The following is a 63,215-nucleotide window of genomic DNA, read 5'->3' as shown; positions in this document are numbered from 1 at the left end:
CACTTTTTCAGGACTGGGGGGGGGGGCGACCAAATTGAATAGCTTAAGAATTGACAGTTGAAAACCCCATAACAGACAACCATTTATTTGAAAATTGGGGGATATACCCTCAATATATAGAGTACTGATGGCCCTGAGTTCGGGTTATAGACAATTCAGTGTCCACTCAGCCATAATCCAACGGCATGATGCACTGAACACTTATTTGAACTGATCAAATAATGTTATGTAAAGACTATGTTATTGAAATTTACCACATGTCAGTTAGCCTGAGAGCAAACTGTTTTACGTTCATTTGATGATTCATGAGAAATTTTCCATCCTTTCCATGAAAAGCAAGCTGTGAGATCTGGCTAGGTGCCCAACATACTGTGTGATTGAAGGGCAAGTCAACCAGAAAGTGTGCAAGTATATTCCGTCTTAATTTTGAAAAGCATATTTATTGTTTAATCATTTAAAACCTTACAAATTAGTTTTTGTGAAATGTTTTGCTTTAAAAGTATGCTTGTGCTATTAATTCTTTCAAATAAATGCCACTTGGTTTGATTCTTGGTTTGTCTAATGCAATGACATTCAAACATTTGTAGGTGTGGCTTTATGTGTCCAAATACTTTTTGGGGGCCACTGTACTTTTAATGTACTTTATTTCTATTTTCTGAAAGAAAATATTGTGCATTTGTTATGATGACACTCAATTGATTTCTGCAGCATTAAAATCCACTGAATGAAATCAGTGTAGAACAGAGAACATGTTCTCAGCTCTGTGTTGACAACATTTCTTCTGCCTCCATAATCAAAAACACTCATCCAGGCCCATAATAGCACATGCTAGAACAAGTAAATCCAGTACACAACTAAAACCCTGGAGCCTGATAAAAGAACCCCCACTTTTAAAAGTCGCATCACTCCCCTGGGCCATCACTCGTGAAGTCAAGAGCAAGTGTTGTGGAAAGAAAATTAAGATATACTGGAGTATCAGGATTTGAGGCTTTGTGTGGAGGGGGAATGGATCACGGCTATCACATTCAAGGTCACCTTCCTGCTAGATGTGACAGATCTGACAGATGTGGACTCTGTCTGACCTCGTGAACCTATGCTGTCACTGTGATGAGATGTCTGGCAAGGGTCGTAGATAGGGAGAAGAGATTTCAGGTGTTCCGTAATCACTGCTCCTCTAGGCTCCATGATAATTCTTGCACAGTGATGTCATACGTTTTGCAGAAAAGATCAGAGTGTCTCATTTGTACATGTGCTGTTAAGGCTAATTTATAGTTACTGGGCGTAAAAGCTTTGTGTAGTTCACCGAAAATATTTGCTGAAATGCTTTGACGATTTTGTTTGGTGCACATCCCTCTAATTCTTGACCTGAGCACTCGGTCATTACAAGGCTGGGATTCACTGTAGCAACAGGAAAACATGGGGTCTGATTTAGAAAAAATGACAATTTAGGCCCATGTTGTACAACCCTATTTCCAAAAAAGTTGGCGCAGTATGCAAAATGCCATTAAAAACAAAAAGGAGTGATTTGAAAATATATTTTGACTTGTATTCAAACAAAAACAGTGTAATGGCACTTTTCCATTGCACGTTACGGTTCGACTCGACTCTGCTCACTTTACTTTTCTGAGCTTGCTTTTCCACTGCAGTTTAGTGCCGCCTCAATGTGGGTGGAATTATAGGCTGATCGTCATAGTTGCGCCGCCTCTACTACCGTGACATCATCTTAAACGTGACACAAACATTACTGACCATAAACAATAACACGACCGCTAGCTGATAGCTACTAGCTCATTGTGCTGCATAAAGCAGTTGTTGCATGGTAATTTTACACAAGTGTAACAGTTAAAATGGCCTGGTTGTTTTAGAAGCAAGCTTTCCAGTAGCTGGTCAACTAATTAAAGTGAAGCTTTCAAGCAGAATATAGGGTTAACGTAACAAAACGTACCATCCTCCATCGTGGACTCCAACAACGCCGTGGCCGAGTCCAGGGCACTCTCCCTCCCATTGCTCACAGGTCTATTGCCATAGATAGCTTCCATTTGGTCGAACCACTTCCACTTTCTTCTGTTTGAACCTCTCCGGCTGTTGTGGTCCTTGATGGTTCTGTGGTCACTTTTAAGTTTTTTTTAACTTTTCCCTACACTGTTGGTAGGTCTGGTGGTAGCCGTGTGCGGCCAACAGCTGAGACACTTCTTGAAAGACTTTGTTTCGCATCGTTTCGTTCGTCGCTAACAAGAGGAATGTCTGCACCTCGTTTATTGACCATGGTGTGGTTTTGCGCACAGCCATTTCTTTTTACAATTCGAAAGTCGCGTGAACAAATGATACTGCTGTCGCTGTTGCTAACTTTAAAGCTAGCAGGTTGATGTCCTGTGTCGCAAATCCAGTGACGCTGGTAGTGACGATTCTCTCTGACCAATCAGCGATCTGCAGGGTTTTGACGTCACATTTAGTATCGGCTCGGCTCGCTTGGAACCTCGACCGAGGTGGTACTAAAAAAAGTATCAGGTACCAGGTACTATCCACAGTGGAAAACCCCCAAAAAGCGAGCAGAGTCGAGTCAAGTTGAGCTGTACCGTGCAGTGGAAAAGCCCCATTAAGTTACTTTGTGTTTTACCTAATCAACTGCATTGCTTTATCAAGACAAACATTTCTTCTTAAATTGATGCCTGTAACACATTCCAAAAAAGTCGCCTCAAAAAAAGGCTAGTCCTTCAAGAGTAAGGATGGGTTGATGGGCAACAGATGCGTCTGCAAATAAACCAGCACTTTGAGAACAATGTTCTCCAAAGACAAATTGGTAGGACTTTGGGCATTTCACCCTACAGAGTGCACAATATAGTTAAAAGATTCAAGGAATCCGGTCAAATCTCTGTGCATAAAGGGCAAGGCCAAAAACCACTTCAGAATGTGCGTGATCTCCGATCCCTCAGATGTCACTGTCTTAAAAAACATCATTCATCTGTAATGGATATCATGACGTGGGCTCTGGCATACAAACCTTTGTTAGTCAACATCATTCGCTGCTGCATCCACAGATGCAAGTTAAGACTTTACTATGCAAAGCAGAAACCATACATCAACACTGTCCAGAAGCGCCGTCAATTTCTCTGGTCTCAGTCTCATCTGAGATGAAAAGTAAAACAGTGTAATCGTTGTGTTCTCCGGGCCAAAGAGGAAAAGGACCATCCAAGCTGTTATCAGCGTCAGCTCTAAAAGCCAGTGTCTGTCATGGTATGGGGATGTGTCAGTACCTATCGCATTTGTGAGGGCACAATTAATGTAGAAAAATATGTACAAATTTTGAAGCAACATATGCTGCCATCCAGATGGCGTCTTTTACTACAGTATATATAATATATACTGTATAGTATATACCATATACGTATATATATATATATATATATATATATATATATATATATATATATATATATATATATATATATATACAGGTGCATCTCAATAAATTAGAATGTCGTGGAAAAGTTCATTTATTTCAGTAATTCAACTCAAATTGTGAAACTCGTGTATTAAATAAATTCAATGCTCACAGACTGAAGTAGTTTAAGTCTTTGGTTCTTTTAATTGTGATGATTTTGGCTCACATTTAACAAAAACCCACCAATTCACTATCTCAAAAAATTAGAATATGGTGACATGCCAATCAGCTAATCAACTCAAAACACCTGCAAAGGTTTCCTGAGCCTTCAAAATGGTCTCTCAGTTTGGTTCACTAGGCTACACAATCATGGGGAAGACTGCTGATCTGACAGTTGTCCAGAAGACAATCATTGACACCCTTCACAAGGAGGGTAAGCCACAAACATTCATTGCCAAAGAAGCTGGCTGTTCACAGAGTGCTGTATCCAAGCATGTTAACAGAAAGTTGAGTGGAAGGAAAAAGTGTGGAAGAAAAAGATGCACAACCAACCGAGAGTACCGCAGCCTTATGATTGTCAAGCAAAATCGATTCAAGAATTTGGGTGAACTTCACAAGGAATGGACTGAGGCTGGGGTCAAGGCATCAAGAGCCACCACACACAGACGTGTCAAGGAATTTGGCTACAGTTGTCATATTCCTCTTGTTAAGCCACTCCTGAACTACAGACAATGTCAGAGGCGTCTTACCTGGGTTAAGGAGAAGAAGAACTGGACTGTTGCCCAGTGGTCCAAAGTCCTCTTTTCAGATGAGAGCAAGTTTTGTATTTCATTTGGAAACCAAGGTCCTAGAGTCTGCAGGAAGGGTGGAGAAGTTCATAGCCCAAGTTGCTTGAAGTCCAGTGTTAAGTTTCCACAGTCTGTGATGATTTGGGGTGCAATGTCATCTGCTGGTGTTGGTCCATTGTGTTTTTTGAAAACCAAAGTCACTGCACCCGTTTACCAAGAATTTTGGAGCACTTCATGCTTCCTTCTGCTGACCAGCTTTTTAAAGATGCTGATTTAATTTTCCAGCAGGATTTGGCACCTGCTCACACTGCCAAAAGCACCAAAAGTTGGTTAAATGACCATGGTGTTGGTGTGCTTGACTGGCCAGCAAACTCACCAGACCTGAACCCCATAGAGAATCTATGGGGTATTGTCAAGAGGAAAATGAGAAACAAGAGACCAAAGAATGCAGATGAGCTGAAGGCCACTGTCAAAGAAACCTGGGCTTCCATACCACCTCAGCAGTGCCACAAACTGATCACCTTCATGCCACGCCGAATTGAGGCAGTAATTAAAGCAAAAGGAGCCCCTACCAAGTGTTGAGTACATATACAGTAAATGAACATACTTTCCAGAAGGCCAACAATTCACTAAAAATGTTTTTTTTTTTATTGGTCTTATGATGTATTCTAATTTGTTGAGATAGTGGATTGGTGGGTTTTTGTTAAATGTGAGCCAAAATCATCACAATTAAAAGAACCAAAGACTTAAACTACTTCAGTCTGTGAGCATTGAATTCATTTAATACACAAGTTTCACAATTTGAGTTGAATTACTGAAATAAATGAACTTTTCCACGACATTCTAATTTATTGAGATGCACCTGTATATATATTGGTTATGTTCATATGTGTGTGTGTGTGTGTGTTTTCCAGATTCCTTTTAGTATTCCATGAATTTTCTAGGCCTGTACAATCAAAATAAAAATAAAAATCTTATATTTCCGAGTTTGCCAGGACCTTGTTACATCTGTTAGTTACCACCCTTAAAAGTACCATGGTACAGTGATGTCATTAGATGGTAACACCATAGTGCTTTTACTATGGTACTGAATGACTGACCTGTTCATATACCATGGTTTTTACCTCCAAGGTACTTCAAAGAATACCATGACATTTCCATGTACTGTATAATATGCCCCAAAATATTACCCTGGTACATGTATAAAAAAAATAATAATAATAATAAAAAAAAACTTATTACCATAGTACCATGTGGAACAAACCAAGGCTGTACTATGGTACTTTTTGGTACTTCTTTGTTATAGCACAAGTTCAGTGACAAATTAGTACTTGCACTTGGAGAAGTAACTATTTTTGCTGAATTCCACTTAGGTCAGAAAAAAGGTGAAGGCTAATAAATTCTCTACCAGCAAAAACACTAATCATTTATAATGTGTTTTCCCATAACCGCTCCAAGAATGAATATCTCAGATTTTAATATAAAGTATTTTCAACCACATACTGAAAGCAAAACATTGTGGCCTATAAATAAAACCCCTCTTTTGTCATAACAAATAAACAGCTTTTGATGTCCACAGGAGGCATTCAATAACAGGATTTCCATAAATAAGTTGATCCCACAGTTTTAGATGTGATTTTGACTGAAGCTGGTATAAGAATATTCCTACCAAGAGGTATTTTATGTTAATCCAAATGTATTTGTAACCCGACTTAACTTTAGTTTAAGAGTGAATGCACAACCCTGGAGCACAATTATTACTTTCTGTGAGCAGAGTCAAAGACAACAGCCAGTCCATACTTTTTGTCTTCAGACTCGGTAGCGAAGGGTGAAAAACTTGAAACAACAAAGAGTTTCGCTAAGCTTGGGTTTTCATAGACTTGAGCTGCAGCTGTGTAAATAATAAATGATCAACCATAAGGCCAGAAACACACTCTACGCAAGTACGAGAACATTGATATGATAGCTTGGCCAATGCATTGCAAGTGGCCGGTCCTGTACATATACTTACTTAATATGTGTTCTTGCGTTACTATGGCGGTAACAAACCTCAGTACACAAGGGTGCGATAGAGTTCCCTTCAAAATTTCTTAGAAATCACAATTTCAGAAATTTTGGATCCAAAAGTATTTTTTCCCATAGAGATTTCATTACATTTTTCATATAAGTATTTTAAGCCATGAACCAAACTATCCAGTGAGTTGAATTACAACATTACAAAATTTAAAGCAAAAAAAGTATTTGAAAATCGGACAAAAAGACAAACATACAAGACTGAGTACTTGCCATCTTCAGTGAAAGATTAAACTACAATCCCATGAAGCACTGCGAATGACGTAATATAATTAAAATGATGGAAATATATAAAATGAATCATTTTACATTGTTGATTATAAGTATAGAAACAATACATATTTTAATTTTATTCCAAAATATGCAGATATATACAAATATATAAGTAGTTTGAGAGCACAGGGAGAGCGACTCGGTTGCGTCATTCACAATGTGTCATGGAAGTGGGCGGTCGCTGCGAAGCTTGTTTGCTGCGATTTAATGCGATTGTCCAATTGGTGGATCCTTCTGTTCAGGATTCATGGGATATGTTGTTCTACTTCAGGAAATCTGCTCTTATATCCAATTTTTTTACAAATTAAACTGGACTGATGGCTTTAACAGAAGCACTTACCATTGTAGAACAACCTCAGAGCTCACGGCAAGTCAGTCTTTAAAGGTTTAAAGTTACTGTTAAAAATCAATTTATCTAAAGAGAAAAAGAATGGGATTTTTACTTTCAAAACCAGACAGTTGTGTCTATAAACATGAAAATTAACTTTAACTAACATGCTCTACCATGAGAGTAGTTGAACTGAAAGAGAAAGTTTAAGCTACTATAGCGCTACATTTTAGCATGTGCAGTACATGGTGGCCCTTGTGAGAACTCAAATTGGGTTCTAACAAATTTCAAACACAACAGTGCATGAAATCAAGCCTGTGTAGCATTTGTGTTCATATACTTGGATAAAATATGTTTCAAGTCATAGTGAAAAAAAAAAAAAAAAATTATGTGAAGATCTACCCGGATCTATCTACAGCACCAAGGAGGCAGACAATGAGATGCATAATTGCAAATATTGGCTTATAATAAACATCATGATTAGACTTTATTGAACACCATCAACATTACAAAAAGGTGCCATTTCACAAGCCTCATAAAAGACCTTCCAGTCAAAATGCAGTGTTTTTTTTCTCATGAAACAGGCCACTTCCCTCATACAGACAGCAGCTAAACATCTGCCATGTCCAGACCTAACCATCACAAATACAAAACAAATTAATTAAACGTACAAGCGACAATGACAAGCAACATTAACAAATACTTTATGGCTTTCCGATCTCCTCCCTTTTTGGGTACATGAGTTTTTGATTTCATGGCAGCATCATTTTTATTCAGTGGCCCCTAAAGTATTTGGACAATTCTGAGAAAAGCTCTAGCATCATTTGTTCGCAGATGCCACCTGGTTTGATATCTAATGCATTGAAATTCAGATATTTTTTAGTGTGACTTGAGTGTCAAAATACTTTTTGGAGCCACTTTATATTGACTCAATGAAGGCTTCACGTGATCTTTGCGTAAATTGCGGACACGGCAGATGACCTCGGACTTTGCTTTCATACCGAATTCACAGTGCTAGCTGTTATCGACACGGTGGTTCAGACGGATGGGGATTGGGTCTGTACAGCTGTTGCAATCGGACCGGTCTCACCGGCCAGCCAGGTAACTGTCCTATTACTCTCAACCCGACAGGCTGCCCAGGGCAAGAGTGAGGGGCCCCAGGCCCCGAGGCCTGAGACTGGCCTGAGCGTGAGTCCAGAGGAGGTAGGACTGAAGCAGAAGAAGAGGAGAGGGGCAACAGGATGGCCGGGGTCAGACCGTATCGGAGCTGGAATACACGGGGAGGGCCGTGAGCGGCAATGCCGTTGGGGCGGGACTCTTTAAGCTCCTCCTCCCTCTTTGGCTCCTCTTTTTGTTTCTTCGGTTTCTTCTCGGGTCGGCTTAGCTCCTGGAGCTTCTCGGCTTGAGCGCGGCGGATATGGTACGTCTTCCTGTGGCTTTGAAAGGAATCCAGGAATACCTCAAGGGACATGTGGCCCTCCATGAATCTCTCCAGCAACTCCTGTGAAGGTCAAATGACAAATAAACAGGTATTAGAAGACAGAAAGTCAGGCAGGATTCACAACAAGCATGATGCAGATGCAAACGTCCTCTCTGACTCATCATGTTCCAAACACTATAGCTATAAAAGCGTATAATACTAACCACTTAATTTCAGCTAAATGAGCATATTTAATGGTGGTTGATAAGAAAAGCATCAATATTACTTTTGCTCATACTTCATAGTTATATGAACAAAACAAACCCCTAACCCTAAGAATTAAATTTACTGTACAATTAAGTGGGCCTCACATAGAAATAAAAAAGCAACTAATTATGAGCCATTGAGTAAACTATGCTTAAGTTTGTCCAACTCAAATTACAGTTCAGCCAGAAAATGTAATGTTTCCTTCATAATGAGTTACAGAACAGAATTATATTTTTCATATTTTTATATTTATTTTTCATATTTAATGTGAAAACAAGTTGCCATATCTTGCAAAACCACACACTTAACTCAATATCTAAAGTTAAATTAATTTACAAACCCAAGTGATCCAGTAAAAGTATGTTCATTCACTTAAATGCAAAATGTCTCCTTGATGCAATTCATGTCAAGACAACTACAAATCTCTTGTTCAGTCAATGTTCATTTTTCAATTAAAGAATCTTTAATTTTTTTTGTTAATTAATTTGTATGAATTCACAAATGATCTCAACCAGTGTTGGGTAGATTACTTCTGATATGTAATATGGTACTGATTACAAATAACACAAATGAAATTTTAATTAGCAATGTAATCTTTTAGATGACACTTTTAGGTAATCTAATCTGATTACTTTATACTAATCTGATTTTTTATGTGGCATGTTCTAATGATGAAAACCAAATTTTAAGCATATTAAGTACCAATTACCAATAATTAAACACTACTAAACATGAAATCAAACTATGTAGTATTTGCAAATCTCCACCACCCCTCCCACTCAGTCAAGACTGATAGGTAATGCAATCAATATTTAATCATGAAATCCATAAAGAGTGACTGTTATCTAACTCTGTAATCTAAATACAAGCACTTGACTTTTGTAATCTGATTACTAAACATCAGTGGCCTCAACATAAGAAAAGCATTACAATTTGTGGACACTGTAATTTTTGTTAGTCTAAATAGATGGGTAACCTTGCTAGCTGAACTAACAGTTGAAAGTTGAAGTACCTTATTGCATGATATTGCATGGAACTAACTCCTAAATGCTCATAAGCACAACTACTGTATTGTTTGTTGGAGTTCTCCTTCTGAAGCAGACACTAGTATCTAATTAATGTCAATGAAATAATGCTTATTTGCAAAATCTTGTTGAGCTTACACAAAATATTAAATGAACCCAAATGCCTAAAAAAATCTTTGTTTAATTTACTTTTAGTAGAAAGTCGATATCTGTTGGGAGAATGTTTTGCAAGTTGGAGTTTTACAGAGCACACAACTTCTCCCGCACCATTTAGTCAAATTGCAGCTTGTTAAGAAGAGGCGATTTTTGCCCAGCACACAATAAAATGGGTAAATAAAATCCCATACTTCTCTTTGAGGGTGTCGCCGAATCATATCTAGGAACTAGGATATCACAGAGACTTGGGGTATGTGCTTTTTTGACGTGGGTCAGCAAGCAACTACCACGCAACCACCCAGAACACCCTAGCTAAAATCTAGTTGTATTTAAAATCAGAGCACACACAAGAAGTGTCCTGTGTGCACTGTAAAGGTTTCTTACAGAATAACATGCAGTCAGTACAAATACTCACTCCATCACAGCAGAGCACTATGTATGAATTTAACATGACCTAATGTGTCTACTTGCGCCTCCAGTTGAGGGGGCAGGTGTCTGCCCTCTGTCTGCCTCTGTATGGGAGGCTGAATAATTGATAAGTCTCATCTGCACAAACCCACCCCCTAAATGTCCTCTCAGAAAGAACAATAAAGTCTTCTAATCTAGGAGATTGCCCTTGGCAAACTACTCATCAGTGCAGGCCGATAACAGCCAAGATGCACCTCTAACTGAAATTAAATCGTGTGGTTCCCAAGTGTGATTTCAAGTGTTAAATTGTAATATGTCAATAAAAACTAGATTTTTTCATTTTTTGTAGAAAATGTGAGTGGTGCTTACTTGTGCAAAATTTGCTACCACAGTGTTAGGGTGTTCAAGGTGGTTGCCAGGGCATTGCAATATGGTTGCTAAGGTGTTCTGAGTGGTTGCTTACTGGCTATGTCAAAGTCTCTGTGATATTGTGATTCCTAGATATGGCTCAGGTCCATCCTACAGAAGTCAAGTTTCCATCCAAGCAAATCCCATGTGTTTAAGAGAACAAAATCGTCACTTCTGGGGAAATAGTGTAAAATAGACATGAAAATAAAGGTTGTAGCAACTGTAGCTCTTTTATTAAATATAATGAAGCATGTTTGCTAGCACTCAGTGGTAGATGCCTTCTGTCTGGAAGCGGAAGTGTCTCAGACAGTTATAGGAGGTGATAGTAGCCAATCATATTGGTGACAGGCTTTGGCATTTCAGAATAACCAGAACATTTGAGATGCTATGCAATGATATTGATGATATTCACAGAGCAAATTATGTAATTCACATGGCTTGTTGAGGCAAAGTCACATTACTTTTTTGAAGTGCATCAACAGTCTCTAGAGTTTACTCAGAATGGTGCCAAAAACATAAAACATCCAGTGAGCGGCAGTTCTGCGAACGGATTCTGGTTCGAGCTGACAGAAAGGCTACGGTAACTCAGATAACCCCTCTGTACAATTGTAGTGAGCAGAATAGCATCTCAGATTGCACAACATGTCGAACCTTGAGGCGGATGGGCTACAACAGCTGAAGACCACCTCAGGTTCCACATCTGTCTGTCGAAAACAGAAAGCTCAGGCTTTTTTGCACCATACTGAGTAAATTCTAGAGACTGTTGTGCATTGTGACTGTTGTTGTGAACATTAACTGAAGCTCCTGACCCGTATCTGCATGATTTATGCACTGCAATGCTGCCACACAATTGGCTGATTAGATAATTGCAGGCAGGTGTACAGCTGTACCTAATAAAGTATTCGGTGAGTGTATATTCCTATGTAAATTCTATAGGAAAATGTTAATGTCTTTCCATCATAGTTTATGCGCATGTCATCTTACCAAATAAACAATGTATCACCTCAAGTGAGCACATATGTTTTTTATGCGCATTTTGGAGATTTTATTTGCATCTTGGTGTTTTTATCCAGAATATTTTATGCGACACTGCAAAAATTCACATAAAAATATGTGGATGGAAACCCAGCTACTGTAAATCTAGAGGAATTTATTTTTATTTTTATTTTTTTTGCCTGTTTAACCATTCGCCTGTTTAAAATCCCAAGTTTTATTGCATAGAAACAAAAAGAGCAGACCTCTTCTCAACAAGTCGCACAATATGAGGTATCATTCCTGTCCACAACACAAACAGTCCCGAGTTATGCACTGAAGTTTAATAATTATTTGTTAAAAAAGAAACAGACTATAAAAATCACCATGAATACAACATATATTGTAATATAATATTAGCCCAGATTCACTCAGAGGCATGAAAATATGATAGTTCCACATTTTAGCATGACCATATCATGGTAAACATGTATTTCATCCATGTGCTCCTGTTTCTTATTAATATTCACAGACTGTTTAGCCAAGTGCTTTAAAACAGCTCAGCACAACATGTATCATAAGGAAAAAACACTACATAGATGTCTTATCTTCTTGTTGTTGACTTGGCCCCCACCCTACCCGTTCAACTATCCTTGATTGATCGTTGTGGGGTTATTTGTCCTCAGGCAGTAAATAAGCACTGAGTCCTCCACCCCACATAGCCTGGATCGATCGCTCCGTGACTTTGTCGTTAAGACTCCTGCCTCCTGACTGATGGTCTCAATGCATCATAAGTGAGCTGTGTGGTGAGCCAGCCTTCAGCACAATATTTTCCAAAGAGAACATCAGTACCACACATGTCTTTATTAGCCAGATTAAAGCCATGCATCCCCAGAGGACTGGCATATTCTATTAGTGCAACAGCGTCTGGAAAAAGCCTGATGGCAACCTTGAATCTCTTTCATAGACTGCTCTTATATGAAACCATGAAATGTTAATGATGGGTGTGATTGAGGAATTATGAAGAGCTAATAAACAGCAGGAGACCAAAAAAAAAAAAAAAAAAAAACAGTGTTCAAGTGTTCTGCTTTATCCACTGAAATTTTCTCAACAGACGAAAGGAAAAATTAAAAGAACGTTCTTCAAAAATAAAATCTTCGAATTCATGTAATAGCTTTTGGATCCTTTGAACGTTGCTTTCATGCAATAGTAGTGGTGCTTGCTAAGGCAAATATTTTTAGCACTAAAGCGCTAAAACCACTCAGAGAACCTTAGCAACCCACCAAAACACTATAGGCGTTTAGCAATGCGCTAAAACCCACTCAGAACACCTTAGAAACCCCCTAAAACACTATAGGCATTTAGCAATGTGGTAAAAAAATGCTCTGAGCACCTTAGCAACCCCCTAAAACACTATAGGCATTTAGCAATGCGCTAAAAAACACTCCGAACACCTTAGCAACCCCCTAAAACACTATAGACATTTAGCAATGTGGTAAAAAACACTCCGAACACCTTAGCAACCCCCTAAAACACTATAGACATTTAGCAATGCGGTAAAAAACACTCCAAACACCTTAGCAACCCCCTAAAACACTATAGGCATTTAGCAATGTGGTAAAAAACACCCAGAACACTTTAGTAACCCCCTAAAACACTATAGGCATTTAGCAATGCGGTAAAAAACACTCCGAACACCTTAGCAATCCCCTCAAACACTATAGGCATTTAGCAATGCGCTAAAAAACACCTAGAACACCTTAGCAACCCCCTAAAACACTATAGGCATTTAGCAATGTGGTAAAAAACGCACTGAACACCTTAGCAACCCCCTAAAACACTATAGGCATTTAGCAATGCAGTAAAAAGCATCCAGAACACCTTAGAAACTCCCTAAAACACTATAGGCATTTAGCAATGTGCTAAAAAACACTCCGAACACCTTAGCAACCCCCTAAAACACTATAGACATTTAGCAATGCGGTAAAAAACACTCCAAACACCTTAGCAATCCCCTCAAACACTATAGGCGTTTAGCAATGCTCTAAAAAACACCTAGAACACCTTAGCAACCCCCTAAAACACTATAGGCATTTAGCAATGTGGTAAAAAACGCTCTGAACACCTTAGCAATCCCCTAAAACACTATAGGCGTTTAGCAATGCGCTAAAAAACACCTAGAACACCTTAGCAGCCCCATAAAACACTACAGGCCTTTAGCAATGCGCTAAAAAACACTCAGAATACCTTAGCAACCCCCTAAAACAATATAGGCGTTTAGCAATGTGCTAAAAAAACACCCAGAACACCTTAGCAACCCCCTAAAACACAAGAGGTGTTTAGTAGGGTGACCAGACGTCCCAATTTTCTGGAGACAATCCCAGTTTTTGACGGTCTGTCCCCGACTGGAGCTGTCCCCAGAAATGTCCCCGTTTTTACTGTGTGTTCAAAATAGTACACAAAGTGAAAATACATGGCAAGAAAGCCGCTATTGAAGCCTACCGGCAACAAGGTTTACCGTGTGCTGTTTATTTTGACCAACAGAGGGGGCTGCTCGCTATAGCAGCTTTAAGTTATTCATCTTCCTTTACTGATTACTTGTTCGTGCCAGTTTTGCCATTAAGAACTGGACCAGTGAGCAAGCGCACTTGAAAAGAATCATCATCATCATCATCATCGTTAACAGCTTTGAGGTGAGGCACATACTAGCTATGTTATAAAGAAGTTACAATATTATGTATTATATAAAATTAATGCATTTAAAATAAGACTACAACATTAATAACATAGTAAAATAAATGAAATGTATAATAAAGTATCTGCAAAGAACAACAATAAATGTAAGTCAGCACATTACAGCATAGATTACATTGCGCTTGGATAGGAAACAAGTGACCAGAAAGAAGCATCATAACGCATAAGAGTTGATCAAAATAAAAGGTATAATTAAGAAAAACAAGTCCATTGGATATACCACATGAGATAACTGCTAGAAACAGTTGAAATAGTGTAATAATAATAATAATAATAATTATTATAAAATATTGAATATCTTTGTGTCATGACTACAAAGTGGAAAAATCTACAACAATATGAGGCACCTAAGAGGGGCAATCAGCCCTTCAGAAATGAATTTCAGGCCCTGATACAATACATAGTGTAAGTGTTTCATATGATTTCAGTTGTAATACTGAGGAAAAGGGTAGTCAAGTGAGAATCTCCTTTGAAATTCCTCTGACAGTTTTCCAGCAAGCAGGTTAGCAGCCTACTGTCTTACTTTTAGGAAAGTGCTAGCTAAAGGTGACGGAAAAGAGGAGAAGAGAAGCAATTTTAGAAGAGAGTAAGAAGAGTGATGTAAAGAATGTGACCAAGGGCAGGTGTCTCTGTGCTGTGGAGTCAGCTGCAACAGTTCCAATATTCAATCATTGTTTATATATGTTTGTTTAGTTCACTTTTATGCCACAATGTCATCTACTGTATATACAGTGTAGAAAAAAATAAAGTCATATGTAACAGAAGACAATTAAAAATGATCAGCTTTACCTCTGTATCAGAAATTCATTGAGACATATTCAACAGAGTATGATATACTATAGTTCATGACATTACTACATTCACCATGGTCAAAATACATAACATCTGAATTGTCCCCCTTTTTTAAATCATAGATAAGTAACATGTGAAATTTCAATTACATATTTACCAATGAACTAGAATTGTCCCTGTTTTTCATTTCAGAAATCTGATCACCTTAGTGTTTAGCAATGTGCTAAAAAAACACCCAGAACACCTTAGCAACCCACTTAGCAACCAAACATTACTGGCATTTAACAATGTGCTAAAACCACTCAGGGTTTGTTTTTGTTTTTTGTGCATTGCTAAATACCTATAGTGATTAAGGGGATTGCTAGGTGTTCTGGGTGTTTTTTAGTGCATTGCTAAATGCCTATAGTGATTTGGGGGGTTACTAAGGTGTTGAAAGTGGTTTTTAGTGCATTGCTAAATGCCTATAGTGATTTGGGGGGTTGCTAAGGTGTTCAAAGTGGTTTTTAGTGCACTATAAACCACTCAGATCACCTTAGCATCATGGCATTGAGTATTGCACAGGAAGTGCTGGGTGGATTACTTGTGAATTGTAATCAGGTACTAATTACAAATTACAGGACAAAAAAATGCAGTCAGTAACGTAATTTCATAGATTGCATTTTTGGGGCAATCTAATCTGATTACTTTTGGATTCTTTTCAACCTAATTCTATTTTATTTTATTGCACATGCATTTTAGTAGGATAATCATTTTAACACAAAAAGAGCCTCAAAAAAAGAGCTTGATCCTTATGACATTTTTTAAAAGTGCATTAAATATTACATGAATAAACATTCAATCTAACAGCAATGACAGTGTATGGCCAAAGTTTATAATTCAAAACACTGAGACATCAAGTTCATTTTAAGTGCATAAAACAATACCAACATTAAGAACATTAATGACCATAAAATCATCAGCAACTATGTTGCTAGGTCAAAGCTTTCATCTAAAAACACTGAAACACTTTTTCAGCCACATCTTCACCTGGCTGGCTAGTAGCGAGTATTAGTTCTGAGTGCAAAGCACACAACCCTCCCCCTCTCTTCCGAAAACACTTGAAGATTTACCAAATGTATATCAGTGCAGTGGTGTGATGATTTAGAACAAAAGATTGAAAAAAAAGAGAATGATTAGGATGATCAATAAATTATTAACAATTTACTGCCGTTGCCTTGTTAATCTGTAATCATGTAATCTATAAAAAGTAACTGTAATCCAATTATGAGTATTTTAAAATATAATTTAATCCAATTGCAAGTACTTGAGTTTTGTAATCTGATTACGTAATCCAGATAACATGTAATCTGTTACTACCCAGCACTGTGCACAGGGAAGCACAACTCACATTTTCTTCAGGAAATGTAAAACTGTAGTTATTTATAGGGCTAGGCTATATGAAATTCCATGCACAAACCATCCTAGTTGTTTGCTCCAAGAAAGATCAAGTGCATGGAAACTGAATATTCCCTATGTAGTGTAATGTGTGCCACTGTTGGGTTTTACAGTACACTTAATAGCTGGTTGGAAAGACACCATACTCAACACCATGCAGGGTGAAGTGTTCATAATGAAATGTATAAGAACTCTGGTTTCTCCAGGGCAAAAGCGGGAGAGATGACATCAGCTATGATGTGTTAACCTCATTATTTATGATGAATGAGCTGTCAGTGCTTTAAATCATTGATTAGATGAGATCACAGATCAATGTTTGTGAGTAATGTAGAAGTTAGTGGATTTTAATGGGTGGATTTTCACCCTTATGTCACCAACAAATTCAGATTTATGGTAAAAACAGAATCAACTGGTTCTGTGTACATACAGTTTGTGTAATCCAGAGTAAGAGTTTTCTGGACACTTTGTCAGGCTTCAAATTTTGCTTTATTCTGGCTCAGTTACAAGAGCAGCTTCTTCCATCAGAGTGTCTGAATAAACAACATTCGGACAGTTCTGCTAGAGAATAATACAGTGGCCCCAAAATGAAAATTAAGTGTTTAAAATGTAACTGAACACTTTTGGACACTTAAGCAACACTTAAAAATGTAAATGCATTACATAACAACACATCAATGCAAGTTTACTCAGAACTAACTCTACTTTCCTTTGCCATTTTTGCAATTAATTTTAACCAACTGATCTCAATGTAATTTTTAATGGATGCATGAAGTGGTGTCCTAGTAGAGTAACCACAGGTGTAGTTCATCATACTTTTAAGTGCGGCTGAAGTTTTCAAATCCTTTATATTTTACACTGCATATAAAAATTATACCCACATTTTGTTGTCTTATGATACAGTGTGAGAGGCTCTTATGGGAGCTGAATACATGAAGATGCACAAGAGATATTGTGAAATTACCTCAGACTGTTCTTCAGCACGTGCAACCTCCTCCTGGAGTAGATTGTGGGCAGTCTGAGGGCTGTGCTTCTGTGTGAAGGCCTCTGGAAAAACACAAATATTTTATATCTCTAAGTCTCAATTCTCATGAAAATACAATCACAAAATTAATTTAAACATAATCATGAGTTATGAGTGAAAAGCCATTTTTTGAGAAACAGGGGACCACAAAATAATATATATTACTCATTATTTCGAGGAGCAAACAACTGAATTACTAATCACACAAAAAATAAACATGCAGCATGACTAAAGATGTTCCATTTGTTAATTACTTATGAACCGGCTTCATGAGAAGTTATCAACTCACTCACCAAATTGAGCAGTAACAGAGTTAACAACTCACTAAATCAAGCAGTTACAGAGTTAACAACTCCCTCACTCACTGAACGAAGTGGTTACTGAGTTAATAACTCACCCACTCAATGAATCAAGCAGTTACTGAGTAAAAAACTCACTCACTCACTGAGTTAAGCGGTTGCTGAGTTAATAACTCACTCACTGATTCAGGCGGTTACGGAGTTAAGAACTCACCCACTCAATGAATCAAGCGGTTACAGAATTAACAACTCACTCACTCACTGACTCGAGTGGTTACTGAGTTATCTAACTCCCTCACTCACTGAATCGAGAGGTTACTGAAATAACAACTCCCTCACTCACTGAATCGAGTGGTTACTGAAATAACAACTCCCTCACTCACTGAATCGAGTGGTTACTGAAATAACAACTCCCTCACTCACTGAATCGAGTGGTTCCCAAGTTAACAACTCCCTCACTCAATGAATCAAGTGGTTACTGAGTTAACAACTTACTCACTGACTCGAGTGGTAACTGAGTTAATAACTCACTTAATCGAGTGGTTACGGAGTTAAAACCTCACTCACTCACAGAATCAAGCAGTTACGGAGTTAACAACTCCCTCACTCAATGAATCGAGTGGTTACTGAGTTAACAACTCCCTCACTCAATGAATCGAGTGGTTACTGAGTTGAAAACTCCCTCACTCACTGAATCGAGAGGTTACTGAGTTAACAACTCCCTCACTCACTGAATCGAGTGGTTACTGAGTTGAAAACTCCCTCAATGAATCAAGTGGTTACTGAGTTAACAACTCACTCACTGAATCGAGTGGTTACTGAGTTAACAACTCCCTCAATCACTGAATCGAGCAGTTACTGAGTTAAAAACTCACTCAATGAATCAAGTGGTTACGGAGTTAATAACTACCTCACTCACTGAATCGAGTGGTTACTGAGTTAACAACTCCCTCACTCACTGAATCAAGCAGTTAATGAGTTAATAGCTCATTTTCTCACTGAATCAAGCAGTTACAGAGTTAATAACTAACTCACTCAGTGAATCAAGCAGTTAAGGAGTTAAAAACTAACTCAATGAACCAAGCATTTACTGAGTTAACAACTCCCTCACTCACTGAATCGAGCAGTTAATGACTTAATAACTAATTTTCTCACTGAATCAAGCAGTTACGGAGTTAATAACTAACTCACTCACTGAATCCAGTGGTGATGGAGTTAAAAACTCACTCACTGAATTAAGCGGTTACAGAGTTCATAACTAACTCAGTGAATCAAGCGGTTATGGAGTTAACAACTCCCTCACTCAATAAATCGAGTGGTTACTGAGTTGAAAACTCCTTCACACACTGAATCAAGTGGTTACTGAGTTAACAACTCCCTCACTCACTGAATTGAGTGGTTACTGAGTTGAAAACTCCCTGAATCACTGAATCAAGTGGTTACTGAGTTAACAACTCCCTCACTCATTGAATCGAGTGGTTACTGAGTTAACAACTCCCTCACTCACTGAATCGAGTGGTTTCTGAGTAGAAAACTCCCTCACTCACTGAATCGAATGGCTACTGAGTTAACAACTTCCTCATTCACTGAATCAAGCGGTTACAGAGTTAATAACTAACTCAGTGAATCAAGCGGATATGGAGTTAATAACTAACTCACTTACTGAATCTAGTGGTGATGGAGTTAAAAACTCACTCACCGAATTAAGTGGTTACAGAGTTAATAACTAACTCACTCAATGAATCAAGCGGTTACAGAGTTAACAACTCACTCACTCACTGAGTGAAGAGGCTACTGAGTTAACAACTCCTTCACTCACTGAATCGAGCGGTTAATGAGTTAATAACTAATTTTCTCACTGAATCAAGCAGTTACGGAGTTAATAACTAACTCACTCACTGAATCCAGCGGTGATGGAGTTAAAAACTCACTCACTGAATTAAGCAGTTACGGAGTTAATAACTAAATCACTCAGTGAATCAAGCGGTTACAGTGTTAATAACTAACTCACTGAATCCAGTGGTGATGGAGTTAAAAACTCACTCACTGAATTAAGCGGTTACGGAGTTAATAACTAGCTCAATCAGTGAATCAAGCGGTTACGAAGTTAACAACTCCCTCACTCACTGAATCAGGGACGAGGAGACCTGCTGCTCTGGAGCTGGTGGACAAATCACTCCATCCCCCAGTGGAGGGCCGGGAGGAGAATCTTTTGTTTCATTTTCATTTAATTTTGCTGCATGCCCAAGAGGCTGCGGTCCCCAAAAGTTCAACAAAAAAGCGGTTTTCTTGTTCCCTGGGTCACATATCTGGTGCGCACGGCCGTCGTCATGACCGCCATCCACCGTCCCATTTCAGCAGGTTTGGCGCTCCAGCAGCGGGCCCCCTGCGCCTGCGTGCCCAGCTGTGGCACAAACACTCCCACACCAGGTTGGTTCCGATGGACTGTGGGACCATATTCTTCCTCCCCCCTCCCCGGCCGATCCTATGGTGGGTATCAGGAGCCAGGTATGTGCTTCGATGTCCCTGGACTCAGCACGGCCACGGGGCTCGAGCCCTCTCGACGTGGCGCCTCAGGCTCCGCCCCACCGCGAGGCACCACCCGCCGGTATGTCCGACGATATTTTCCCCTTGGTCCCCCTTGCCCGGAGCTTGGACGCGTGGCTTGCACTTCCCAACCCGTCACGATGGCTGACCCGGACTGTCCGACTTGGCTACGTGATTCAGTTCGACACAGACCCTTCCTGCGTTTTTCTTTTGAGGGCCAGGCGTACCAGTACAAGGCCCTCCCCTTTGGCCTGTCCTTGTCCCCTCGCGTCTTCACGAAGGTCGCAGAGGCAGCCCTTGCCCCGCTAAGGGAAGTGGGCATCCACATCCTCAACTATCTCGACGACTGGCTAATCCTAGCTCACTCTCGGGATGTGTTGTGTGCGCACAGGGACCTGGTGCTCATGCACATCAACCGGCTGGGGCCTCGGGTCAACTGGGAAAAGAGCAAGTTCTCCCCAGTTCAGAGCATCTCTTTTCTCGGTTTGGAGTTGGACTCAGTCTCGATGATGGTGTGCCTCACGAACGAGCGCGCACAGTCGGGGCTGAACTGTCTGAAGGCGTTCAGATGGAAACCAGCGTTCCCACTGAAACTTTTTCATAACTAACTCACACAGTGAATCAAGCGGTTAAGGAGTTAATAACTAACTCACTCACTCACTCACTGAATCGAGTGGTCACTGTGTTAATAACTCATTTTCTCACTAAATCAAACTGTTAGTGAGTTAACAACTCATTAGGTCACTGAACTAAGTAGTTACTGAGTTAACAACTCCCTTGCTCAATGAATCGAGCAGTTACTAAGTTAACTCCCTTGCTCACTGAATTGAGCGTGTATGAGTTAATAACCTCCTTGGTCACTGAACTGAGTAGTTACTAAATTAACAACTCCCTCGGTCACTGAATTGAGCAGTTACTGAATTTAAAAAGGAAAGTTACTCAAGGGCTGTGAAGCAACAGGAAAACAAAACAAAACAAAAAAAAAAAAACACTGAAGCATCTCTTGAAATCAACTGTTAGTGTGCTCAGCTGTGAATAAGCTCCGCTGTGTAATTCTCTGTGTAAAGTGCCGGGACTGAAGCCACTCTCGGGTCTCTTTGCAGTGTTATTGTAGGGCCCTGGAGGTAAGGGAGGAAGCAATCTATCTCTGTTAGCTCATGTCCACGGAAGGGAGTGAGGGGCTTGGTCCCTCCAAGTGTTGTGCTGGGGTTACTATGGTGACTGGCAATTATGCTAATGTACACATGTGTTGAGTCCACGGGGGATGTGAAAAATTGAGCTAGTGGCCACTGAAGGCAAAGAAAGGTCACAGTGATGACACCATTTGCGCACTAATAATCCAGAGCCCCTCCCCAAACAAACCATCACACACAAACCCACACTACAGCCCTTATGAAAAAGCACTGTGGCAGCACCATGGTACAATGGTGTTATTGGATGGTAATTACTATGGTACTATTATACAAGCCAGGGTATGATTACCATGTTCACCATGGTATTTAGCTACTTGTTACTATTATACTGTGAAAAACATTCATAATTTTAATGGAAAAATAATGCAAAAATAAGTTACTAAAAGTAAGTTAATTTACTATATTGTCTGAATAATAATATTAATAAAAATATGACTGTAACAGGTAAACATTGGGCAAGGAGGAGGCGGGAACCCGCTGAACAGTAAACAAAGTTTTAATGAGAAACTCAACTTAAAACAAACGTAAACAAACACAGACTCATATGCATTGCGGCCGCGTGCGTCTCTCTCTCTCTCTCGAACCGGCGTCTCCAGCTGCCCTTTATCTCATTCTCCCGCTGATCAGCTGATTCAACGCCGGCCGTGCTTCATCACGGCCCAGCCACACCCTCCTCCTCATCACACTCCTCCCCTGCCCAATTCAGGCTGGGGCACCACCGGTCTGACAAACCCACCCCCCACATATCTCTAGAGGGGAGACAATGCCCTTCCGGCCTTTCTGTCACCCGCCTCCTGCGAACCTGGGGGAGAGACGAGGGGAGGAGTGGGTTGAGGGAAAGGGCGAGCAGAGACACACACACACAGAGAGAGAGAGAGAGAGAGAGAGAGAGAGAGAGAAAAAAGAACTTGCTCGCCGGCTCCCATGCGTCTCTCTCTCTCTTGAACCGGTGTCTCCGGCTGCCCTTCATCTTGCTCTCCCACTGATCAGCGGGATATTTTATGAAAATATATAATTATTTATAAAAAAATGTATTATAAATATTTTAATATATATATATATATATTTTATTTTTTTTTTTTTTTTTGCAGTAAAAGGTATCAATTACCTTAATTTATGGTGAAAATTATGACTTAAAACTTAACATGGTAATACATGTGCTTCTGTTTATGATTAAACATTAATAAAACTGTTTTTTGCAAGTTCAAAGAATTTATCACCTTATAATTTACAATAAAAAGCACAAAAACGCCATGTTTACTGGAAAGGCCACTTTTAATTTTGATTAACTTAATTTTATACAGCCTTAAATTTTAACACCTTTTATCAAGTTTTATCATGGAGGTTATAAGTATACTACATTTTAAACCATTAAACAAATTTTTGTTATAAAGATGATGAAACGTTTTCACTTGTCAATGTATTTTATAATGTAACACAAATACTAATTACAGCGAAGGTACTTAAGAATACCAAGGTATTACCACCATGGTAGCATCCATAAAACATGGTATGACCATTGTACTTTTTTATTATCTAGGTAACGCATGCTCCAGGACAAGCCAGCACAAACCAATGGCATGTGTTTGGGGTGGGACTATCAATTTTCCAACCTTTCAGTGAATCTATTTGAGATAATCACACAGATAGAAGAACCATATGATGCGCTTCATTCTTAATTCATCTAGTCACTTCTATGGCTTCACGCCAATACACTCTCAGGCATACGCCTTGCCAATAACAAGGCCTTTAATACTGTCCCTACATGCCCTGCTCTCTGAACATGAATAATCAAAGGCCCACTATGTCACATGTGTTTGTGTGTATTTCGTTCATGTACATTCAGCATCCGTGACTGCTGAGGCATGACAGGGTGAGCGAGGAGGGAGTGGCACGCCACGTGCACGACCCCAGCGGCCCACGCCATGCAACGGTAATGGAAGGCGACAGATAGACAAACAACACTCGGAGAGCAGCTGTGGGTGACCTACATACTGGGGAGAAATGATGCAGATGGGCCGCAGGGCGCCCCGCTCTACAGCGAGGAGTCTTCTGGAGCCAGAGATATGACCAGGGATCTCACGGTCGAGATGGCTCTTGATGGCCATGGAGCCGATGTCCCAACGCTCTTACAGTTACATGAAAGATCACAGGCCATTGATTGAACTGGTTATGTGAAACTAAAAGAAAAGAGTGGGTAGTGCATATGCTTACGATATGAAATTCGAATCTGGCCAGCGTCATGTCCCGACTGCATTCCCACCCGCTTTCTTTCTTCCACTTTATTTACACTTTCCAATAGGGATGGGTCATGATGGTTCACTAGTTGTTTAGTGAGGCTGCCTAGTCTATCTAGATTTTTTCTTAGAATTTTTTTTTTTCCATATGTTAAGCAGTGGTGCTTTAAAGCTCATGCTTAGCTGTTAGACAACTTGCAAGGTAAAACCCTCTTGGGAAAAGTTGTGTTTAGTGTTTTTAAAGTTTCTTTAAATTCATCCCCTGTAAAACACTGCCGATAAAGCAATACATATTTAAAATGATTTGGCCATTACATTGTGTCTTGCGCTGTATTCCGAGCGTCACGCCTTGAGTGTCATGCCTTTGAGACAATATATCTAGGTAAAATAGTCAAATTTTTATAAAAGTGTCTCAAGATCCCTGCATTGTTTTCCATTCCGTTGCACTCCATCGAAATGTTTTTGAACACTAAAATGTGTTTTATGTAAACGCCCTATAAGAAACATGTCCGGTCAAGGTCTGATGAACCCGAAACAAGCTTAAATCTACAGGACTTCCTTAAGACCAAAAAAAAAAAAACGTTCCTTTTCATCTGACATCACCTTAAAAGTGCAGGTAGAGAAAATATAATTTGTAAATGTCATTCATGTTGACTTCAAAAGAGCGAATAAATAGGAAAAACAATACCAAAGAAACAAAGGCTGTAGATATCAGTATTAAGGAAAGATAGCTGTGTTCACCTGAGGTAAACTTCTGAGATCAATAACACTGCCAAACTCTGCCTCCTTCCATTAATACATAATGGTAATTGATTGTATTGACAGACCACCACAATTGTTTTGTTCAAAACAAAATGTCTTGTGAGGCCTGAGTTTGTTTTCATGGTAGCATTTGTAAGGGAAAAACAATCATTCTTATTCTGTGGATGGGAAAATCGTTTCTGCTCAGAAAACAATCCTTCTTCTCTGAATTATCAAATCAAAGGAGCACCTGTCAACTTCAACAAACAAACTCATATGTGCACAGATTTATAATCACAATACGTGTCTTTGAATAATCTTGTTGGTATAATGCAATGGTATCTATTGTGGTTCTTGGGAGCACAATACAACAGCATTAAATGAACAAATAATTATTGTACTCAGTACTTTAATCCCTAATTAAAAAGTTTTACCAATAATAAAATAATAATAGTGTATATACTGTATATTAGTATATTAATATAGGATTTTCCTGAAGTGTTAAAAAACATGTACACTCACATGAGATTTAATTCACAAAAGTAACCTATTGACCAGTTTCAGTGATGTCAATTTTTCCTCGCAGCCGCCATATTTGTGACCATCAGCAGGAGAAAGTAATGGTGGACAATGGAAAAACACCCGTGAGTTGTTCAAATTTCAGTAATCACAGACTTATTTCAGAAGCAGAACTTTCGGCCTACTGTCGCCGAATTCACAGTGTGATCAGTATGAAAGGGGCTAAAGCTCTGTGCTGCTAACCTGAAAGTTGCTGGTTCAGCCCCACCATTGTGTCCTTGAACAGGGCATTTAACCCTGGGCTGCTCCATGAAGACTGTCCTTATAATAAGTGTTTGTTGCTTTGCATTGAAGCGTCTGCTAAATGACTTATTACCACAACATGTCGACAAAACAGAAACACAGCTTATGCAAAAATAGTGTATTTTAAGCTGTTCTCAACAATCATTGCTCTGGATCACAAGGTAATATAAATTAACCTGATTTGGATTTACACATTCACAATTTGTTGTATTTGAGAAACTATTTGCTTAGCAAAAGAAAAGCATTTTGAATTGTATTGAAACCAAATTAAGTTATCTTGCTAGCTAGGAAATTATTCTAATTGTTCAGTCAGCAAAGATATGCATGAGAATGCCTCCAAGCATGAGATATTAGCTGAATTAGGTATATGATTCATTGAATATTAATCGTACAGTGTAAACACACTGAATACTTTCTTGGCAACTGTCTGGCCAGCAAATAATTTTGTAAATACTCGAATGACCCTTAATAGGAAAAAGGTTCCCCACCCCTGATCTAGACAATCGGATCAGGTGCGTGTCGCTAAAAGGCAAGCAGTTTGGCAAAGTTCTACACATAACTAACTGAATCACTGTCATGAAATCAGCCGGTTGGGAACTTCAATATTTGCTGGCTAGTTACCTTGCCCTGTTGTCATGTAAACCAGTAATGAGGCTAGGAAGCCGCAAGCTAGCTAACTATTTGGATAAAATGATATAGTTACCGAAGAAGACAGCACAGACAATGCAATATTGCTTTCGACTAAACACTACAGCAACTCTGACATCAACACCATTGCTGTTTATTTCTGTACTATTTAATTAAACAGTTTTTCATGATCCAAACACTGTCACGTCCGCTAACTTGTTGACACAGGCAAGGAAGTATTTCTTCTTCATGTGATGTTTATTGGCGGTTGGCAATCCAGTTTATGGTGCCGCTGAAGATGATGAAATTGGCAAAAAATAATCAAAAAGAGATTAAACATCTTATGTAGGATTAAATCGTAAATATGAGTATACGTCTTGAACTTTAAAATTAAAATAGCATACCCTGTGGAGTTTACTTGTGAACAAACAAGTTCTGTTTACATTCATTGTTGAGGTCTAACAGGAGGAATCCATCTCCTCACCCATTAAAAAAATTAGAAAATATTTTTGGCCATATCACCCAGCCCTACTCTCAAATGCATAAAACCCCTCTAAAACAGTAAAACAGATCAGCCTAAACCAGCTTGGTGACCACCTACGACCAACAAACCACCTTAGGCTGGTTTAAGCAGTTTTTTTCAACAGGGTAGGCTTGCACCATTCAATTAAAGGACATATTTCAAGTCAAATCTCATCTCATGTTTCTGTTGAGGGATTAGTGTAAACTACTGCAATAATGGAAGGCATACGAGGAGAAGTTTGACAAGTGTTTGCAATAATTGATTCACATTTGATTATCTGACAGTTATTCCACACCAAACTGTTTATTTTACAATGGCTTTATTTAATGGAACTCTTTAAAAAAAAGTTTCAATTTACTTGATAAATGTGTGCATATATACACAGGAAAACAAACTGTAATGCTCTTTTCTCTGTAAGTGCACACACACACACACACACACACACACGCTCCCTCTATTCCTGTGAAAATAACAGAACGGTGGGTGTTCTTTTGTGGTCTTTGCAGATAAATACCACAGACTGCTTTTTCCTGTCATCAGAGAGAGAGAGAGAGAGAGAGAGAGAGAGAGAGAGTAAGGAACAGCTTCAGAGAGCAAATGTACGCGATTGGCTTTACACGCAAAAAACCTACACATCACGTCTTCTCGGTCGTACATTTAAAGCCTCTCCTGGATGAATTCGCTGAAGTGACATTTGTAACGCTTCTGCACAGCACCATCCTTTGTTGAAGTGTCATCACAGGTGCAGAATTAGAGGGAAAAGTGCGCCAGCGCCCTTCTTAAGAATGCACTCGCAGAGGGCTTTTGTTCAGGTTTACCCTCGGGTCAAAACACACAATGTGAGGACACCATACAAGCCCAAACACAGGGATGCAGGTGCCTGAGGCAACCTTTCTAAGTAATTAAAAGGCTTGACAGCTAGGTCAAACACGTTTTATTCTGATAAAGCTAATCTGAACAGATCTGATCAAACACGCTCAACATCACTACACCTCTTTGAAGTAATCTAAAAGACTGGTTCATCTTACAAAAAAAAATCTGTCATTATTTACTCACCCTCATGTTGTTCCAAATAGAGCACAACAGTGCCTGTCCACTTTTTCAGCCATCATGTTTCTGGAACTATATGTTTTACTAGAATTTGTTTCTTTCTTCTGTTGAACACAAAAGAAGATATTTTGCAGATTGTTCATGTTGGACTTTTCCATACAATGAAAATAAATAGAGAATGGGCTGTTGAGCTCCAAATCTGATAAAAAAAGATCACAATTAAAGTATCGGAATATAAAAAAATAGCAGCCAAGACATTTTGCAAAATAAGTCCACAAAACAAAGAAATGACATGGGGAGTAGATGATGACAGATTTTTTTTATTTCTTGAAATGTATGGCCATTAAATGGCTCATTATATAAATAAAGCAAACTGCATCAGCAATAAACAGCCATATTAATATTTTAAGCTTATTAACCACACAAATTAGACTACAGATTGTTACTGTGAAAATACTGTAGTTATTTTAGTTATTTTTTAGCTATTTTCCTCATACCTAATCCTAAACCATTTCATTTTCCTCCCTTTCAACGTTAATGAGCTTAAGCCCATGTGAAAGTTTCAAACACAGCAATGTTGAAATAATGTATCGAGTAGATTTCTTCTAAGGGCTTGTGGCGTAGAGCTCCCAGTATGGGTCAGATTCTCAGGAGATTGATTTCAAAAAGCTTGTGAGAGGCCCCATTCTCCCACTGAGTGATTGAGCCTGCATGTGTGTGGTAGCTCAATGGCCCTAATCCAAATTTGATAACTGTCCCCTCCATTCAAACACCAGGTGGGGGGGGGGTGGCAGATCCACTTCACATCCTGTTCATTACCAACTCTTCCATCAGTGAGAACCGTAACACGCTCTCACAAAGACTTTGGATTCCCCAGTCTGCCCTTTGGCCATGTGATTTACGGGCACTTCCAGACAAAGATGCCCTTTTCAACCCCGCAACGATGTTGGCTCAGCCCAGCTTCAGAGGGGGTTGCTTTTTCTGTTAGGGGTGGAGCAGTTGACAACCAGTTTGGTGAGAGTTCCGCAGGTATGTGTTGAGAGGTCAACAATGGGTTTTGCATGTCAAAGGTCAACAGGTCGGACCTCGAGTAAACAGTGTCCTTACACTAGGTTAACAATAAAGGCACTTGTGGTGCTCTTTGCTTTTGAAGCAAGAGCGATAGTGTATCACATACCAGGGTCGAGTCACTCTCCAGAAGAAATACGGGCCAAGAATGTGCCGTTGGCCACATGTGAGGGGGGAAAAAGAAGGAACGGCAGCGTTAAATAATCTTGACTCATGTTTGTACGCAGTTGGCGGGTGCATTAGTAGCAAATGAGGTTGACTGAGAGTGGAACTGCAGTACATTGTGGTGTCGGGGCATTAAATCACCTTCAAAGCTAGACTGAATTCCAACCAAGAAACTAGTTCTACACCCTCTAGAGCTAAATTCCTCTCTTAAAAGAATAGTACTCTCAAAAATGGAAATTCTGTCATTATTTACTTAAAAAACAACAACAACAACATGAGGGTGAGTAAATGACAGAATTTTCATTTTAACTCTCAATGCTCTAAGCCAGACTTCCAGCTTCAGCTGATGGAGCAATCCAACCATATTTCATTCTTTCTTTGGGCTCTAGCAGAATGAGAATCAGATGTTTTGTGCTGGGAGAACGATCTCTCTCCCACCCATCCGGCTGTAGCCTGCAGCTGGAGGCACGGGTACATGTTTGCTACGTGGTGACAGGAAGGTGAACATTCCACCCTCCTTCCGTCATTGGCCAGCAGCTGTGAGAGAGAGTGCAAGAAGAAAGAACGACTCGTTCTGTGAAACAGTGTTTCTTGAGACCCCATTTTCCATCGAAATATTGATGGTTCTTGTGCAGGAACCTGTGTTGTGCCAAATTCCACCCCACATCAAAGTCTCTCATGGACCCCAAAATGATTCTACAAAACTTTTTTTGTACTCTACAATATCGCTTATTAGAGTGTGCCATCTTAACCATCAAAATACATCAACTAATGTTGTATGTCTACATGTCCAAAGCTACAGATGGTCAAATTAAACATTTCTCTTTTTTGCGTTTTCAGTTAGCAAGCTAACTGATTAGCCTGCTAGCTGAGCATAACCAGTCATCCTAACACCTTACCATACCGTTAACTGATTAGCCTGGTACCTTCCGTACTGCTAACTGATTAGCCTGAAACTTACCATAACGCTTACCAACTAGCTTGCAACCTTACCATAACACTAACTGATTAGCCTTTTACCTTACCAAACCGCTAAATGATTGGCCTGTTACCCGTAACACTAACTGATTAACCTGATACCTTCCCATACCGCTAACTGATTCATCTGATACATTCCGTACCGCTAACGTATTAGCCTGATACTTACCATAACGCTTAACAACTAGCTTGATACCTTACATAACACTAACTGATTAACCTGAAATATTACCATACCGTTAACTGATTAGCATAAAACATTACCATAATGCTAACGGACTAGCCTAATATCTTACCATACCGCTAACCAATTAGCCAGCTCTTTACCATATTGCTAATTGATTAGCCTGATACCTTACCATACTGCTAACTGATTAGTCTGATACCTTACATAACACTAACCGATTAGCCTGATGGCTTACCATAAAACTAACTGATTAGCCTGATGGCTTACCATATTACTAACTGATTAGCCTGATGGCTTACCATATTACTAACTGATTAGCCTGATACCTTACATAACCCTTACTGATTAGCCTGATGGCTTACAATACCACTAACTGATTAGCCTGTTACCTTACCATAACACTAACCAGTTAGTCTGAACCTTGCCATAACGCTAGCCAATTGGCCTGATTCAATGGCATAACGCTAACCGATGAGACTGCTATATTTTAATAATCTACACAATTTTCTTATCCTACATAAGTTATAATACACATAATAGCAATACTTCGTAGAGGGCTTTTTGATCAGGCATTATAAATGACTAGCCCTTGGGGTCCAAGGCGGGACCACAGGTGCTTGGCTGGTGCATCTTACGACCGGCCAGCATTTCCACTGACTTGAGAACCGAATGATGAAGTAACTGACTACATACATATCCCATAAACAAACACGCTACATCATAGTCTTAGTTTACAAAAGTTATGACCTTTGAGAACATATTTCAACATCCAAAGTAATTTAAAGTTTCTTTAAGCCATCACAAGGTGGTAGAAAAATAAAGTGTCTTGTAATTTTCTGAAAACTCTGCTTGGTGAGGCCGTCCAGCCTCCAACGTTCACAGTTTCTGGGCCTCTGGTATGGGCCATTGCAGAGCCAAGTTTTTCCAACAAGATCTGCCTTTTCTGCAGTAGAAATGGTTCCAGGCTGTGGCAAAATTTTACATTTTCCAATCAAGCACCAAATAGAGTACCCAAAAGAAGTTCTGTTAGCCAGTGGAATTGCTCTGTGGTCCAAGGGGGGTAGGATTTTGATGGGGCATAGGATTTGGCATGACACCAGCACCCTGTCAGTGGAAAAGGGGCTTGAGTGGAACACTGCCCATGTGGAGATATGGACTTCCTGTGTAAGGAGAAAACAGCTCTTTCAGACTGTGTAAGCGGACTAGCAGACATCCTCCACTGATCTTTTGTTGCTCTGTCGAACACTGAAGGAACACTGTGGTCTCCTCCTCCTCCTCTCTGCCCGCTCACAACTCAATTTCAATTTCCTGCAGGCATTTCACTGCAAACTTTTTCATCTATCTGCCTCAGACTTTGGTTCCCAGACTTCACTGGGCTCTTGGGTGAGGGATGGGACAGCGGTTGAGACTTTTTGACTATCATATGAATCTCTGCCTTTTCTTTGAGCAGCACTGGAGGTGGGGTTACAAACAAAAGCCCTTTCAAATGGATCTGCATCACCAGTTACACTACACAATGGTGAGGAGGGGCCTTAAAAAAAGTCAACAAATAATTCATATCGGCCTTTTTGGTCTGAGTGCTGGAATGTGGGCCCTTGAGTATAGTAGGGTGGGTCAATGTTGTGGGCTACCGCAGAAATATACAGCCTTACCGTACATGAATTAATGCAACAAGGATGAGACGGGTGATGGTGGAAATGCGAGAGAAAGACTCCTGAGTTCATCTTCCTCTGAGGTCGCAGCTGGGCCGCTCCATTTAACAGGATTTTGTTCCCAGCAAACATCAGTGTACACAAAGGTTACTTGTTGTTTGACTTGGCCTTGTGCAGCATAAGCAAAGCTGCATCTCTCAAAGAAGCTAATATGTGTCTAAACACTAACCAAAAATTGGAAAATGTTAAAATAGAAAATGAAATTAAAAATAAAAATAAATAAAATAAAACATTAAGTAAAAGCCAGGTAAAAATACTCAGGGTGCAATTTAAGCTGTGCTTGTTTGGCAAAGCAAAAGACAATGAAAAACCTATTGTAAAGAGGTAACACTTTACAATAAGTTTCTATTTGTTAACATTAGTAAATGCGTTATCATGAACTAACAAAGAACAAAACTTTGACAGCATTTATTAATCTTGGTTAATGTTCATTTCTACATATACTAAAACATTTTACATAAAAAAATTAAACGTTGTATATGTTAACAAAAGTTAATGCAATATGAACTAACATTAACAAACAATGAATAGTAGTACAACTTTTTTAATAAATTAACATCAACCAAGATTAATAAATGCTGTAATTAAATTGAAAATTATAATACCAAATGCATTTACGAATCTAACATTAACAAACGGTACTTTTTGTAAAGTGTTACCTACAGAGTTAAATATTCAATCAAGATATAACTACAGTATCTGTAATTTTGTCTTGTCCATCAGATTATAAAAACAAATAAAAAACGTGTGTGCAGTAATGCACTTACAATAGTAATCTACCACACCGGAATACAATTGTATAGTACCAGGAAAAAAAAAAAGTTAAACGCACAATTATGACATTGTTTTCGAAGTACAGCTATTTAACACATATTACAAAACTTTTACGTGTTAAAGTGAGACTAGTGTGCTAGAATCTCATAACAACCTTGCTATAAGTTATCCAATCGTGATTCTTGTCATGACCTTGTAAAGCCAGTAAACCTGCTAACTTGCGCATAGTATTTTGCATGGAAGCACCATAAATCTGGAAAAAACTTAGCTCACAAGAACTACTTCTGTAACCCATTAACAAGACGTCCATCCACCTAGGAAAGTAGTCCAACTTAAAAAAGATCATTTAGATAACTTCACAGCTCAAACGACAGAGAATTACTAAATAAGTGCTTGAACAAAATACGAACTTCACATTTCTGCTTTTAGACCCTCCAATACAACTGCCCCATACACTTCCACTCTTAGTGAATTACTATAAACAATTTTTATTTGTTTTTACAAACTGAGGGATGAGTTATCTTCTTCGAAATTCATTTTCTTTAGTTTAATAAACATTCAGAATACCTTGACTATTTAAACATTTCTGTCAGTGTTCAAATCCTTACCACATTATTATGGACTCTGAAACCTTTAAATATATCAGAAAACAATAATAAACAACCGATTTCTAAACCTCAAGCTCTCGGCTCTACAAGCTGATAATCGACATGCGATGTCAGCAGGCCAATAAAGAAGATGGAGTGTGAGAAACTTTCAAGCTGAGTTTTCAGCCAAGACAGGCAGACGTGGAAGAACACAATAATATTTCTCTTATTCTGGCCACGCAAAGCAAAAAAAGGAAAACAACTGCCATCAAACCCATGAGGAACTGTTTGGGAAGTGAAACCCGAGCACCTTAAGTAGGTCTGTTCCAGATGAGGCCAGTTATTCCTGGCCGGTGTTGAAAAGAGGTGGGGGAGCCAGGTGGGGACCTCGTAGCCCCTGACTACCCTTTGGGACATGATTGCTCCGCTCCACCCTGGCGAGGGGGGTGATGGAGGGTAAACCTGCTCTGGAGTGATCGCGATCGCTGAACGGACCAACAATCCAGACATAGGTCAGTCACCAGTCAACTGCTGTTGCGTTGAATAATTGAGGATCTCCGGACATCAGGGTGTGTTATTATGGAACAATGTTGCCTGGTGATATTGAAATATTACCACCAGAAGTCCACGACAGGAGTGTCCAAACGCTATTCTTAAACAGCTCAGTCAACAACCCAAAACAGCCAACTATATATATGTGTGCCATCTCATCAGGGATTAGTGACACGCTTAAAATAACGTGTCTAATATCACTTTAATCTGTGGAGGAGCTCAAAATGATTTTTTTGCCCTGGAAGACATTTTGATTTGACACATTTAAGATGTGCTCATATCTTGTAGTGCAAACATTTTAAATGGCACCCATGTAGTTAGACAATGCAAAGCAGGTAAAGCTAATTAACTCTTATTGGGTTTCCTATACCATGGCCCAGTTAATATGACAACTAGGGATGCACCCAACATTTTGGCCACCAAATATTTTCAAAAAGAGAGAAAAAAGGCGCAAAGATAAATAAAACCTGCACCAAAATAAAATCAATTAAAAAAAAAATCATTTTGGTGGAAAAAAGCTGCATGAATGCGCTACGATCGATGTTTAACCTCCTGTTATTTTTGGGTCATTTCTGACCCGTTTAAGAGTTAAAAACAGTCAAAATCTAATTTTTATCTTGTATTATTGGATTTTCCACAATAATTAATAAATGTAAAAGTAAAATAAGTTGTATTACATTTTTAAGATGCTTATATGACTACTTTTGTGCAAAGTCAGGATGTTTTCAGAAGTTACCATGGTGTTGCTAGATGGTTGCTAAATAGTTTCTTATTAGCTCAAGTTATAAGAGACCATCCCCAAGTCTCTATGTTATCTTGGTCCCTAGATATGTGAGGGGACATTTCCAGTGGAAGTCTCTGGGATTTTTCACAAATGTTTTCTGCTTGCCGGACATTTATATTCTGAAATAAAAATCTTTTGAAATATAAACCACGATTCTGTATTTACATTCAAATAAATACAATGTGTAATTATTCAACTTATCAGCTTTTTTAACTCAGAATGAAGGGTTTACTGTATATCTGCTGGAGAAGTACAATATCACCACTGACATATGTCAATGTTCATGTTTATGATCAAAAGGGAGGTGTGCTGTATATCTAATCTATACTGTACTGGATGTAATGCAAACTTTGGTTAATGATAGATGATACATCATAGAAAAGTAGTCAGTTTACATTTTACAGATTTTAGTCAACAAACTGAAGTCTAAGCAAGCATATGGCGGTTATTTTGGCGACTGCATCCAAAACTTTCAAGCTTGTCAACTTTCATCAGTTGTCTAGTGCGAAGGAGGTGTTATCCAATCATGAATCATGGAAGTGCCAAGGAGACTGCAGATGTAAAGATTTATAGTGAAAAAGGAGTTACATTTTGGTCTGTTTCTCAACCAAAACTGATCATATTTCTTCAGAAGACATGGATTAAACCACTCAAATTATATGGATTACCTTTATGCTGGCAATATGTCCTTTTTGGAGCATGAAAGTTTTGTACCCCATTGACTTGCATTGTAGGAACTAACACACATCATAATATTGGTTGCACTTTATTTTACAGTACATTTCAGTATACTTACAATGTACTTACCCAAGAAAGTATTGAGTAATATTAGGCAACTACTTGTCCTTAATCTGGGTTAAGGTTAGGGTTGGGGTTAGTACCTAGTAATTACTGTACTTGTTGTAATTATATAGTGTTCCACAGAAGAATGGGTATTTGCAAACCATGAGAGTGATGATCCATGTGTGAAAAAAAACCAACAAAAAAAAAAACTGGCAGCCACGTTTCATCTTGGTTTAATTAGCATTCACAGCATCACTCGCACTAGGCCCACTGTTAAAATGCTTCAGGGTAAACCTCCACTCACCAAGTCGGCTTTGCTTTTCCCTGCAGGCAGTGGACAGCTTTGCGAGCTTCTCGTACTTTGCAGCCAACTGGAGCTTGCCATTCTGAAGGTGCGGGCGGCGTGACAGGCTTTTTTCTGCAAGACTCCGATTGGTCACTAACAAGGTTTCCCTGTCCAGCTGTAGCTCCTGGAACTGAACACAAATGCCCAGTTATTCACAACAGCTCAAGAAAAGAAAGCAACAAAGCTGAAGTCAATTCAGAAATCAAATTCAAAGCCTGGACACAAAGATCAGAGGTGGAAGGGAGATGAGTTAGGAGAATTACAGCACCCGACAGAATAGAGATGATTATCTTTACAAATGCCATTGCAAAACACTGATGAAAATATTCTAGTAAATGACAAGAGAATTTTCATTTTTGGCTGCACTAACTCTTTAAGTCCACTTCTAACATACTTTGTTATTCACTTCTGTATCTTAGATTCTCAAACTTTTTCTTTCTTTCTTATTATTGATTCACTCATACAGTATGTACCGTATGTTGAGGAATGCTTGTTTCACCACTCTGGGTTTTTATTAGGTGCAAGCAAACTTTTGATTTCTGAATGCAGCTCCTCAAACCAGGCATCAAGGTCAAACCACTAGAGGCAGGAAAGAATGAACACTGAGAACTCTTATTCTAATTCATGAATTGTGAGCCGTACAGACTGAGTGTGAATAATGCAACTCAATACATTAAAATTCCTGATGGATCATATGAGGCTAAACTTTTACACCAGGCATAGAATCCATGAGGCAAGAGAGATTATAAGGAAACTAAGAAAGAGAAAAGAATAGCTTCCAGCTTTATATCAATGTGACTGATTACTTGAACTAATATGTGTATTGAAAAGCTTCTTGTGTTTCATGAGAACAGAGTGGGTTGGGTATGGTTTGGGAATGGGTCCATATCTGGTCTATGACTAAGTATTAGATTTAATCAACACAGGTTACATTCACAGAATGCAGCAGAACGCGGTTGTCAGTCCTCTTAGGGGGGCGTTCATACCAAACACGTTTTTGCATTCTTCTGTGCTGTTTTTCAATTGTTTTTTTTCTATACAAAGTTGCACTAAAAATACAAACATGCTCTCAATATAACCAAACTGTGTGAATCGTATCCAGCTCCAAACACTCCAAACAGGACTGACAACAGTATTTTGCAACTGTGTGTGGCAATGTAGCCTTAGATTCAGTTTAGTTCACATTTTAGGAGTGCAGCTCAAGGCCCAATTCATGACGGAGACAGAAGAGCTTCAGCATTGAGATCAAACCACAAGTAATTTCAGACAAAAATAATAGACACATAAAAACATCATACAAAGATAGAGAGTATCTCGGAGGAGACTCATCACAATTTCATTCTGTGTAACATTCATTTATATTTCTATAAATGCCAGTTGAAGGTTTCCAGATGAAAGCAAAGGAGATTTATTCCACTAATTTGCTGTGTGTGTGTGTGTGTGTGCGTGCGTGTTAAAAAAGGGGACATAGCCTGGAGCTGCAGTGGAGCCAGTGCTTGATTAACTAACCGCCTCAGTCTGCCTAATTACAATAAAACGAGGTCCCATGATGAAATAATCCTGCCTGCATGGCTGTTGGACAAATCCATCCACGTGTCCTTTAAACAAAGGGCCATCATCCGGTAGGGATGTACTGTACAAATATGTATATGTTTTTTTAAATCGACTAGTCGGTGGGTTTCCTGAATGACTAGTCGCCTAATCTGTCTTAAAGGAATATTCCTGGTACAACACAAGTTAAGCTCAATCAAAAGCATTTGTGGCATTATGTTAATTACCAAATATATATATATATATATATGAATAACTTTTCTTTTAAAAACAAAAAACAAAAATCGAGGTTACAGTGAGGCACTTACAATGGAAGTGAATGGGCCCAAGTTTTGTAGGGTTAAAGGCAGAAATGTGAAGCTTATAATTTTATTAAAGCACTTTTTAATTGTTAAAATTTTAATTGTTAAAATTTGTGTATTATTTGAGCTGTAAAGTTGTTGAAATCGTTTTTACTATCGCTTTAGGATTTACAGTGTTACATCTTCAAAATGTTGGTACCCATTCACTTGCACTGTATGGACCTACAGAGCTGAGATATTCTTCTAAAAATCTTCGTTTGTGTTCTACAGAAGAAAGAAAGTCATAAACATCTGGATGGCATGAGGGTGAGTAAATGATGAGAGAATAAAACTTTTAGGGAGAACTATCCCTTTAAGAAGCATTTACATAAAAAGCGAGCTTACATTCCAAAACAAGACAATAGAATGAAACAAAAGCGTTTTTAAAAGGTTGACAAACCAAAGACGTTTGTCTGGGATGTTCATACTATACAAGCTGTTGGATAGCTAGTTGACCATCATGACCCATCTCCAACATTCGGTTTGACTGTCCTAGATGACACGGCCTGAGACCACTGGATAACTCTAACCACTGAGGGAAAAGCATAGACACGTCCAAACCAACGTCCTCATGGAAAGCATTCGCAAAGTGCCTCAAAGTCCCAGACATCAGTTGAAACCACAGACCCCGACTTTCACTGTAATTGAGGCCGAGCGAGGGTTTTCTTTTTCTGTTGCTGCAAGGAATATTAACTGCCAGTTTTATGCATTTCAAAACTTGGGTAAAATTAGGAAGCCTGACTGTGCTTAGCTGAGCATATAAGAGGATTAATGATTTATTCACTCAAATAATATGAGAATTCTGCCTTTTTTTTATTGCTGCCCAGGACCTCCAAACATGGTGGTGATATTCCCACTGGTGGCACATCCAATACGGAATCTATTCGGCTGAGGGGAATGTGAGAACAGCAGTCCCCTTTGATCAAGCCACCATCTACGATGAAACAGGAATACTTGAGCTGCTTATAATATCTCAAAAGAGCATGTGTGATCAGAGAGGTTATTTGATAGATAAGGTTATTTGAGGTTCTTTTCATTGGGAAATTACTTCAAACCTCAAACTTTTAAGGTCAATTGCTTTTTTTCAACTCTCGACATAATTGCTGTTTTACATGCGGTTTGCACAACATGCCTTTGAGATAGAATGGACGATGACAGCATATCAGGCCGTGGAGACGAATCTTTCAAAATAGCACAGCACTTAAAGACCAGATAATCATTTTCTAATTAATGCAATATTACATGTAAGTGATACATAAATATGCAGAACTAATCCCTCATCAAACGCAGACGAGAAATGTCATGCAGTTTTTCTGATCGCAGAATACTAAGTGATTGCAAATTACACGCATCACTATCTGCATGATGAATGGAGCAGTGAAGCTTAAGACGCAAGCACACTGGATGGAACTCCATGTTGTCACAGTGTAATGCAGAACACACATTTTACTGAGGAATTTTTGCAGCCACATGAAAGAAAATGCACATTGCCCATCAAATCACAGAAATATAGCCTAGTTTAACTAATGCTTAAGTCATCTACCCAAGTAGGATATGTTACTGGATTAACATCCTGGTTGGTCCTGAAGCAACATTGCTATCAACAAATCAGATTTTAGGGTTAGGTTTAGGGTCAGGCTAAAGCCCAGAAAACATACTCTACATAGGTATGTTATCGTTGACGCTTCTAGCTACGCAAACTCGATCTTACGTGTTGCTGCATTTTCAGAAACATGTCAGAATGCATTTCATAACACAATTAAAGTATGCATTGCATTCTCAACCTTGCCACAATTAACTTGGGCATTAATGTAAACTAAATGCCCCTGCACACTTCCTACAAAAAAACGAAAGGGTGTGACGTAATTTAGAACAACATCTGGCCAAAAAGAAGGCGTTTTTGAGTTTGTTTCTGTGGTTTGGTGGTTTGTAACAGCTTGCCAGGGTGAACTTCCAGAAAAAACCCTCTTACCGGCTGCTTAACACCTTACTGGCATTGGTCAACGTCATCGGTAAGTGTGACCTGAAGCTCCTCCTACTTTGAGGCCAACAGCTAATTCCCATTCAGTCAGTTAAGATCAGTCAATATGAACACACCGGCATTCAGAGTTTTTAACGAGCTGGTGCAAATTGACCTTTATCTGTACGATCATTCGCATAGAGACATTTTCCAAGAACATGTCATCATATTTTTTGTTGAATTAGTCTACAAAAGGAATCAAAGTGCCCATTAACTCTTTTTTTATATGCTGCTTCACTCATGTGCATTCTGGAGTGAAAACCATTCACACATCTGCCCATAGTGGGATATACCTCTCTTATCGTCATTCTTTTGTGTGTATTCTACCCATTAACACTCTTTTACACCCATTTTACATAGTACAAGACCAGTGTCATCGTAAATTACAATAACATAGTGCAATCGCTGCATATTATGGCCACGTATAGCGCATTAGCGCCATGAATGCAAAAGGTAAACATTACAAATTACACATTATCTACTGCATATGTATTACTTTAAATCATCACTGAGTGGTTAAAACAGCTTCTTTTACTAATCTTGGAGTTCTATTCATAGAATGAGGCATAAAGTCATTGATAACAAATTTTAATGTCACATTAGTTAAGGTTTTACATGTAGTCTTGAGCGTCCTCATCTTTACATGTACTTCTAAACTCCCCAAATATATTCACTTTAGTTGCATAGTGTGAAATTTGGTTGAAAATGTGAGTGATTTCCTCTCATTGTAGTGGAGGGTTGCACATTGAGGGAAAGATCGATCTTGGGATTTAAGAATCGAGATCGAGATCTTTCAAATGAAGATCACGATTAATCATAAAAACAATATTTTTACCCACCCTTATTCCAAATCAGTGTCTTATGAGGCTCCAATTGAGTTAGGATGCTCCCATAGAAGACAGGAGACAGCATGGCAGCTCACTAGGTTTGGGAAAATACCCTTTGATTCTGGTTTTGGTGTTAGTGGTTTGAACAAAATTCTTGTCAACCTATTATTTCCCTCTGATTTCAGGGCTATAGAAATTTTAGTTTGAACATTGTGCCAGGACTAATGGTTGAAATGATCGGATTTACGAGATGAGCGCAATTTCCTTTGAGTTGGGGCCGTGTCAATTAAAGAATCAAGGCGTAAGCAAATAGGTACTGGTCATAATTCAAATTTACTTGTAAATTTGGACTCATTGTACAGTTCTGTTTGTGTGCATTTTTGTACTGCTGATGAAGAATAGCGATAAAGCTTGCAGGAAAATAAGACTTATAATAAGATGGATTTGAGCAACATTTCCCATCACTATATGTGGCTGCTCAAAAATTATAAAACAGATAGAAAAAGCATCAATTACACGCCTATGAAATGGCTTTCCTCTTCATTTTGTCACATTGGTGCCAAAAAGCTTATTGACTTTGTCAGTAAGTGGCAAAGAGAGAAAGAAATATGAAATTGCAAAACAAGTCCATTCTTTCCGACTAAAATCACTTAAACAAACATCTCTTCATAATTACGACTTCTGATCTCGAAAGTACAAACTTCCCAGGAGAAATTGAACGCAGCATAGAAAAGGATGTTCCAAGAACATTTGGGTAAATCACGTTGTTAACTTACACTACAAACTAAAACATTATAGTTACGTGTTTTAAGATTGGACTGTGTCGAGGATGACAAGCTCTCAGCTCTCATAAACTGTTTTACATTACTGCAGAACAGCACAGCACACTCTGAAGAACAGATCTCTTCCCCCTGCGTTTCCATGGTTTCACAGCAAACACAGAGCCCACTATCTATCCAAAGAATAACTTAATGTTTCTGAATCAATTTAAAGATGATACAGATGTTGTCGTCCAATAAATGAGGCAAGGCCGTAACCACAATATACACTGAAGGGGACAAGTCCCCTCCAATAATCAGAAATGGCCAGATTGTCCCCCCAATAATTGATATCCTTGTTGATGTTCTGCTGCAGTTCATTATGCACCACTTGTCATTATTGTCTTATTGTCATTAAGTTGTTGCAGGAATAACATAATGGTTTAAAAAGTTACAATGTTTAGTGTGCTCAGTAGTCTAACACCGCTCATCAATGTCATATGAGAAAGCCAATCAAATCGATGAAGGTGGGACTAGGTGAGAATCTTGTGGTTTATTCCAGCGGTGCGCATCAGTGTCAGCAGTTCAGGTTAAGAGTGCTTGTGTCATGTAAGATGTCAGTAAATAACTAAACATGCAATATTTGACCACAGTTTTATGACTGAAATGTTGTACAGACCTACAGTAAATTACAGTAATACAGTAATGTACAGTACGTGATTCGTATGTCATTCTTAATTTAAATATTAAAACATTAACGGAGCAGTTTTCAGCATATCAGGCACAAGACAAAGAGTGAATGTGTGTATATTCTAAAGGAATAGAATTAATGTGGTTATCTGGGAAGCTTTTGAAGGAACTTTTTAGAAAATTCACTTAATATTGTCTTGATCTATAAATGATCTATAACACAAAGTAGAGCGTTTTCACTAGAACATGGTAAGACCTGTGACTTGTGGCCTCAGTTGAGTTTTTAGGTTGAGGCCAGCACAGTGTCATATATTTTTAATGCAAATATTATTAGGTAATAATATAAAATCAATTTACGATTTTCTAAAGATCTTTTTTATGTCTTTAATTAATTCAGAATTTTGTACAGCATCTCCTAAGAGTCTTTTTTTTTTTTTTAAAAGAGACCACCAGTTAAAGGAGTAGTTCACCTAAAAATGGAAAATGTACTTTTACTCACCATCATGTTAGTCAAAACCCATATGCTGTTACTTTTTCTTGGAACATAAAAATAGATATTTTAAGCAGCTCTATTCCATAGAATAACAGTTTGTGAACAAAAGGACAAATACTATAAAGCATTATTAAAGGTTCAGTATAAAGACATCATAACAGTAGTCCATATGACTCGTTCATTATATTCCAAGATTTCTGAGGCCACACAACAGCTTTGTGCTGTATGGACTACTTTTATGATATATTAATAATGATTTTTGTTTTCTATGGACCTTGACAGTAGTGCTCAATATGAACTGTTTTTGTATGGAAAAGAGCAGCGTTCAGGTTATTGAAGAAAATATTGTGTTAAGATTCTACTGGGAAAAAAAACACAATGAGGGCAGTAAATAATTTTGTGTATTTAATTTTTGCTAGCCAGCTGTCACAGTCATGTCAGTTTAAAGATGACTAAAGATTCAGCACAAAAAATAAAGATGACTAAAACAGGCAAATTTCTAGCAATGTAGACAGTAACTTTTATCTTTTAAAACCAAAAATTATACAATTTTGGGCCTTTATCACATTTAAGGCCTTCACACAGAAAATTATTGCATTCAGAGGCTTTAATATTTCAAAGGACCAAAGAGAACAATTATATTTGTGATCTCAACATCCATGACCCCCCCACCCCAAAATGGTTTGGTTTCCACCAATGTTCAGGAAATGGTTACGGCCTTGAAATAAGTTCAAATGACTGCAGAGATCCTGACACGATGATAAATTATTTGGGTAATGAATTAGATATGGCTTGCTATATACTGTATTTTCAAATCCGAAGTGTGGCTTTGGCGGATACAGAGTTCTCCTTTATTCTTCTACAAAAAAACAAAACAAAAAAAAATCCTTCTCTGTCTCTTTCTTTTGCACTAGCATCTATACTAATCCAGCTACTTTGAGAACTCAGTTGTTTTTGTTCCTCATTTGTAAGCCTCTTTGGATAAAGGCATCTGTTAAATGACTAAATGTAAATGCTACAGATCTAATCCGTTTTCACTCAGCACCCAGAAATTACACTTACCCTGATGCTCCGCTTAACAATTATGACTGCTCAGCAAGACTCTGTATTCATGTCATTTTTTAGAAAAAGGCAAATGTAAGCCTATACATGAATATTTATCATGCATTCTAAATAGGAGCAGCATATCCCAAAACCTGTTGTGTAAAAATATGCATAAATGTTAACGTTTAGCTAGGCGACATGCAAGATTTCTGGTGCATTACAAAATAATAATAATAATAATAATAATAATTAAAATACGACAATGACAGCTTTAAACTCCTTTTTGTCCAAGAGCCCTTTAATTAGGGTCTTTATTTGAATACTTGTTTCATTTTGGATGTTGATTTCTTTCCTTCATTCTTTTTTTTTTCTCCCCAATTTGGAATGCCCAATTCCCAATGCACTATAGGTCCTCATGGTGGCGTAGTGACTCGCCTCAATCTGGGTGGTGGATGATGAATCTCAGTTGCCTCCACATATGAGACCGTCAATCCACGCATCTTATCACGTGGCTTGTTGAGTGCGTTACCACGGAGACCTAGCGCGTGTGGAGGCTCACGCTATTCTCCGCGGCATCTACGCACAACTCACCACATGCCCCACCGAGAGCAAGAACCACATTATAGCGACCACGAGAAGGTTAACCCAATGTGACTCTACTCACCCTAGCAACCGGGCCAATTGGTTGCTTAGGAAGCCTGACTGGATTCACTCAGCACGCCCTGGATTCGAACTTGTGACTCCAGGTGTGGTAGTCAGCGTCTTTACTTGCTGAGCTACCCAGGCCCCCGATTTCTTTCATACTTTCAGTAAAACAATAGTTCCAAAACCTAGAGAGCTGCTTTGTCGTCTACATAGGCAGATTCCTTCTAAAGCAGAGTCCGAAATGGAACCACATAAGTGACTGATTTGGAACGCTCTACATAGGCAGCACACAATCAGTGGAGCTTATGTGAAGCACATCGGAGACTTGACTCATGATTGATTGCAATAGAGTTTGACATTAGCATGGTGCTCAGCTGTTAGGCATATACAGTAAATACATATTCATAGCACATACTGTATATTAAGTAAAATAGTCTATTTGCAATTAGATTTAATTATTTGTATTTATACTTTTTGGTATTAAATGGAATATATGTGCTAGGGCAGTTGATTTAACGCGTCAATTTAGTGAGATTTCTTATATGAAAAATAACACGTTTATGCAATTAATCATGCCCCCTAACCATATATAAATTCCGTAAAGGAATTCTCCAACCATCGGAGCAATTCAAGCTTGAAGTACCACCTTGATGTCTTTGCAAATACGGGTCAGTAGGGGGCAGTCTGTGCAGCCTCAGCTTATGGTTGTACTGGCATGTTGAGGCATGTTGCCTCATCAAACCAACGAGATCAGTAAAGACGGGGCAGGAAGTAGTCAAGTCAAGTCATTTTTATTTGTTTAGTGCTTTTCAAACACATGTTGTTTCAAAGCAGTTACACAGAAAATTATGTTGTAACAGGAAATAATGCTGTGATGTCTTAAAGTCCTCATTGTGCAGTTTAAATGAATAACACGATTGAAAATCATACCTTACAAATTACTGACTTTATGGCCCAGTCAGTGAGCAATCCTAAGTGAATGTGGTAAGGAACACAAAACTCCATAAGAAGCCAGGCTTAGCTGGGGGAGCCAGTTCCCCTCTGGCTATTACGATGCACCACTGCACTCAACGACAGCTGGACAAACCACAACAGAATGCAGGGATCTTAAGACCTTGACATAGCGTCCAAAAAAAAAAAAAAAAACGTGCCATTTAGGGTGCAAGATGCTGAAAACCAGTATGACGCGATGCAACCCAAGTGAGATGCTCAAAAAGTGTATGTCTGATGCAGACAGAACTCAGAACGTCCTGTTAGAGATTGACAAACTCAATTGCAAAATGGATTGCTGTTAAGAGTATGCCAATAATACACAAAAGTTCAATGATATGGAAATACAAGGAACAATAAATAGCCACTTATTTGACAAGCACATCACGTAATTAATTTGATTAAAATATTTAATCAATTGACACTCCTAATAAGTGCATTTATAATCAACATTCATTATAACTTGTCCACTATCTTAGATTACTTTTATCATTGAGATCGACACAATGCATTCTTAGATTACTTTACTTGTGAAGGATACATGCAATGTTGCTTTAGATGTTGGAAGTTATCTTTGCTAACTTGGAACACCCAATTGAAAAGTCCAGCATTTTTGGCCATCAGAATATGTTGTGTTTTTGATGCTGGTGTCCCCACTAGGCTTTTTAACTAGCTTAACCAACTTCATCTGAAGGACCATGCAGGTAGGCCAGCATTTTTGCCAGTAGACCAGTTGATGAGCATCATGGCTATACCGATCCAGCAGTTAGGCCTGCAATCAAACCAGCCATACTGGTTTATGCTCTTTTCAGCAGGGTAGCCTTTTCCTTAAAATGCTATCTAGGTGGGCAGCTCACCAGATTTTGGAACAGTTCCGCTATAGTTTTGGAAATTTTTTATCTCTTTTCAACCAAATCGTCCACAGATTAAAACATGATGCACTCTGTCACCTTCCACACAATTCATCTGTGCATTTGGAAAGGACATGACTTGTCTTGGAGAGGATGTGGCGTCGCATACCATAATGGCAGAGGCAAGACACATACGCCAAACAACGCTCTGATCAATCTTTTGGCTACTTGGGCACATTAAAGAGGAACATTGGAAACAGTCCTGCTGCTCTCTCTATCTCTCTCTAGACTTTAGTATTCCATACTGCTGAGTCTGCTGCATGCGTCATAAGTCATCCAGAGCCAATAAACGTCCAAGTCCAGCGCCTGCTGGTGTGCTTGTCTTTCACAACTTGTGGTCGGATACTGAGCATTCTGAAGGCAGAGAGCACAGCTATGGCACCCTCACAAAAAGACGGCCCATGTTTAGAATCTTCAGTATCTCTGTTCTTTGCCTATTTCCCCTCTCTCCCACTGTTAAATGCAAAAGTAAAACCCCCCGACATACAGAGAACATTTGAAATGGCTCACATTTTCCCTAAACAGGAACTGACACAGACTATCCATTTCCGCTTGCTGCTGCCTGTTTGTCTGTTTATACACTGTGCAGATGTAGATCCTCTGGAGACCATGTGGTCTGGATGATATAATGGTCATAAAACAAATATGACAAATAGATTACTTACAGTCACAACCTTGAAAATACCGTAAAGGAATATTTCATCCAAAAATGAAAATGCTGTCATAATTGACTCATCCTCATGTTGTTCCAAACCTGTTTGAATTTCTTTGTTATGCGGAGCACCAAAGGAAAAAACATTAAAAGAATATTCCAGGTTCAATGCAAGTTAAGCTCAAACAACAGCATCTTTAGTGGCATAATGTTGATTACCACAAAAGAATTATTTTGACACGTCCCTCCTTTTATAAAGAAAAAAAAAGAAAAAATTGAGGTTACAGTGAGGCACTTACAATGGAAGTGAATGGGGACAATTTTTGGAGGGTTTAAAGACAGAAATGTGAAACTTCAAATTTTATAAAAACACATTATTTGAGCGGTAAAGTTGTTTAAATCATTGTTTTTACGACGTAACGTTGTCATGGCAATGAAGTTGTAAAATTGGCTATAACTTTCCATAGAAAAGACAACTAAGCGATTTTATTACACTAAAATCATGTTAACAATCATATTGTTTATGTTTTGTAGCTATACTTTTGAAACAGTGAGTATTTTAACGCTTACGGATTGGCCCGTTCATTTCCAATCTAAGTGCCTCACTGTAACACAGAATTTTGCTTTTACAAAAAAAATGACAACAATTTAAATTAAAACTAACTTAAAGGAATATTCCGGCTTCAATACAAGTGAAGCTCAATCGACAGCATTTGTGGTATAATGTTGATTACCACAAAAATGTATTTCGACTCGTTCCTCCTTTTCTTTAAAAAAAGCAAAAATCTGGGTTACAGTGAGACACTTACAGTGTCCTGATCTAAGGGGGAGAGATTGAAACTGCACCAGGCTGAGGCACACTCTGTCGCAGCGACGCTCATCCCTCAAGCGTGGACGCTTAATGCAGCTAGATTATAACATAAATCACAATATATATGTGTCACTGTGCATTTCTTATTGTGAAGAAAATTGGCAATACGCAGCATTATTAATAAGAGAGAGTTTTTTTTTTTTTTTTTTGTGAGTTAAAGATGGATTGAAGTGAACAGAAAGGTGAGAGAGGGTAGTCTTCGCCCCATTATACACAGCAACAAAATAAGTTTTTGATTTGTTTTTGTTTTGGCAGTAGAGAGTCAGTCATATCACAGGAAGAGCAAGTTTTGAGGTAAAAAAAATTTTATGTATGAAACATGGATGTATTGTTAACAACAATACCAGTAACATTCATTAATAAAATAAGGGGGGGGGGGTTACCCTTTTTCACCCAATTTGGAATGCCCAATTCCCAATGCTTTCTAAGTCCTTGTGGTCACATAGTAATTCCAGAATTACGAATCCCAGCTGCCTCCGCATCTGAGAACATCAACCCGCGCATCTTATCACGTGGCTTGTTGAGCACGTTGCCACAGAGATATAGCACGTGTGGAGGCTTCACGCCATCCACCGTGGCATCCACGCTCAACTCACCACACACCCCACTGAGAACGAACCACATTATAGCGACCACGAGGAGGTTACCCCATGTGACTCTCCCTCCCTAGCAACCGGGCCAATTTGGAGACCTGGCTGGAGTCATTCAGCATGCCCTGGGATTCGAACTAGTGAACTCCAGGAGTGATAATCAGTGTCTTTACCACTGAGCTACCCAGGCCCCCCCAGATTTCATACAGAAAGCAACAGAAAATAGCAAACATGTGAAGCCAGATGATTAATGAAGTCTACACACATTGAGCATGCAGCGCAAGCACAATATGGAGTTTATTAACAGAGGTTCGGGAGGAGCATGTTAATTTTAATCTGACAAATCACGGCCTGCGAGTAGGAGTATATAAGCCACTGCTTACCTGCTTCCTGTGACAATTCTCCTGACATGACAGTCTTTCCGGCATTGGCCCCGCCCATCCACAACAGAACCATGCAACGTCTTATTACTCTGCTTGAAGCATCTGACGTCCTCATCAGATAAGCCATTTTATCACAATCATTACGTTATTCATGGAAGCTGCCATAGCAGCTCACTATTTTCAGACATCGTAATATGGTGGCTGCCACTTTAATGCAGTAGGTGCTTTTTCTACTCTGCCTTTCTCCCTTTCTAACCATTACTCACCGAAGAAGATCCAATTGCGTCGAGGCTGCCTCCGCAAGACCGGCCACTGCTTCACCACATACCAGTGCTACCGTTTCATAAGGCCATGCTCAGGTCCTTTCATCGTAAGTGTCCCTGTTCATTCCCACGTGCCTGATTGTTTTATTCCCGTTCTAGCGCACAGGTGGTTCCTTTTAGCTTAATTGCGGTGCTTCAGCTGTCTCCTCTCACTCTCTCGCAACTCCTGAGAAAACTCCTAATGCACTGGAGCTTGAAGAGCCCAGTGTGAAAGCTGGAGGAGCTGAACATGCAGCACCAGCTGAAGCCTGGGCTCTGATTCTCCGGGGATCGAGCGGAGTACTTCCTCCTCACAAAACTATCGCAAAATATATATCGTACGGCAGGTGGCAGTCATACTCCTAAGGAGTGAATGGCCACAAGTAAATCCGTCAATAATGATCGCAAGTCCATTTCTCCTGCATTTCAGTATGGAGCACAGAGCCAAAGCTCTTTATTTCTCAGATCATTTTATGCAGTTTTTTTCACATTGCTTATTAAGATGTATTTCCCAGCACATGGGAATGCGAGGCCGCACCCATAAGCCAGCTGATTAGATGCAAGCCCCCTATAGCCGCATAAAGGTCCTTCGTTCAAACCTTCCACAGGCCCTCACGTGAGGTTGCCTCCGAAAGCCGACTGTTCCAGTGCAGTTACCATGATCTAGCACTCCTGTCAGCCTTCGATTTGGTGTTTCCTTCACCCAATTTGGGGGGGTTATATATATTGCTCTTAATAATGGTTCTACTACAGCATATTATCCATTCACCATCCGTTTCATTCCTAAACCAATTCAAAGGCATTTAACCAGATACCACAAAAGGCTATCTGAACGGCATCCTTTTTCCATATTCAATATTTGGCAAGTCTGCCCCAAATTTCTCTCTTTATTAAATGCTCAGGCACCAGAATGCCTCTAACCATCGATATCTTAACAAAATGCGCAACAACCCTCTGCCTTGGATACCATTAAGTAAACACAGCTTGCACACTCAACGCTATGTTTATCCTAGCCTTCTTTGGCTTTCTGCATTGCTCAGATATCACTGTCAATACACAGTTTGAACCCAACATTCATCCCACCTTCTCAGACCTGCAAATCATAGACAACAAAACAATCAGATTTTTCATTAAACAAAGCAAAACAGATCAAGTTAAAAAGGGGCATTCGATTTACATTTTCAACCTGCACATCCCCATCCAACCTTACCAATTTCTCGCTTACAGATATTCCCACATTACGTCCCCTCTTGATCTTCTATTCACCAATGACAATAACCATGCAGCTTCAAGATTCTGGTTCCAAAATCACCTTAAATCAGTCCTCCTCCAATCTGGCATCCCGGCCAAATTTTATTCCAGTCATTCATTCCGTATCGGCGCAGCAACCACAGCTGCCCAATAAAGGTTTATCAGAACAACAAATTAAATCTCTCGGTCACTGGTCCTCAGATGCCTATCACAGCTACATCAGATCTAATTGTTTCCACATCAGGAAAGCTCATCAATCACTAATCAGCTAATCCCCTTATCTGTACCACCTATCTCTATCACTCATGTCACCACCTGCCACCGTCTTGCTACATCCTACATGCACATGCGCGTATGTGTATTTCTTAGCGAGGGTGCGCGTGCAGATACGTATGTGTGTGTGTGTGTGCATGCGTTTATGAGTATGCATGTATGTATGTGTATGTGTGCGTGCACATACATATATATATATATATATATATATACAGGTGCATCTCAATAAATTAGAATGTCGTGGAAAAGTTCATTTATTTCAGTAATTCAACTCAAATTGTGAAACTCGTGTATTAAATAAATTCAATGCACACAGACTGAAGTAGTTTAAGTCTTTGGTTCTTTTAATTGTGATGATTTTGGCTCACATTTAACAAAAACCCACCAATTCACTATCTCAAAAAATTAGAATACATCATAAGACCAATAAAAAAAACATTTTTAGTGAATTGTTGGCCTTCTGGAAAGTATGTTCATTTACTGTATATGTACTCAATACTTGGTAGGGGCTCCTTTTGCTTTAATTACTGCCTCAATTCGGCATGGCATGGAGGTGATCAGTTTGTGGCACTGCTGAGGTGGTATGGAAGCCCAGGTTTCTTTGACAGTGGCCTTCAGCTCATCTGCATTTTTTGGTCTCTTGTTTCTCATTTTCCTCTTGACAATACCCCATAGATTCTCTACGGGGTTCAGGTCTGGTGAGTTTGCTGGCCAGTCAAGCACACCAACACCATGGTCATTTAACCAACTTTTGGTGCTTTTGGCAGTGTGGGCAGGTGCCAAATCCTGCTGGAAAATGAAATCAGCATCTTTAAAAAGCTGGTCAGCAGAAGGAAGCATGAAGTGCTCCAAAATGTCTTGGTAAACGGGTGCTGTGACTTTGGTTTTCAAAAAACACAATGGACCAACACCAGCAGATGACATTGCACCCCAAATCATCACAGACTGTGGAAACTTAACACTGGACTTCAAGCAACTTGGGCCATGAGCTTCTCCACCCTTCCTCCAGACTCTAGGACCTTGGTTTCCAAATGAAATACAAAACTTGCTCTCATCTGAAAAGAGGACTTTGGAACACTGGGCAACAGTCCAGTTCTTCTTCTCCTTAGCCCAGGTAAGACGCCTCTGACGTTGTCTGTGTTTCAGGAGTGGCTTAACAAGAGGAATACGACAACTGTAGCCAAATTCCTTGACATGTCTGTGTGTGGTGGCTCTTGATGCCTTGACCCCAGCCTCAGTCCATTCCTTGTGAAGTTCACCCAAATTCTTGAATCGATTTTGCTTGACAATCGTAAGGCTGCGGTTCTCTCGGTTGGTTGTGCATCTTTTTCTTCCACACTTTTTCCTTCCACTCAACTTTCTGTTAACATGCTTGGATACAGCACTCTGTGAACAGCCAGCTTCTTTGGCAATGAATGTTTGTGGCTTACCCTCCTTGTGAAGGGTGTCAATGATTGTCTTCTGGACAACTGTCAGATCAGCAGTCTTCCCCATGATTGCGTAGCCTAGTGAACCAAACTGAGAGACCATTTTGAAGGCTCAGGAAACCTTTGCAGGTGTTTTGGGTTGATTAGCTGATTGGCATGTCACCATATTCTAATTTTTTGAGATAGTGAATTGGTGGGTTTTTGTTAAATGTGAGCCAAAATCATCACAATTAAAAGAACCAAAGACTTAAACTACTTCAGTCTGTGTGCATTGAATTTATTTAATACACGAGTTTCACAATTTGAGTTGAATTACTGAAATAAATGAACTTTTCCACGACATTCTAATTTATTGAGATGCACCTGTATATATATATTTAAACCAGGGTCCTCCAATTCTAATCACAGTAAGAGCCCTCCCTTTCCAATGTGCCGTTGAGCCAACCCAAATTCACACGTATAGCGGGCTCCCCCTTTCGGAGCGCTGAGTGGGCTTTTCCGTTCGGATACAGAGTGGACCCACATTCGAATGTATGCTGGGCTTACCCGTTCGAATGCAGCGAGCTAAACCACTCTTTCTTTAGAGCAGTCTCCCGTTCGAATCGCAGTGTGAGCCCTCCCTTCAGAACGCAGCGTGAGCCAACCCTCGTTCTCACCTTCCCCGATCGATTGCATGCTGGGCTTATCCGTTCGAATGCCGTGAGCTAAACCTCTCTCTCTTTAGAGCAATCTCCCTTTCGAATCGCAGTGTGAGCCCTCCCTTTCGAACGCAGCACGAGCCAACTCTCGTTTTCACCTTCCCCATTTGAATGCCGTGAGCCCATCCAATTCTATGATGAGTGTTGGTCTCCTGTTTGAATCGCAGTTTAGCCCCCCTCGACCAGCCATCATACAAGAATGCACCTTCAAAAAAATGCATAAAATGCTCCCTCTATATAGCTTTTTGGGGGGGGGGAGAACAAATTTTCAGAAGTATCCGCTAAGCAAATTTACCATATAGAACTGCTGCCAGCTTGCTGTACTAAATGTTTCCTGCCATTGTCATGGTACTGATTTTCCACCTTAATGCCTTTTTGGGGGTAATCAGGACTTGAGTCGAGTCTCGAGCTCCGGGCCCTCCAGTATATGGACAGCAAGCCAAATAAGGGTACGTTTACACGACAACGATGTACTAAAAACGGAAATGTTTTTCCTTTGCATTTTTGAAAAGTTTCGCGTACAGACGACAACGTGGTCAAAACGATCCCCGTTCACACGGATCCGCGAAAACGACTAAAATTCTGTATTATGCATGCCAGGCCAGTAGTTGCCGATGTCACTTTGTAAAGAAACACTACGCGCCTGCGCACATAAGCATTCTTTCACAGAGTGGTGAATACAAACAATGAAGATGGCGATCGATGGTCGTAGTAGTGATGCAGTAAATCTACACTTTGCTGGAGAAGCGTCAATAAACTCAAAATCTTGAGCAGCACAAACACAGTCCTGTAGTCCGCCTTTGTAGTTTTGAATGTCTCGCGCCCGTGCCTATAGACTGAACACGTAATACGCGTGTGCATGACGTCATCGTTTTCACAAATTCGCGTTTTTGTATGTTTACACAGAGACGATAACGGCATCATTTTCAAAAACGTGCACTTTGAAGCCCGTTTTCAAAAGTTTGCGTTTTCAGGCCCCAAAACACCGTTGTCGTGTAAACGAACAGCCAAAACGCATAAAAAGTTTTCCGTTTTTAGTTGAAAACGTTGTCGTGTAAACGGACCCTAAGTATACCTCTTCTATTCAAGATTACTTTAACATACAAACTACTGAAATGGAGTTAATTAACAGAGGTTCGGGAGGAGTATTTTAAATTTAATCTGACAAATCACGGCCTGCGAGTAACATACGAACTACTGAAATAGAAAGACTATCTGTTTAGAGCAAGATAGTTTGGCTTGGTCAATAAACCGTGAATGGCTAAAGACCTTCTGTTTGGACAGATCAGTTCCTAACATTGATGAATTCAAGCTGAGTCCGATCCTCTCCTTTGTAATCTTAATAAGCACATAAAGTGTGTCTCATTGGATTTCATAGAAAAGAACACTGCCCTGGTTTTACAGAGCACGTTCCATATAGTAAAAAAACATTATAATCTCTTGCGAGGGAATGACGCTCATGCATACAAAAGCAATAACTGTAACCAGCTCACTAGACCATAGCGACCCTTTCATTGCGGTTGCTCTTGGAGACCTCAGCATGTTAATGAATTGACCTGTTTGTGATGGGAATTGTGATGGGCTTCACAGATCACAAGCTGTTAGGAGTTTGACCTCTCTGGCCCCATCATATAGCTCATGCATAGCTATTAATAAAGAGAAAACTTTACACATAAACCATATAATGTGTAGATTATGTAGAGTTAACCATGTTGACATGCAATATGTGTCTTCTGATGTATGATGTATCTGTATTGGCAGTTATTTGTGTTGGTATGATATGCTGCTGCTATTGCAGACACATTTGCAGATTGTCAACTTATCTAATGGCGCACGGCTGCTCTGTTAAAGGAATATTTCAGATTGAAGACAACTTAATCTCTATATATGGCATGCTGTTTATTAACAAAGAAAATTATTTAGACTCATCTCGCAGTCTGCAAACAAAACGGAGAGAAGCATTTACAGTAAAGCACTTACAATGGATGCCTATGGAGCACTTAGAATAAATATTTAAAATATGCTATCTCTCTGTTTCGAAAGAATAACTGTAGCTCTTAAATATTGTGTTATCATGAGACTGGTATGATAGAATCGCTTACCAGCCTTATCAGTGCAAAGTTATTTCCAGTCTTTCAACTCATGTCATGACCACGCAAAGGCAGAAACTTTCACATAATATCTGTGTGAGGATACTAGGAAAGGACATGATGTAAAACATTGTAAACCATAAACCATCTGTAGTGGAATACATTTCAAAAGTAACCCTCCCAACCCTGTATATATAGTTACTTCATTTCTATATTCATTGTCTAGTTATTTTTAATTAAAGGGACAGTTTACCCAAAAATGTTAATTATCTTATCATTTACGCACCCTCATGCCATTCCAGAAACACGGCTTTCTTTCTTTTGCAGAACACGAAGGAAGATTTTTAGAAGAATATCTCAGCTCTGTTGGTCCATACAATGCAAATGAATGGTGACCAGAACTTTCAAGCTCCAAAAATTACATAAAGGCAGCATAAAAGTAATCCATACGACTCCAGTGGTTTAATCCATATTTCAGAAGTGTTATGATAAATGTAGGTGAGAAACAGATCAATATTTAAGTCCTTTTTTACTTTACCCACATTCAGACGTGAAAGTGAAACTGAACAGGCATCAAATGTGACTTTCAGATGTGAAAGTGGAGATTTAGAGTAGGCCTATCAAAAGGACTAAAATGTTGATCTGTTTCTCATGTTGTTATTGTTGATATTAAGGGGGTTGCCAAGTAAGCCAGAACCACCACTGTAAGTCTAAATTAATTTCTGTTTTTATCACAGAAAGCCATTCTGTGGTTATGAATGCAAGCCGTTAATACAGCTTAAATTGCATTTATTCCATTAGCCTATATTCTTTATTTTATTGGAAAATTGTGTAGGTTCTATCACATTTTATTAAGGCTACAATTGTACTTATGACCTAGTACAAATATATTTGTCCATACATTTCAAATAACACAGTTATGTGTCCTGCAGGATCTGGTGTGGTGCTACAGCCATTTAAGTCTCAAATGTCATTTATTCCAGTATAAAGTGACACCGGATCAGTCCCAGATGAGAAATGATTTTCTCTGCTGAACATGAATGGAGCACCATTCATTTCTGATAGCACCTCACTGTGAAAGGGCGATTTAATAAACATGTTGAGCCAGGAAATATCGCATTTCATTCATTCGTGTATATTTAACACACAATGTTACAAATCTCTTTGAATGTATTTAACTCATCACACAATCCTCCACCACAGAATCTGTCAGGCATAAATGCAGTGAGCTATAAGAATAATAATTATCGCATCGAGTGGAAAATATGTATTTGTTCCTGTAAACAATACTGCACGAATGATATGTTGCAGAACTATCTGGAAACATTATTATTAAAATGTGAAGCAGCACTGAAGCCTAGTATAATAGTTCTCTTCGTTGTTTACTTTTTAAGCAAAACTTTATGCAATTTATCAGAGAGAAGCAATCTCTGATGAACATTTCTCAAAGAAAGGTTTGTGTGAAACATGATTTGATCTGTGAGTCTTTGTAGTACGTCTGCATACAGTGCAATGGTGTGGTGTATATATGAAAATCAATCCCCAGTTTGTTTAAATGCCAAATACAACATCTGATCCGAGAACAGAATGACAAGTATGTAAAGAAACAGTCCACAGATGTCTAAATTGTTTTTGTGAAACGAAGAAATACCTTTTCACTGAGTCGCACGACCTGATTTATTTTGTCTTCATCTTGTAGGAGCTCCTGTAGTTCACTGGTATTGAGGACCCTGTACCCATCTGGGTAAGAGTTCAAGTCCCTTTTCTGGGACATTCTTGTCCCGCTGAGACACACTAAACAACTCCGTTTAGCTGGCAATTAACTTCCATTTTGCTCATGCTGAACACGGGAGTGGTGCTGGAGAAACTGTCGTCGGCATGAAGGCGCACCACTGATTGCAGAGAAGACAATGCACAGAGACCACAGCAGTACACGTTTACAGAAACCTGCAGTTCCTCCTTCCGCCGCAAGGGGGCACATCGTCACAGTCAGAAGAGCGGCCGCACAGAATTTTAAAACAGTGCTGTCTGTTCGGTGAATCTCATGAAAACCTGTCCAGGCCAGACCCAAAAAACCAAAAGAAAAAAACAAATTTACACAAAGAAAATCATATTTACAGATGATTTCTTAATGTTCATAAGAACATTAAGACTGTATGCATTGGGAAGTTTCCCTCCTAATTTTCCTCACTGGAAAATGTTTGTAATTCTCACGATCAGTTAGTGATGATTCTCTCATTAGATTATATTACATGTACTCTACTGTACTCTACTGTAGTGTACTGTACTGAACTGAAGAAATTAGAATCATCCTGTCTGGACATAATGATGATTATTTTTTTAAATATTTATGCAGTGTATACTTATCACATTGCACACACAAAATCGTAATAGTCTTAAAAATAGGAGTTTTTTTGTGCGATTCCCCCATTTACATTGTAATCACTCTTTAACAATCGCCAAAAACTGAAGTACTTAAAAGTGTACCACATTTTAATTTCTTTCTCATTCTGAAGTGTACTGTAAAATTACATAACGCCCTAAACTTCTCAGGGACAGCCTGGGGACACATTAAAGGGATAGTTCACCCAAAAATTTAAATTCTCTCATCATTTACTCACCCTCATGTCATCCCAGATGTGTATGAATTTCTTTCTTCTGCAGAACACAAACAAAGATATAGAAGAATATCTCAGCTCTGTAGGTCCACACAATGCAAGTGAATGTTGATAAGACTTTTGAAGCTTCAAAAAGCACATAAAGGCAGCATAAAAGTAATCCATATGACTCCAGTGGTTTAATCCATGTCTTGTGAAGCAATATGATAGGTGTGGGTGAGAAACAGATCAATATTTAAGGATGAATTCAGAATTGCATAATACCCATACTACTCTACTTCTACCATATCTGATTATGGCAGAACAAGTAAGAGTAGTATGGCAGTATGCAATTCTGAACTCAGCTTAAGTCATTTTTTACTATAAATCTCCACTTTCACATTTTTCTTCTTTTAGTTTTTGCTTCATGCATATCACCACCTACTGGGCAGAGAGGAAAATTTATAGTAAAAAAGGGTGTACATATTGGTCTGTTTCTCACCCACATCTATCATATCGATTTTGAAGATATGGATTTAACCAATGGATTACTTTTATGCTGTCTTTATGTGCTTTTTAGAACTTAAAATGTTGGTCACCATTCTCTTGCATTGTATGGACCTACAGAGCTGAAATATTCCTCTAAATATCTTAATTTGTGTTCTGCAGAAGAAAGAGAGTCATACACATCTGGGATGACATGAGGGTGAATAAATGATGAGAGAATTTTCATTTTTGGGTGAACTAACCCTTTAAATAAACACCTTAAAATTGGTATATAAATTGACACACTTCAAAGCTTCTTATTTTTACAATTTATATATTCATTATTATTGGACTTCTGTTTTGAAAATTAAAAATGGAAAAAAAGTGGTTTGGTCTTCCAATACTTAGATTTGTGTATACTGAGGATTAAAAGATTAATCAAATAGTACTATTAATTTACAATGAGACATATCATAATTAAAAATTCCAAACAATACATTTTCAAAGCAAAGTTGAAAACTGGACATGATAAAATCTTCAACATTACGCACTAAACTACACGTCCCAGGATTCATAAGAAAAGCGTCAGATGTAAGCATGATCCTATTGGTCAATAACTCTGACGACAAAATTCTGCGACATTACCGTCAACATGGCGTCGTTCGCGGGAGACCGGTGGAGAGATGCTCTGAAAAACCACGATATCTTCCAGAAATTACAAGAAAGGCTTCATTTGGAGCCTCAAGGGACTAGCAAAAGAATAGCCAAGAACCTCACATTCTGCCTGAATGGCGACCTTTTCACCTGGGATAGTGTTGAGAGTGTGTTTTACACCACAAACCTGCGACAGCTGAACTCCGAGGGCGACACAGACACTTCCAAATATCAGGTCAGTGGGGTTCTGCTGTCTTTAAGGAATCCTGTTGTCTGCTTGGAATAATTCATTCCTTCATTATAATCCCTTGATTATTCCTTGTCAGAAGGAGTTGTCTGGATAGGAAGTGGTCACGACAACAGAGTTGTAATTTTGTAAATAACTTGACACAGATAAGTATAGGACGCGATTTTATTTGTCTAAAATCATTTATTAACATGTTTTATGTTTATGTCTTTTGGCTAAACCTTTGAAACGGTGTGTATTTTTGATGTTTGTGGACTGGCCCCACTCACTTCCATTGTAAGTGTCCTAATTTAACAGCGAGTTGTGCATTATTTCTAATTAAGCGAGGGACGAGTCAGATGTATTTATTTATTTATTTATTTATTTTTGACAATCACCATTGTATTAAATACTGACAATTGTGCTTAACTTGTATTTAGTCAAAACATTTCTTTACACAATGTCCTGTCTGTTGCTTTAACAGATAATTTTCTTACTGGGGTCTGTTTGAAATGGTTTATTCCCTGATTGATTTTTATTTAAGTTTCTGTCTGAATATTTACTGATCTCCTAATTTCCCCAGACGCTTCTGTGCATCAACCCGCCGCTGTTTGAAGTGTGTCAGGTGCTTGTCAGCCCCACACAGTATCACGTGGCTCTCATCGGTCAGCGTGGTGCGACTATACTTGAATTGCCACAGCGCTGGGGCAAGAAATCCGAATTTGAGGGTGGACGCCTTCAGATAAACTGCAAGTGAGTACATTGCTGTCAGATGTGACAGCTACATTTTCTGAGCAGTTGGCAAGATGATGACTTTGATCAACCAAAGTGACAGGTTTTACTTTTATTGATAAACATGGACCCTTATATTTCCTGATTACTTTGTCACTTAACAGCATTTGAAAATAATGTGCACCTCTTTAGCCTTTAACCTACACGGTGCATAGTTATTGCAAGATTAGTATGGAAGTATGCTGTTCTGAGCACAGCCCATTGTCAAGCAGAGCTGCGTCAGCCCTCTGGACTACCTTTGAAATTCATTGGATTTGTAATGTTTGGTCTTTCACAGGACGAATCCTGTAGCTGAGCGCTTCTTCACCAGTTCTGCCTCTGTGACACTCCGACAGGCTGCCTGGTATCCTAGTGAAACTGAAGAGCCCCATCTAGTCTTACTGACCTCAGACAACACCATCAGGTACCTGCGGCTTACAGAATGTGTTTCAGAAGAACTGAAATAGTGGTTGTTAAAAGAATCTTTTTCTTTTCACAGATTTTATAATCTTAAAGAGCCACAGTCCCCTGCAAAAGTTTTGTCAGTGTCTCAGGTAGACGAGGACAACAGTGTCCACACAAGAGGGTACGTTATCAGACCACATCCAAACCATACAGTGTCTTATTACACTGCTCTTTGGAATACTTGTATAGAAAGGTAATTCTCTTGTGCAGGCGTTCCTATGCTGCCTCTCTGGGTGAGACTGCTGTGGCTTTTGACTTTGGCCCACTGGCAGATTCTCCTCGTCAGCGTATGAAAGAAGAGCTGCTGGTGTACCCACTATACATCCTGTACGGGAATGGAGAGACGTATCTGAGCTATATTTCTCTCACACACAGGTAACAAAAACCTTATACTATTGGCACTGTTATAATGCAATTAAACAAAACAACTAATAGTGCTATTCATTAAAAGGATTGATCACCCAAAAATTCTCTCATCATTTACTCACCCTCATGCCATCCCAGATGACTATGACTTTCTTTCTTCTGCTGAACACAAATGAAGATTTTTAGAAGAATATTTCAGCTCTGTAGGTCCATACGATGCAAGTGAATTATGATCAGACCTTTGTAGGTCCAAAAATCACATTAAAGCAGAATAAAAGTAATCCATAAAACTCCAGTGGTTAAATCCATGTCTTCTGAAGCTATAAGATAGGTGTGGGTGAGAAACAAAACAATATTTAAGTCCTTTTTTACTCTAAATCTCCACTTTCACTTTCAGATGTGAAAGTGAAACTAAACAGGCACCATACATGACTTATAAGATGTAAAAGAGAAAGTGGAGATTTAGAATGGAAAAAAGACTTACATTTTGATATGTTTCTCACCCACACCTATTATATCGCTTCTGAACACATTAATTAAACCACTAGAGTCTTATGGATTACTTCTATGTTTCCTTTATGTGATTTTTGGAGCTACAAAAATCTGATCAACATTCACTTGCATTGTACGGAACTACAGAGCTGAAATATTATTTTAAAAATCATAATTTGTGTTCAGCAGAAGAAAGAAAGTCATACACATCTGAGATGGCATGAGGGTGAGTAAATGATGAGAATTTTAATTTTTGGGTGAACTATCCCTTTAATAGATAAATCAATTAGAATGTATAAGAAGATTAAATCTGTAGCTGTAAACTAACTTCCTAATTTTGAGGAAAATTCTGTCATCATTTACTCACCCATATATCATTATAAACCTGTATGACATTCATTCGTCCATGGAACACAAAAAGAGATGTTAGGCAGAATGTAAGTCTCAGTCATCATTCAGTTTCTTTGTATGAAAAAAAAAAAACTGAGACTAACATTCTGCCTAACATTTCTTTTTCTGTTCCACAAAACAAAGTCAAACAGGTTTGGAACAGCAGGAGGGTGATAATAGATGACAGAATTTTCATTTCTCGGTGAACGATCCTTTCAGTTCTTGGTAAATCCATTTTTTGTACATAAAGGTAATATGGATATAAACAATTAATCTTTTTATTGTGCCTTATAGATACAATTAATTATTATTTAAAATATATGTCTATAAATATCTATATCAATTTATCTGTTTTAGATGTGCTTTTTCTTTCCCCTAGTGTCAGTAATCTAGGGAAACCCATGGGCCCCTTGCCAATGTACCCTGCAGCAGAGGATAACTATGGCTATGATGCATGTGCTGTGCTCTGCCTGTCGTGTGTGCCCAACATCCTGGTTATTGCCACTGAAACAGGAACACTGTACCATTGTGTAGTGCTGGAGGCGGAGGAAGAGGAGGACAGCGGAGTAAGTCACAGACATTTATGTTTCATAAGTTTCATAGGCCTGTTTCATACATTTTACACCTGCAACAACTTTCACACCGACAGGGTTTCTGCTGTGTAACAGCTATGGCTCTAGTCAGAACCTTAAAGGGATAGTTCACACAAAAAGTGAAAATTCTCTGGTTACCGTCATGCCATACCAGATGTGTATGACTTTCTTTCTTCTGCAGAACTCGAATGAAGATTTTTAGAAGAATATCTCAGCTCTGTAGGTCCATACAATGGTGACCAAAACTTTGAAGCTCCAAAAATCACACAAAGGAAGCATAAATGTGATCAATAAGACTCCAGTGGTTAAATCCATGTCTTCAGAAGTGATCCAATTGAATTTGGATAAGAAACAGACCAAAATATAACTCCTTTTTCACTGTAAATCTTGAGATCTGCTATTGCCTTGGCGATCATGAATTTAAGCTCGATTACATTCATAGCGCCATCTAGCGCTCTGCGCGAGCGCCAAGCACTAGGAAGTGTAATCAAGCTTGAAATCATGATCACACCTAGAGACTGCAATGGCAAGATGTACAGTGAAAAAGGAGTTATATTTTGGTCTGTTCTCACCCAAAATCGATTAGATTAGATTACTTTTATGCTGCCTTTATGTGGTATTTGGAGGTTTAAAGATTTGGTCACAACTCACTTGCATTGTATGGACCAACAGAGCTGAGATATTCTTCTAAAAATCTTTGTTTGTGTTCTGCAGAAGAAAGTAAGTCTTGGATGGCATGAGGGTGAGTAAATGGTGAGAGAATTTTCATTTTTGGGTGAACTATCCCGTTAAGTATTTCTGGTTAACTACACTGATTTTTTAGCAGCTATAAATTATACAATGTTTATTGGGAATGGACCACTGGGCACCAAAATACTGTAAATATGCATTGCTACAGATGCGAGATGTGTGAAACAGGCCTTAGAAATCACCATTGTGCACTAAATTTTTTCTAGTCTGTAACCAAAATGCTGCTTGTACATTGTCAGAAATGCTGAGCCTCTGTTTTGTGTTCAGGCTGTAGAGAGGTGGTCCAGAGGCTCTGAAACGGTGCCTTCACTCTACGTGTTTGAGTGTGTGGAACTAGAACTTACCCTCAAACTGGCTGCTGCTGGGGAGGACGAGGAGATAACAGAGTCAGACTTCACCTGTCCAATCAGATTACACAGAGGTGTGTGGGTATGTAGAAGGACGTACTTATGGGTATGTTTGTGAGCGTTAGCATCTCGCTATATTTATTAACTTAAAATTCATTCAAAGGAATGTTTTGATAGTGCCACAGGTTACACTTTTAGGTTAAATCAACCTACTAATGGTTTACTTATAGTGGACTCTACATATTAAGCTTGGATACAACATTTTAACCTTGACTATATATATATATATATATATATATATATATATATATATTTATATATGTGTGTGTGTGTGTGTGTGTGTGAACATATATTCAGTATATATATTTTGTCAAGGTTAAAAATTTGTGTCCAAGCTTAATATTCTGAGTAAATTCAAGAGACTGTAGTGTGTGAAAATCCCAGGAGATCGTCAGTTACAGAAATACTCATACCAGCCCATCTGGCACCAACAATCATGCCATGGTCTAAATCACTGAGATCAAATTGTTTTCCCCATTCTGATGGTTGATGTGAACATTAACTGAAGCTCCTGACCAATATGCATGATTTTATGCACTGCACTGCTGCAACACGATTGGCTGATTAGATAATCGCATGGCATGATTGTTGGTGCCAGATGGGCTGGTTTGAGTATTTCTGTAACTGTTGATCTCCTGGGATTTTCACACACAACAGTCTCTAGAATTTACTCCGAATGGTGCCAAAAACAAAAAACATCCAGCGAGCGACAGTTCTGTGGATGGAAATGCCTTG

General features: G+C 39.0%; 2 protein-coding genes across 2 annotated transcripts in view; one reads left to right on the top strand and one right to left on the bottom strand.

Annotated features, from left to right (window-relative positions):
* Positions 1-7,304: 7,304 nt before the first annotated feature.
* Positions 7,305-56,213, bottom strand: LOC127439899 (vacuolar protein sorting-associated protein 37D-like). Its single transcript, XM_051696197.1, has 4 exons — positions 55,935-56,213; positions 35,435-35,606; positions 17,442-17,524; positions 7,305-8,345 (listed from the first exon to the last, which is right to left on the bottom strand). Exons 1-4 carry the CDS (start codon positions 56,055-56,057, stop codon positions 7,866-7,868), a joined length of 858 nt encoding a protein of 285 aa, XP_051552157.1. The 5' UTR covers positions 56,058-56,213; the 3' UTR covers positions 7,305-7,865.
* Positions 56,214-58,015: 1,802 nt separating this feature from the next.
* LOC127439852 (nucleoporin 88) overlaps positions 58,016-63,215 on the top strand; it is a 19,530-nt gene continuing 14,330 nt past the window's right edge. The window contains exons 1-7 of the mRNA XM_051696111.1: positions 58,016-58,255; positions 58,830-58,999; positions 59,316-59,441; positions 59,517-59,603; positions 59,693-59,857; positions 61,110-61,296; positions 62,341-62,494. Coding sequence (XP_051552071.1) covers positions 58,019-58,255; positions 58,830-58,999; positions 59,316-59,441; positions 59,517-59,603; positions 59,693-59,857; positions 61,110-61,296; positions 62,341-62,494 — 1,126 coding nt within the window. The 5' untranslated portion in view covers positions 58,016-58,018. The remainder of the gene's footprint in view (positions 58,256-58,829; positions 59,000-59,315; positions 59,442-59,516; positions 59,604-59,692; positions 59,858-61,109; positions 61,297-62,340; positions 62,495-63,215) is intronic.

Source organism: Myxocyprinus asiaticus, chromosome 4 (assembly GCF_019703515.2).
Source record: "Myxocyprinus asiaticus isolate MX2 ecotype Aquarium Trade chromosome 4, UBuf_Myxa_2, whole genome shotgun sequence".
In the NCBI taxonomy this organism is placed as follows: Eukaryota; Metazoa; Chordata; class Actinopteri; order Cypriniformes; family Catostomidae; genus Myxocyprinus; species Myxocyprinus asiaticus.
This window is presented reverse-complemented; position numbering and strand designations above follow the sequence as displayed.

Coding starts and splice junctions, on each gene's coding strand:
- LOC127439899 (XM_051696197.1), bottom strand. CDS start 56,057: ATGTCCCAGAAAAGGGACTTGAACTCTTACCCAGATGGGTACAGGGTC. Junction 17,525..35,434: donor GGAAAAGCAAAGCCGACTTG/GTGAGTGGAGGT, acceptor GTGTTTTTCCAG/AGGCCTTCACACAGAAGCAC. Junction 8,346..17,441: donor GTGCTGAAGAACAGTCTGAG/GTAATTTCACAA, acceptor TGACCTTCACAG/GAGTTGCTGGAGAGATTCAT.